Below are 72,089 nucleotides of genomic sequence, written 5' to 3' on the forward strand. Positions count from 1 at the left end.
TTATAGCATGCTAACTTTCCAGAAATAGAAAGCCTGTAGTTTCTAATAGCTTGGATTCCCCATCGATGATGTCACTGGTAGGCGGGTTTCTGAACTGTCCACATCTCTCCTCTGAGACACGGACTGAGTAGACAAAAATGGTGCCAGGTTATAATGAGCATTAGTGAGGACCAATTATATGAAAACAGGTTGAAAATGGGTGAAGTCGTCCTTTAAGTTTATGACAATTTACATCACTGATCTACATATTCCACAAATTATGTGTTTATAATTCTTTGTAATACTTAACCGTCATAATAATACAACTCACATATCAAACAAGACAACATTATTAAATAAGAATTCTAAGTAATACAATTATTTCCATTGCCATTTGTTTTGTGCATTTTGGAGCGAGAACAACAAGAGACATTCATCTTTTTCTTCATAAATCTTCTTTATATAAATGAATGTATTGTAAAAACACTGGATCAGTGCTTGGAATAGTAAAAGAGAATAGAAAGGCAAAAAGCATGACACCTATTCTTCTCCATCTGTGCCTCCCAGGTAGACTCTGACACATTTTCGAGGGATTGATTCTCGATGGTTACTGCTTAGTGAAATTTAGTGTTGAACCACAGGACCTCGGTCTCTCCCATGTTGATCATGAGACCTAGTTGTTTGCTGTTCGTGCCACCAAATACTTGGTGGCATGTGGAAAGGGTTTAACCTGAGGTGTGATGATGTGATGTCTCACTCTAGTGGTCATATAGGTGTAATGCAGCATGTTAACGGTTGGGAAGTCCGATTATTAAACTTCACAACCACTATAATATTTCAACATAAACAATATAATATCATTTCATATATCATAATTTCAGGCAGTCAAACCCCACTACAAGAGAATTGCTTACAGCACACTTCAAACAATCATCGCAAGTTAAATCCTTAAGATTCTTAGTTGAATAAAATGATTTCCGTTACCATACTCTTTGTGTAAATCTGATGCTACACGGCTGATGAACCTCACATTCAACAAATGACACAGTCAGAACTTTTCTTTGGCTTCTGGCTTGGGGGGGAATAAGATGATCTAAAAGCCGGGGCAGGTGACAGTGCAGTTCGCGGGGCAGCAGCCGGCTCAAAGATGACAGGTTTAGTATACTGGTTCGTTCGTTCGTTCGTTCGTGTAGGGCTACACAGGCAATTGGGACATCAGCCAAGAAGTGGTATCATCATCCAGTTCAATGAGGCCGCTGACTCCATGTGGTGATTTGAAGATTGGGCATTCATCGATAATATGTTCAACAGTCTGTGGTTTTCCGCATTCACAGAGATCAGTGACAGACACTCCAATCATATGCAGGTAGATTTGGGTCTTTGCTACTCCAGACCGAAGTCTGTTGAGGTTGACCCAGGCATTCCGTGGTAGGTCACACCCAGGTGGGTTGGTTGAAGGAGAGTTGATGAACTTCCTCAACGTGGATGTTGACTTGGACCATTGCTTGTTCCAGCAGTCAAGGATCCATCCAGGGTGTGGAGGGCTCGTGGTAAGGAGTCTCCTAGCTTCGGTGGAGAAGTGTTTGCGTTTGAGTCTCTGGTGGCCATATTCAGCAGGCGGGGGAATCAGGCTTGTTGGCTCATCTGCACACTTGCAGGCCAGCTTCAAGGTCAGGAAGTTTCGACGGAGCTCTGGAGGTGGAATGCCAGACAGTATGGGGAGTAACTCGACAGGGGTTGATGGTAAGGCACCACTAATTAGCCTCATGGCGGTGTTCAGCACAACATCAATAGAGGCTGTATGGCTGCTGTGACTCCATGCAGGGGCGGCATACTCAGCCGTAGAGTATGCCAGGGCAAGGGTAGAGGTGCGCAGGGTGGTGAAGTTTGCACCCCACCCAGTGCCAGCCAGTCTCTTCAGGAGGTTTACACGGGCAGCGGTCTTGGCAGCAACTTGTTGAATGTGTGGCTTGAAAGTGAGGCTACGGTCAAGTGTGACACCAAGGTATTTGGGGTTGGGGTCATGCCTGACGTTGGTGCCATCGAGTGTAATGTTCAGCATGGTATTGGCACATCTATTGGCAAGATGGAACACAGAGCATACTGTCTTGGGCAGGCTTAGCTTGAGGTGCCATTTGTGGAAGTACCCGCTCAGTAGTGAGAGATCTTTTCCTAGGGCATTCTCAACCACACTAAAAGCTTTGTCACCAAATCCAATGGCTGAGTCGTCGGCATATGTGTATTGCGAGCACTCTCCAACAGGCATGTCAGCGGTGTAGATGTTAAAAAGTGTTGGGGCAAGAACAGAGCCTTGGGGGAGCCCGTTCCTCAGTCTCTTTTTCTTACTGCGTTGGCCATTTGAAGTTTCCAGTACAAAGGTACGGTCCTGTATAAGCAGCATGATGAACTTCACGAGCTTAACATCGGGCAGAGTCTTCAGGAGCTTGAGGTAGAGGCCCCTGTGCCAGACTGTGTCATACGCCGCAGTGAGATCGATGAAGACTGATCCAAACTTTTCTTTCCTCTGGAAGGCGCTTTCGATGTCATGAACTAGCCGGGTCACTTGATCTGTTGTTGATCGACCCTTACGGAAACCAGCTTGGGTGTGGGGAAGGTTCTCTTCAATTATGTTGTTTATTCTTGATAGAATGACCCTCTCAAGCAGTTTGTAAAGATGTGACAGAAGTGATATTGGGCGGTAGTTCTTTGGTTCATCTGGTGTCTTATTTGGCTTGAGTATGGCCAGCACCTTAGCCTGCTTCCATTTGGATGGTATGGTCAGGTTTTCCAAGCAGTTGGAGAGGAAAAGTTGGACCCAGGTCAATGCCTCATGGCTCATGTTCTTGAGGAACTCTGAGTATACTGGTAATATTGATTGATTGATTGATTGATGTACTTTATTTAGTAAGACATGAGAACAACAGTACATGGAAGTACAAATTCACAATACAAGGTCTACTAAACTGGGAGACTCATTAAGCACTGAGCTTGTTTAAGATGAGATCCCCATGCACACAAATCATGATGACATATAAGAGACAGACAGATATACACACTACTATACAGAATGTCATACAATCAGCTTACAGGTTACTGGTATGAAGAGTGAAAAATAATATAAAAAAAATAAAAAAAATAGGGGGGGGGGTAGGTTAAGACTTAGACAGGGGCCATTTTCGAATTGCAGCCTCCTGAAGGTGTATCTCTTGGGCAGTTTTGAAATTGAGTAGTTCAGTATATGCTGTGTCATAGGAGGCTGCTGGTCTCGGGGCAGGTGCTGGTCTCGGTGCAGGTGTACTAAGCTGCTGTACATATGCTGATGCTGTGTTATACGTAGCGGCAGGAGTCGGGGCAGGTGCTGGTCTCAGTGCAGGTGAAATTTACTGCTGTATATATGCGTCATATGAGGCTACCAATGCAGGTGCTGTATAGTACACCTGCACTGGTTTAGGTGCAGGTGTACTATACTGTACAGATGCTGCTGCTGTGTTAGACGTGGCTGCCGGGGCAGGGGCAGTGGCAGGTGCTGGTCTCAGTGCACGTGAAATTAACTGCTGTACACATGCATCAAATGAGGCTACCAATGCAGGTGCTGGTCTCTGTGCAGGTGCTGGTCTCTGTGCAGGTGCTGGTCTCGGGGCAGGTTTCGGGGCAGGTGTACTATACTGTACAGATGCTGCTGCTGTGTTAGACGTGGCTGCCGGGGCAGGGGCAGTGGCAGGTGCTGGTCTCAGTGCAGGTGAAATTAACTGCTGTACATATGCGTTATTTGAGGCTACCAATGCAGGTGCTGGTCTCTGTACAGGTGCTGGTCTCTGTACAGGTGCTGGTCTCTGTACAGGTGCTGGTTTCGGTGCAAGTGCTGGTTTCGGTGCAGGTGTACTATACTGTGCAGATGCTGCTGCTGTGTTAGACGTGGCTGCCGGGGCAGGGGCAGGGGCAGGTGCTGGTCTCAGTGCAGGTGAAATTAACTGCTGTAATGCGTCATATGAGGCTACCGATGCAGGTGCTGGTCTCTGTGGAGGTGCTAGTCTCGGGGCAGGCACTGGTTTCGGTGCAGGTGTACTATACTGTACAGATGCTGCTGCTGCTGCTGTGTTAGACGTGGCTGCCAGCGCGGTGTTATGCAGCAGCGAGTATGAGGTCGTCTTCATCTCGTACTTGATGAGATACTCGGGGTAGATCTGGTGCTTTTCAAACACCACAAATATGGATGGGTTACTGCCGTTATCCACGCAGCTGTCGTAGAAGATGGTGTCCCCGCCGTCTTTGGAGGGAGGTCGAACGTACTGGGAACACCCCGGGGTATAGTCGCCCACCAGCACACGGGACACGAACATGAACTTGACGGTGGACTCGCCGGTGTACTTATGGGAGTATTTGGCATCCCTGGCAAAGTAACTGCCTGAGATTTAACAAAGAAATGGGAGAAGTCGGCAAGGCTTCTTTTTTTCTGGTTCACCATGTAGAACAGTTTAACTTTTTCACGTCACAAGCCCCCAAATTTACTCTCACTCATAGTGGTGATACTGAAACATATTATTAGCATAGTGACTCAAACATTATAATACTTTCAAGCAAATGTAATTATAGTTAAATGAATGCTGTCATTTGCCTAGGGACCCCCTGGAACCCCCTCAAGGACCCCTGCAGTGTCGTTGGACCCCACTTTGAGTTTAATTCATTGCTTAGAAATGTATTCATTTGTAGGTATAACTGAATAGCACAGCCGTGCATTAGCCACTTACAGTAAGCCCTATATACTTTGTTGTATGACAATAGCGGAAATTATTATTATATATGTATACATATCTTTTTATTTATACATTTTTTTGCTTCTAATAACATTCCCAAAGTATGGATGCAAGGTTTAATGTCGTTAAATAATTAAAAAAGTATAAAAAGGAACTTGAACACTCAACTCACCTTTCCCGTAAGTAGTACCATGTGTGCCACAAATTCTCCAGTCAAAGTTGTTGAGGCAGATGGTGTCTGTATGTTTGGAGTCCGTGCCATGGAAGAGCTTCCTCTCAGCCACATTCTGACCTCCATTGTTCTTCTTCATCAGATCCTTTTGCCTTTTAGTAATCCAACAAGAGGAGAAATTATAAACCTATAAAGCACGTGGTCAATAATATCATTCAGTTTGCATGGCAGTTCAGATATATCAATAGCAAAGAACAGCGTCCCGTCGATGTGACAGGTCAAGTGATATTTCAGTTCTGTTTTAAGGACGTACCACTGAAAGACTTCCCAAAGTGCTTTGTTCTGAATCCGTTCTATCTGGTGAATGTCCACTACCACTCCTGTCAGGGTGTTGCGAAATAGACCCTCGATTTCCTTGTATTCCACCGAGGCGGTTGTAAGGGCAACTCGCTGGAGGGGAAAGAGTCACGTTAGTTAGAATGTTCCCCAAAGGAGCACCACTAAAATGGTACCACAAACCTGTGATAAAGGTCCTGCTAAAATTAACAACCAGTGTTTTGTTTTTGTTTGGGGGGGGGGGGGGGGAATGGGCTATGTGGCACTCATTTGGTGCCTAATACTGCACATGTAAAAGTCTTTACAGTTATCAATTACTATGCAAACTACATGAATCAAGCAGTGCACTTTGATTTAAAATACTTCTTCAGGAAGCTCCACCATATGCCACAACTAATGCCTCAAAGTAGTGGGGAAGACATTGTCGCGTTTGCATTGATGGATTATGGCCTCACAACTTGAAAAATGAGTTCCAACAGAGTACTGCAGCACCTACAGCCAAGATTACCATTCAAGAAATAATTGGCCTTCACAGCCATACTAGGCACTGCATCACAAATCTCTGACCTTACCAGACACAATAATATTGTTTCCCCGAGAACACTTTGGCCTATATACAGTACTGTATCTACTCTATAAAGTTAAAGTTGTCTGTGGGTGTGGATACATATGCCCATGCCTGATGCACAGCCCTTTACAGACTGACACGGCCCGTTAGACAAAATGAAAAAGTGGACATTTGCTGAAAAGTAAGATATTTTGATATTAATATATACAGCATATTAGTATTGTATGTATTAATTTACTATATAGTACAACCGAAACTGAAATGGCCATGGCCATTAGCAGCCACTAGCAGAGTTTGATGACAACCCACAAGGTCGCATTCCAACAAACATAAATGTGTCATCAATCATCCAGCTGCTGTTTAGTCAGCAACTAAACAGCCTTTTTGTTTCATCACTTACAATTTCACTTCCTTATCCAGCATCCTGTACGAGTAATCTCTCCTGGTTGGTTTAAATTGGCATCCTGACCTAAAAATTAATTTTCTAATTGCTAAAGAGCTGGAGAGACAGGGAGGCCCCTCTTACTGAACCAACACTCTGTACCCCCCCCCCCATTTTTCATGCAAATCAGTTTATATATGTTGGAGATCAATCAAAATAACACCTATTTATCCAACTCCATTGGCAGAGATAAATATGTCTATAAGCAGTATATTCCGTGGAGTTAAGAAGTGAGTAGGAAACTGGGCTGCAGAGAGTAAGTATGTATTAATTTATAAGCTATGGGTAACAACACACTGCAGTGAAAGCCAATCCAGACGGATGTGAAGACAGAAATGGTCAAAATGATATGATCCTTTAAGATTTGAGGGGCCCTTGATGACAGTGGATCTTATTTGGGGTACTTAGGTACTTTTCCTAACTATGTTACAGTTTAAAGTTCCATTGTATGAATGAAATAAAATACCTTGTATCCCGTTTCAGGAGTCTGTGACTTGTCCCAGTATGCTGGCAGAGCTGTGAAATTTGATTGATTCCGTGCAGGCCTTCGGCTGAAGAAATGTAGATTTACAAAACTATTTTGTCAATATCAGAAACAATCATGTCTGTAGCCTCTCCTCAACTCTTAAGCCAATCAAAAATGTGTTTCGTTTCAGTATATAAATGAAGTTTCTCGTGTTATAAACGTTCAACAAATTTACCTTGTTTTTATTACTTGTGCTTCAGCTGAAGAAACAAAGACAGGCCGTCTTCTCACCAGCCTCTTGGTGCCATATCGTTTATTAGTTTGGATCATATCTGAGAAAGAAAAGTGATAATACAATATATGTATATGTCACAGTACGTTTGGAGAACCAGTACGATTGAAGACAGAGCGCTCGTTTTTAGGCACGGGGCTCCTTCGGGGCGAGGCGGGGCTTTTCGAGACAGGGTTTATTAGCGAGGCTCGCGAGGAGGAGAAGGAGGACGGCGCTGCGATGCGGGGGTTTATTACGCGAGGCTCGCGAGGAAGAGGAGCCTCCTCCTCCTCCTCCTCGCGTAATAAACCGTCCCGTCCTCTCCTTCTCTCCCTCCTCCGAGGAGGAGAAGGAGAGCGCGGAGAGGCGGGGCTTTGATGCGCCGACGGAGACCTGTCTTTTGTTGTTCCCCCCCACATAGCAACCAGGAAGCTACGCTAGGGGAACCATAATATCTATGAGGGGAACGCTGAACACGCGTTCACACGCACGGCGCGCCGACTTAGTGGAGCTTGAGGCCGAGGAAGCGCGCCCTCGCGCCTCCAGGCGCGAGTGCCCGCGCTGACCGGCCGATGCTCCACTAGTCGACTCAGCGCCGTTTGATTTGTAAACCGATAGGGACAGAATAGTTCTTTTCATGGATCACTGTGTGTGTGTGTGTGTGTGTGTGTGTGTGTGTGTGTGTGTGTGTGTGTGTGTGTGTGTGTGTGTGTGTGTGTGTGTGTGTGTGTGTGTGTGTGTGTGTGTGTGTCAGGGAGAAAGTAAAACAAAAGCCAGAACACAATAAAAGTATCTAAACAGTCCTGCTTTCAATAAACCAAAAAAAGCATGAGCACGTGCGCGTGTGTGTGCGCGTGCGTGTGTGTGTGTGTGTGTGTGTGTGTGTGACTGTGTGTGTGTGTGTGTGTGTGTGTGTGTGTGTGTGTGTGTGTGGCCATATATGTTTGTGCACAAGCCTGGCTTGTGGCTCCCTCTAGTGCTGGGTGGGTGGTAAAAACGAGCGCGCTTTCTTCAATCGTACTGGTTCTCCAATCATACTGTAACATATATACTTCGAAATGGCTTCAATACATGTGGCATAGTTTTAATGAGTCACGTTGAACAATGCATTTTTACCTTGGAAACTAAGCGTGTACGTGTGTGAACCAGCAGTGAACTCCACCTCAGACTTGTCATCACTCTGGAACTTCTGCTCCAGGTCTGCACTGCCGATGGCCGCCGCTCTGTGTGCGCCACCAGTCTAGAACACAGGTCAAGAAAAGCATGTGAAGCCCATTGTTTAATGTTTACCACTGATTCAGTTATAGTCTTTTGAATAAAATTCCATTTAGTTTTAGTCATATTTTAGTCATCTGAAATGTTTTAGTTTTTGTCTAGTTTTAGTTGACTAAATATCATAAGATTTTAGTTGACTAAATCTACAGTTGATTTAGTCGACTAAAATGTATTTTAGTATATATATATATATATATTGTATCTACAAGCTCACAACGTGTCGCAGCGCGACGCATCTGCTATTTTCAGAGTGCAACACTTAGTTCTTAGTTCTACTGGATCTCTTCTCCACTAGTCCCTCCCTAACATTTTAGTCTAGTTTTTATTTGTTGACGAAATCGTCAATATATTTAGTCTTAGTTTTAGTCATCATACCTTAGCTTTGATTTCGTTTTTATTTCGTTTTAGTCAGTGAAAAAAGGTAGTCGACGAAAAAATGTTGTCATAGTTTTAGTCGACGAAATAAACGCTGGTTAACACTCTGGACTAGTGTTGCATATTGAAAATAGACGATCTACAAGCTCACCACGCACTGCGATGCAACGCATTGTTAGCTTGTAGGTCTTTTTGGGGGGCGTGCGACTCCGGCACGCAACCAAGTATAAATTAAGCATTATGAATCGTCTTAATATTTGTGAAGCAATTGGGAAGCTGGGACTAAGTTGTCCTTTCCGTATTGTTAATGGCCTTTCACTCACAGAGGCATACAGGTTCCAGGTTCCGAACTCGTCCTCCCAGTACCAGGCCCACTCCGTGGTGAGAATGAAGGTAGGCTGAAGCACAGAAGAGACGGTGGAGAGACGCCGGGCACTGTTAGGTCCACAGGTCATGGTGTCAAAGCACACAGGCTGGATACTGCTACTATAGAAAATAAAACATAATGCACGTTATACTGTATTTCTGATGAAGTATTGACTAGCAGGGCAAAGGAGCAGGTACAAGCTCATGATTGTATTACTACAGTACACAGTCTCCCTCAGGTTAAGATAAACCTTTATTGATCCCTGGAGGGACATTCAGGTGTCATAGCAGCAACAGAAACATGAAACACAGGAGAGCATACTGTAGGTGCCGATTCCAGAGGCGCTTCAGGGTTCAAGTGGTTAAAATGCATTTAACTGTTTTGAGCCTGCACTGGCAGAAGTGTAAATCTGCGCCTGAGCAGTGTGTCAGCTACCAAACCAAGACAAAAAAAAAAAAGTGATTTAGAATGCTGTGATCCTAAAAGCTCTCTGCTAAGGATGGTGCTCAGAGAACACGATGATAGCAAGGTAGTATCATACAGTAGGTAGTGTGATAGCAACCTCAGTGCCCTGAGGTTTATTATGCACATAGAGATAACATATATATACATTTACACAAGCCATATTACATGACTGGAAGATATTAGTCATATAGCTGATAAGAAGTAAGCAAGACAAGGCAAGACAGGAACAGACAGACGCGGTACAAACATTATGCTGGGATAAGGAGAAAAGTACTTCGCAAACACATTATCCATATAATTACACAGGTTAGGAGGAGTATAGTTATAAGATATTGTACAGATACTGGGATGGGTGAAGCCTCATGCATATTACAATGCTGGCGCTACAGTATATACAGTATCTGCATTGGAACTCTGAAAGAGAGAACATGTACGATCTGACGTGTGTTTGTGGCAGTGTATGCTAGAGCAATGGTGCATGGAAATGCTCTGTCTGTGTGGGTGTGTGCATAATATGGGTGTAAGTGCATGTAAATAAGTGTTAAGAGGATGGGAGGGATTATATTGTGTGTGCATTGGTATTTTATGATAGTTTTGTGTACTTTTAGCACCATGACGATTAGAATTTCCCTACCCGGGACAATAAAGTTGACCTTGACCTGTTATTTTAGCCTATCATGATGTTGATTGTTGAAATGTCTCTTGTTGCTTTGTTTTTTGTTGCTTTTGAGTACCCTGCCTCATGTGTAAAGCACTTTGTAACAACATTTTGAAAGGTGCTACATAAATAAAGTTTTAATATTATTATGTGTTAATACTAGTACATACTCGTATGTCTTTTTAGGGTCACAGTAGTCTTTCTCGATCTCCTCGTTGTTGGGCAAAGCGACCCACTGTCGCTCGTCTCTGACTTCCCATCTGTAGGGCAGCTTGGAATGGGCTTTGAAACACTTGTCTGAAACAGCAGTAAACCACAGCATTACAACAGGTTCCTTTAAATTAAATGGAGATTAACACCCTGAACAAACATGAAGATTAGTTTTAGAAACACAAGACGATATAATAATTCATTTTCATATGGATAATGGTAGCTTAAAGTACTGTTTATTACTACTCACCGGTATGTATACAGTGGCCCTTGATGAAGTACATGCATATCTCAGTTGTATCTAGGAAAACATAAGAACAAAAAATATTTTGTGAATGAATAGCTTACCATGCAACTAATGCTTTAGAGCATTGGTTCTCAAAGTGGGGTCCAGGGACCCCCAGGAGTCCTTGAGGGAGTTCCAGGGGGTCCCCAGGTAAATGATGGATAGTTAGGAACTGAATGGACCCTTATGGGTCAGTAACTCTGAGTGTGTACAAATCTGGGACCCTAACGGGTCCATTTGGTTCCATTTGTACACTCTGAGTTAAATTAACATAGATTTTACAATATAAATTGGGGTCCCAGAGATAGAAATACCATTAAATGGGGGTCCGTAGCCTAATGCATGTCAAACTGGGGGTCCTTGAAATTGAAATGGTTGAGAATCACTGCTAGAGCCGTAAAACTCTTCTATTATGGGGGTCCTTGGCATATCTTTTCAAATGGGGTCCGCAGGCTAATAAGTGTCAATTTGGGGGTCCTTGATATGAAAAAGTTTGAGAACCACTGCTTTAGAAACTGGCTTTTTGTCTTTACCTTTCATGGACTCAGAGTTTTTCTTGCCACGCTGTCCAGGGACAATGCCCATGGCAGCAGCAGCACCAAGGAGATCATCAACAGAACTGGCTCTGCGCTGCGGTTGTTGTTGTTGTTGTTGTTGTTGTTGTTGTTCGCTGTGGTTGCTGTTCTGGCGCTCTTCAAAGTTCAAGGTCTGTTTGTTCATGTAAACAAACTTCATAGAGGAAAGCATGTGGTTGGTCACCCCTCTACCTTGCAGAGTTTTCAATGGGTGGGGCTCATAGAAATCATGCGCCTTTGGGCAGTTACAGGCAGCCTTCAGGTATCCCTCACAGATGTGGAGCCTTGTGCAATTTTCACCCTTCTGGCACCTGTCATTGTTGTAGTCGAAGCATATCTAATAAGAAACGTATGAGAAATGGTGGGCACATAACATATGTAAGTCAAATATTTAGTATTGTTCTATTCAGTTTCACACACACAGCTATAAGAGTCCAAAGATAATTAGTCTGAGTAGATATACTGTAGTAACTTGCACATAACTGCACTTTAATTTTGAGTTTAAAGTCCATTTAAACCTAGCTCTGGTCCATAGCATTAAAAGGAGTTCCTTCTAACCTTCTAACGCTATGGACCAGAGCTAAACCCATGACCCAGGATTATGACAGCCAGCAGCAAATTTTCCAAAAACTATAAAAAAAATCACACCCTGTGTGAAGTGGGCGGTGTCTTGCTAGCTAATCACAATACTGAATGGAGTCAACCAATCATGTACAAAAGATAAATACATTTATTGAAACACTCTTTATGATGGACGAAACCATAACTTTAAAAAAACCAATCTATGTTTTTTTTTAAAGTTATGGTTTCTTATATAGGGCTATGCACATGTGTCATGTGACACTGGCCAATCACAGTCCTGAATAGATTGTGATTGGCCAATCACAGCGCAGGATAATTGTACACATTTTCATACCTCACTTATAGGGGCGGTTTCACTGCCCAAGAGAATTGTACAAATTTCCAAACCTCACTTATAGGGGCGGTTTCACCGCCCAAAAATGTAAATGCATAATAAAAATTTCAGTCAATTTAAATTCAGTTTGATTTACATGTTGATCCAACAGTTTATGCACTTAAAATAAATAAATACATATAAATAGGCTAAATGGGCTATTTGAACTGGGGACCCCCCAGATAAATATAGTTTGAATATTTTCAAATGTTTAGCCTCTTTCTTATAATATTTGACAATTTGGCCAATGTTTGATCAGTTTTTATTGTATAGTTTACTTTGTTGATTACTTTTGATGCTGTAATGGTAAAACATTTTAGGTATTAAAAATGTTATTGTCACTTCACTGTCATCTGGGGACCAGCAGCTCACTTACAGCCGGAAGCAGTGTCTGGTCATTCTGGAGCAACAAGGTGCGAAGTTCATTCATGGTCAGATCCGCCAAGCCCTGTCCTCTTAGAACTGAAGCATTCTGTAAGGAGTTCACTTCGTGTCCGAACCGACATGGTCTCCTATAAGAAATAGTTGTAGTTGTTGTTGTAAACATGTTTGGAGAAACATATGGCAGGCCCACTGTCCCAGCCGTTTTACACACTAAAACATGGCATGACTCAGGCCCAAACCAACAGCTGCTGCATGGACAAAACTCGGCCTTCGATTAAGCTAATAATAAATACCAGTGGTGGAAAGTAACAAATTACATTTACTCAAGTAGCCTACTGTACTTAAAGGTAGGGTAAGTGATTTGCGTTGGTTAAAATAATTGTTAAATAGCTCTATATTCTGATAGTACTCATTGCTATAGAGTGTTTGTTCAGTATTAGGAGTCTCCTTGTCTCTCCACCTCTTTATTAAATAGAAAATGCATTTTCGTTTCAGTTTCATTTCCAATTTTATCCAACCAGGACAGAGAACTCAATCAGGATACAGATTAAACAAGTGAAATTGGAAGTGATGACACTAAGAAATGAGCAGACAAAATTGGAACTGGAACACTATACAAATTAAGCTTAAATATGGGTACTTTCTCCTGATTGGCTGAGATTTTGACACCTACCGAAAAATAGATTTTCTGTTTATTAAAGAGCTGGAGAGACAGGGAGACATCTGTTACTGAAAAAACACTCTATAGCAATGATTACAATCAGAATATAGTATTTTAACCTTTTAACAAAATACTTTTTGTTTTAACCAAGAAATATCACTTACCCTACCTTTAAGTACAATTTTGAGGTACTTTTACTGTACTTGAGTATTTCCAATTTGTAATACAATACTTTTACCCTTGTCTTAAATAAAGACTCTCGTAGATGCATTTTTATCGATTCTGACTTTATTACGGGGCCAGAGCTCAGCTCTGGACCTGTTTTAAGATTGGCAGTATTCCGTTTCTGCCACTTTTCGCAGTTCTGGCTGAACCGTGCTGTCGCTTTTTACGAAACTTGGCCATATGGTAGATGGTCATGAAAAACTATCAAGAAATAATTCTCACAATCTTTCGTCAAAGGGTGGCGCTATAGCAAAATGCCAACTTTGAACAGGTACAACTCATGCCCTGTTTGACCTACAGCCATGAAACTTGGATACACATATGAGTCTCTTCATGCTGAACAACTTTCACCCTCTGACTTTTGACCTCTGACCTTTAGATCTCCCACCATTTTGAATTATATGAAAATCTCCTCCTGGGATTTTTGAGTAATCTTCACGAAACGTTTTACACATGAACTTTGGACCTATGCCGACAAACCTGTGCAAAAGATTTTCCATAAGTGAAAAAATGAAGCTTTAATGAGCCAATGAATATTGCAGTTTTATGACAATTATTCATCTGCCCCTAACACATACATGCAGACTCACATTTCTTTGAAACTTTGCGTTAATGTTGAGGGTCATTCCAAATATTACTGAAACCAATCTTACTCCAATTGGTCAAAGGGGGGCGCTATAGCGATTTTTTGAAAGTGCAAACTTTAAACAGGCAAAAGTCATGCCTCGTTTGGCCGACAGCCATTAAACCTGCTTACACATGTGCCTTGACTCATGAGGAACACATGTATCACGTTGACCAGTAAGCTCCGCCCTTAGATTGTCCGCAATTTTGAGCAGTTTGAAAAACACTTAAACCCAGGATTTTTCAGCTATTTGCGTGAAACTGTATCATCTGTGTGATCTCCTTTTTCACAGGTTCTTGTCTGTTGGTCCAATGGCTTCTCCCTTAAACGTGTGCCTTCAGGTTGCCAGTTCAAGCCTCACTTGATGCGGACTTCATTAAAGTTGCATTGCACACAACATGATTGTGTCAATTAATACAAGTGCAATTGTTAAACATAACCTGAAATACTTAATTGAGAGGGTATGTTTTTGCAATGTATGACATACTTCATTCTGAAAATAGCCGATCTACAATCTCAAAACTTTTCAGATAGCAACGTGTTTCTGAGCTTGTAGATCGGCTGCTTTCACTGGTTCACTTTTATCTTCAACAGACAACCTCAGCCTGGACAAAGCTATAGCACTATAGGTAATGTTGCAGCCGTCAATCCGAAGGTTGAGGGTTCGATTCCTGTTAATGGCAATAGGTTGACACGTCCAATCAATCATTCTGCTTCCATCCTTCTCTCTCTTCAATCTATTGTTTCCATGTCTCTCTCTCTTCAATCTATTCCGTTTCCATGTCTCTCTCTCCGCCCTTAGATTGTCCGCAATTTTGAGCAGTTTGAAAAACACTTAAACCCAGGATTTTTTAGTTATTTGCGTGAAATGGTATCATCTGTCTGACCTCCGTTTTCACTGTATCAGGTCTGTTGGTCCAATGGCTTCCCGCTTAAGTGAATGTTTCACAACATCAAGGTTATTCCGTTTCCAAGTCTCTCTCTCTCTTCAATCTATTCCGTTTCCAAGTCTCTCTCTCTCTCTCTCTCTCTCTCTCTCTCTCTCTCTCTCTCTCTCACGACTTTCTCTCTTTCTTTCTCTCTCGCTCTCTCCTTTCGCTCTTCCTTTTTCTCTTCACAGGTTCCTGCAGGGGGGTAACAGCCTAGACGTGCCGTGCCGATGATTCCTCTACCTACCACGAGCACCGTGCTGATCGCGCTAACGACCTCCATCACTCTCTCTCTCTCTCTCTCTCTCTCTCTCTCTCTCTCTCTCTCTCTCTCTCTCTCTCTCTCTCTCTCTCTCTCTCTCTCTCTCTCTCTCTCTCTCTCTCTCTCTCTCTCTCTCTCTCTCTCTCTCTCTCTCTCCCTCCCCCCCCCCCCCCCCCCCCCCCCCCCCCTCCCTTAGTTCTGGCTTAACCGTGCTGTCGCTTTTTTTTTTTTTAAACTGTCAAGAAATTAATCTCACAGTCATGCGTCAAAGGGTGGCGCTATAGCACTCAATTGAAAGTGCCAACTTTGAACAGGTAAAACTCATGCCCTGTTTGACCTACAGCCATGAAACTTCGATACACACATACGTCTACTCATGATGAACAACTTTGATGGTCTGACTTTTGACCTCTGACCTTTAGATCTCCCACCATTTTGAATTATATGAAAAACAGTTAAATACTATCTCCTCCTGGAATTTTTGAGTAATCTGCACGAAACATTTTGCACGGCGGATTTTTGAAGTGAAAAAATGAAGCCAAACCAATATTACTCCAATTGGACAAAGGGGGGCGCTATAGCAATTTTTTTTAAATGCTAACTTTAAACAATCAAAAGTCATGCCTCGTTTGGCCCAAAGTCATGAAACTTGCTTACACTTGTGCCTTGACTCATGAGGAACACATCTATCGTTTTGACCAGTAAGCTCCGCCCTTTGATTGACCGCAATTTTTAGCAATTTGAAAAACACTTAAACCCAGGATTTGTGAGTAATTTGCCTGAAACTGTATGAACTGTGTGAGCTCCTTTTTCACTGGTTCTGGTCTGTTGGGCCAATGGCTCTCTACAGCATCTGCTTCAAAACCGCAAGGTTGCCGGTTCAAGCCTCACTTCATGCAGACTTCTTTTAAAGAGCATTGCAAACACATGACTGTATCAATGAATACATGTGCAATTGATATAGATAACATGAAATGCTTATTTGAGAGTGTGTTATTTCAATGTATGACGTAGCCGATCTACAATGCAATGTTTTGTGAGCTTGTAGATTGACTACTTTCACTAGTTTCTGTTCCGAGGAGACGTAGGGCTACCATATGTCTAGCTCAATGAGAAGAAAGGCAGCCTATGAGTCTGGAAGTCACTTGTTCGATCCCTGTCTCGACGATGTGTCGGGTGATCATGATTTGGCATTCTTAGGTTTACGCATAGTGTTTCTTAAGATTAGGGGAAGGCATAGTTTTACTGAGGTTAGGGTTAGTGAGGGTTTAAAATGCTTTAAGGTTTTAAATCAGGTTCAGTATGTTCCCATTGTTCCTTTTAGCACACCTTACATCTCACCCACGCATGCTTTAAGACTCTCTCATCAACACAGAATACCTGTTCACATGAATGGAAACCACAGCTATTAAAGCTACCGTGACAAACACACATCTGGTCAAACCTGATCTCCTCTTGTCCTCAACTAACACTGTCCTCACGCTGTGGCATCCACACACCTGTTTTATTATGATTTATTATTATCCACACACCTTTTTGACATAGAGCCATAAAACCTCGATAGGGTCATTCCAAATATCACTGAAACCAATCTTACTCCAATTGGTCCAATTGGCGCTATAGAATTCTTTTTTAAATGCAAACTTTAAACAAGCAAAAGTCATGCCTCGTTTGTCCGACAGCCATTAAACCTGCTTACACATGTGCCTTGACTCTCTCTCTTTGTCTCAATTTCAATCTATTCCGTTTCCATGTGTTATTGTGCTATTATTGCACTTTGCTTTTTTGTCTGTCTGTCTGTCTGTCTGTCTGTCTGTCTGTCTGTGGGTGGGTCATTCCACTTTTTAATTGCATCGCACAAAACATGACTGCATCAAATAATGCATGTGCAATTTTTAAAGATAATGCTTATTTGAGAGTATGTTTTTACAATGTGTGACATACTTCATTGTGAAAATAGCAGATCTACAATCACACAACTTTTCAGATAGCAACCCTTTGTGAGCTTGTAGATCGGATACTTTCATAGTCTTCGTTCCGAGGACAAAAAAATAAACGAGGCTTGGTTCATAATGGACGGAAATAATAATTGATGTCAACAGATGCTGTCCGGGAAGCCATATATCTAGCTCAATGAGAAGAGAGGCAGCCTGTGAGTCCGTAGGTCGCTGGTTCGATTCCTGTCCCCGACAGAGTATTGAGGTGATCATGATTTAGCTTTCTTAGGTTTACACATAGTGTTTCTTGAGGATAGGCTTAGGCGTTGTTTTACTGAGGTTAGTGTTAGTGAGGGTTTAAAATGCTCATTTTTTAATTGCATGGTCTTCTTTCTCTCAAGTTCAGTCTTCTATGTTTCTATGGCTTATTGTGCATATTACTTATCATCGCTTCTTTCTTTTTTCTTTCTGCATTCACTGGCCCCGTATTATCGCTGCTTGCAGCTATATTTTTATTTTGTATTTGTACACCCCCCCCCCCAGATTGCACTGGACTGTCAGCTCCAAACCCCGTACTTCTCCAAACATGTCAAATGTAAAAATATAAGGTGCTTAGCCGAGTGCCCCAAATGGTAACTCGGCGTAAGGCGTGTTTGTGCAATGTATTAGTCCATATTTTTCAATAAAGTAGTGTTTTAATCACGTCTGTGACCAAACCCCCCCCCCCCCCCCCCCCCGTTTACTTCCCGTTTACATTGAGTGAAATTCCGGATGCGCCCCCGCCTATTGGGAATTTCCGACAGAATCGGCCACAGACGGGATTAAAACATTTCTTTATTGAAGAATATCGACTAATACATTTAGTCCATGAGCCAGACAAGATTTCATTATCGAAAGAGTGGGCAAAACCAAACCTATATTAAATTGTTCATAGGGTCAATACGAGTAAATAAATATATGATAACCTTTCCACAGGAGCAGCTTTTTCATGGTTATCACACATTTTGTTATTTTCCCCATACGTACAAGACAGGTGAAAAAAATGACAATTTAAAAAATAGTTATCATAATGAAACTTCCTGAGTTGATTACTTACATGAAGACAATGATTTATCGTACTACAAGTTTTCTGAAATTGTATATTTAAATATGCAAATTAGGCATTTAGTCCATGAGCCAGAGCCCTAAAATTAAAAACCTTTGACTACAACATCTTAACAAAATGAAATAAGTATGTTGACTCTGGCTTTGTCCAATGTTCCAATGTTGATTCTGGAAAGTTATGCAAATGTGGGCATATTTTCCTAATGCCTAATTTGCATATTTAAATATACAATTTCAGAAAACTTGTAATACAATAAATCATTGTCTTCATGTAAGTAATCAACTCAGGAAGTTTCATTATGATAACTCTTTTTTATTGTATTTTATTTTTTGACCTGTCTTGTACGTATGGGGAAAATAACAAAATGTGTGATAACCATGAAAAAGCTGCTCCTGTGGAAAGGTTATCATATATTTATTTACTCGTATTGACCCTATGAACAATTTAATATAGGTTTGGTTTTGCCCACTCTTTTGATAATCATTGCTCAATTTTGGGGCTCTGGCTCATGGACTAATTACACAAACATGCCTTACGCCGAGTTAACATTCGGGTCACGCGGGTAAGCACCTTATATTTTGCATTTGTCCATGTTTGGAGAAGTACTAGCCCCTAAGGAACCTCTCCCTCCGCTGTATAGCTCCGAGATACAGCGGAGGGAGAGGTTCCTTAGGAGCTAGAGAAGTACGGGCTTTGGAGCTGACAGTCCAGTGCAAACGGAGGCTGGGGGGGTGGGGGACTCGTAAAGATAAAACAATGTCAGAATCGATCAAATACATCTACGAGAGTCTTTATCTAAGGCTAATTCTACCCCACTACATCTCAGAGGCAAATGTTGTACTTTTACTCCTATGCAATTATTTGACAACTTTAGTAACTTTATAGATTTAGATTGTTATTACATTTAAACCCTGGCTATTTGATAATAGCAGATCTAGACGCGTTGCGAGCTTGTTCAAAGGATTTGTATAGGTATTTTATACACTTGAAAACGTGTGAAATGGGACATTGTGCATAATGAGAACTTTTACTTTTAATACTTAAGTATATTTTGATGTCAAAACTTTAGTACTTTTACTCAAGCACATTTTGAATACCAAACTTGTAACAGAGTATTTCTAAATTGCGGTATCGATACTTTTACTCAAGCAAAAGATTTGAGTACTTTTTCCACCACCGTAAAATACTGTTAATTATTAGTAGTAATTTAAAAGGATTGTTGCAACAATGTGAGAAGAATGGAACCTACCGTCCCTGTCCAAACGGACAATTTCCAACCAAGAACTTCTTACACAGGTGTAGATGGGGACATCCCCTTCCATCACAGTTTGGGTTTTTGCAGATTCGAAGACTTGTCTTTGCGATCACCTTCTGCTGACCGTTCAACACGGTCTGAGAAAACTTCTCCCGATTCCTGATGATCTCTCTGACGTTCTGAGAGCTGTCCTCCAAAGAGATATTAACCACCAACTCGTCCACATTGACCGATCCATTATTCGCACAGATAAATTTGGTTATTCCGCACTCAGCCATCTGAGTTTGGGTTAAACTCATATAGTTATAATAGGTTACACTACCATCACCACCATCGGATTGTGTGAACATGTTTGCTCACTGGAAAGAGTCACACTCATTTCACCTAGTGTCAAGCTAACCTCGCATCACCAGTCTTTCCACCTCGGAGGAAAAGTGTCAAGCGAGCGTAAATAAGTATCGTCATGCTGAACGAGGATAAGCATTTGACGTCCGCTACTTTATTTCAGGATAAAAGTAATTGTAGCATGTGGGACGGTGGACCGATATATATTGTGTGTGTGTGTGTGTGTGTGTGTGTGTGTGTGTGGGGAGGGGGGAGGGGGGGTACCCGAGCTAGGTAGCCTGATTGAGGGTTGGCTACATCTGCTGTCAATCTTGGCTGAATGGGGAGGTCTCTGTGATCAGTATATTGTGCCTTGCTATATTTTAATATGAATCCATTCATTCTATCTAGTGCTCTTCTAACCTATTTTTAATCATAAAGATCAGTACCATTTGCACTATGATTTTATACACTGTGTCTGTGTTTGTCATTCATTTGACAGCCTTACTGGGGAAATCTTATATGGTGTTTGCGTTCCCTTTAACTCAGCCAAACTAAAGGGTGGCGTAGTCAAACATACACTTTGTTACATAGTATTGACATTGTTAGGCTATAAGTTTTCTTTCTGAAAAAAAATATGAAAAAGTACAATATTCTTATTTTGTTTACCCTAAAGTTGCAAATTAATTAAATTACTTTGAAAGTGTGACAGGGCATATGTTCCAACATTACAGACCATATTTAAAAAAAAAAGTATAACAAAGTTATGCTCACAGGAGTCGTAGCATGTTACATGTGACAACTTTTAATTAATAACTTTATTTATATAGCGCCTTTCAAAAACAAGTTACAACGTGCTTTACAATAACAACAGTTCAATTTTACAAATGTACAAATCCGACATTAAATTGCATAAATAGTACAACAGTTCATACTCTAAGAAAAAGCTGTGCAATAGAGGTGAGTTTTTAGAAGAGATTTAAAAGAGGACACTGAGTTTGCCTGCCTGAGATTCCCAGGCAATGAGTTCCACAGCTGAGGGGCCCGAACGGCAAAAGCCCGGTCGCCCTTTGTGACAAGACAAGACTTTGGTACAGTCAACAAGGCCCTGCTGGATGATCTCAGGCAGCGGCCTGGCCTATAAGGAGTTAGAAGATCACATATATACAGGGGCGCCGATGACGTGGGGGCGCCGGGGCTAGAGCCCCCACGGTCAAATGATGAGCCCCCTCAGCATTTCAGTGTGTCCAATTTAATTCCATTCAAATTCAAATGTTGCCCGCGACGGCCGGCCGCGAGAGAGACGCATTCAACGAGCCGGCCGTTAACACCTATAGAACAATAGCGCAGGAATGATGGAATGTAACAACCTCACCCAGCCCTTGTAAACCTGCTCTGTAGTTTGATGTGTAAACCGTCCTAATGTGACTGGTCTAGGTCAAGTTCAGCCCCCATGGTCGCGCACAAAAGTCGGCGTCCCTGCATATATACACAGGAGCCTGACCATTTAGGGCCTTAAAAACAAGCAGTAAAATCTTAAAGTCAATTCTAAAACTCACAGGTAACCAATGAAGGGCCGCAAGGACTGGTGTAATGTGGTAAATTGCAGTCAACTGTTACCTGATGGCAGCTGTGACAAACGCAGACTCATTTGCTGTTTAAATAAAGCCTACTATGAAAACAACACGTGTAAAAAGACATAAAAATGGCTTTGCACCTTTTTCTGGCTGCTACGGCTGGGGCTCGAGCTTTACTCCTTATTTGACAACATTTTCTACCAAATTGTGAATAATGTGTGTTGCTGAAATATTTGTTGCAGGATCAACGCTTTTTCTTCTAGAACAGTGGTTTTCAACCAGTGGTCCGGGGACCACCAGTGGTCCTTGGGGGGGTACCAGGGCCAGGGGGTCCCCAGCAAAATTGGTTAACATAGCCTCAGAATCATTTTAACCACTTAGCTTTGGCTATTCAAAAATAGCAGATATACAAGCTCATAGCGCGGCACCGAGTGTTGCGCTATGAGCTTGTAGATCTGCTATTTTTGAAAAATCTTGAAAATGTGTGCATATCTTTGAATATTTAAAGAGAACATTTTTAGCTCAAATCTTAGCTTCTGGGGGTCCCTGGCACAAAACATTTTCAGATGGGGGTTGATGTATATCAATTTAGGGGTCCTTGGCATGAAAAAGGTTGAAAACCACTGTTCCAGAACACTTGTAAAAATATTAATTTGTAATTCATGCCTTTTATTTTGAAATCCATGCACCTGAAGTCAAACGCTTACGATTCGGTAGCTTGACTAACACTGGGGCTTGACGCTTGGAGGAGTCATAGGGAGGAAGTATTTGGTATCAGTTCTGATGATTGGAAAAAGAAACTCATGAGTATGCTTATTCTGGGAGACTGTTATTACACTGCTGTCCGCATGGGGGGCTCTTGAGTCATCATCAGGGTAATGTGAAGGTGCAGTGGTGTAAAGTAACTAGGCCAGGGATGCCGATAGGGGGGGGGGGGCTTCGGGGCCAGCGCCCCCACGCTCAATTGTTCAGCTCCCTCATGAATCTCAGATGTCAGGCTCAAACTTACAGTACCATTACCATTACCATTACTATAGCGGGGCGCAGATAGGTGTTAACGCGCCGTTGACACCTAGAACAATAACCCAGACAGAGAAACACACTTTTTTTCGGTCGCGGCTGAGGGGGCGGGGCTATTGCAGTTCGAGTTGAGCCCCCATGGCCGCGCACATAAATCGGCGTGCCTGAACTAGGCCCTAATTAGTAAATGGATCTCTGAACTAACTACAGGTTTGCTCTTACAAACTCGGAGAGTGAGGTTGGGTTGCCATGTCCAGGTGTTGTAAGCGTGAAGTGGGTGTAATTGGTTAGAGAAAGTGCGTCGACGCATGCGCAGTGCGCAGCTTTGTGTTTTTTCATGAAGCTGGTTGCTTGTTGCTCGCGCACAATCTGGCAACAGCGGTGAAAGACGAAGTCAAACCTGACGAAGTCAAACCTGAGTCAAACCAGTCAAACCAGCGCGACCAGTTACACCTCGCGCATGCGCCTGCATGCCAATTGTAGTATAGATGTGTTCAAAGCAAAGTGAGTCACACAGCAACAGAGGAGTGTCTGAAGGCAAGACAAGACAGTTGGAAAAACATTCAGCCAAGCAAATGCTTGTTACAAACCATTAACTTTGTATATACTTTGTTGTCCGGGGTCCCCTATAGGGGTCTATACTTGGTCCCTTCCTTTTCCCCCCTCTTCTACACCAAATCTCTTTGCCGAAATAGCCAATCTACAAGCTCGCAACGCGTTGTGAGCTTGTTGTAGATCTGCAACATCACTGTATGTTTGCCCATTATGACATGCCCAAAATTGTGACAATAGGGTTCATTTGGTTAATGACAAACAACAATGGCCTAATGATTGTTATTTCTATTATGTTAATAGTTATAAAAGACCTTAATAGTAGTATTTGACAGAACTTGAGAAACTGGACGACTTCACCCATTTTCAACCGATCTTCATATAATAGATCCTCACTAATGCTCCTGATAAAATTGTGTAATTTTTTCTACCGAGTCTGTGTCTCATAGGAGGGCTGTGGACACTTCAGGAACCAGTTTTTTTTATTAACGCAAGAACAATAGCTTCCTTTACAGCATGCCAACTTTCCAGAAATAGAAAGCCTGTAGTTTCTAATAGCTTGGATTCCCCATCGATGATGTCACTGGTAGGCGGGTTTCTGAACTGTCCACATCTCTCCTCTGAGACACAGACTGAGTAGACAAAAATGGTGCCAGGTTATAAATGAGCATTAGTGAGGACCAATTATATGAAGACAGGTTGAAAATGGGTGAAGTCGTCCTTTAAGTTTATGACAATTTACATCACTGATAAACATATTGCACAAATGATGTGTTTATAATTCTTTGTAATACTTAACCGTCATAATAATACAACTCGCATATCAAACAAGACAACATTATTAAATTAAAATTCTAAGTAATAAAATTATTTCCATTGCCATTTGTTTGTGCATTTTGGAGCGAGAACAACAAGAGACATTCATCTTTTTCTTCATAAATCTTCTTTATATAAATGAATGTATTGTAAAAACACTGGATCAGTGCTTGGAATAGTAAAAGGGAATAGAAAGGCAAAAAGCATGACACCCATTCTTCTCCATCTGTGCCTCCCAAGTAGACTGACACATTTTCGAGGGATTGATTCTCGATGGTTACTGCTTAGTGAGATTTAGTGTTGAACCACAGGACCTCAACATGGGAGGTCTCTCCCATGTTGATCATGAGACCTAGTTGTTTGCTGTTCGTGTAAGGTCATTAATTGCATTTGTGTGTGTTCCTAAGATCAGAGCCAAGTCATCTGAAAAATACTTGGTGGCATGTGGAAAGGGTTTAACCTGAGGTGTGATGATGCGATGTCTCACTCTAGTGGTCATATAGGTGTAATGCAGCATGTTAACGGTTGGGAAGTCCGATTATCAAACTTCACAACTACTACAATATTTCAACATAAACAATATAATATCATTTCATATATCATAATTTCAGGCAGTCAAACCCCACTACAAGAGAATTGCTTACAGCACACTTCAAACGATCATCGCAAGTTAAATCCTTAAGATTCTTAGTTGAATAAAATGATTTCCGTTACCATACTCTTTGTGTAAATCTGATGCCACACGGCTGATGAACCTCACATTCAACAAATGACACAGTCAGACTTTTTCTTTGGCTTCTGGCTTGGGGGGGAATAAGATGATCTAACAGCCGGGGCAGGTGACGGTGCAGGTCGCGGGGCAGCAGCCGGCTCAAAGATGACAGGTTTACTATAGGGGTAATATGCTGTGTGATAGGAGGCTGCTGGCGCAGGGGGAGGTGCTGGTCTCGGGGCAGGTGTACTAAGCTGCTGTACATATGCTGATGCTGTGTTATACGTAGCGGCAGGAGCAGGGGCAGGTGCTGGTTTCGGGGCAGGTGCTGGTTTCGGTGCAGGTGTACTATACTGTACAGATGCTGCTGCTGTGTTAGACGTGGCGGCAGGGGCAGGGGCAGTGGCAGGTGTTCGTCGTCTCAGTACAGGTGCTGGTCTCTGTACAGGTGCTGGTTCCGGGGCAGGTGAAATTAACTGCTGTACATATGCGTCATATGAGGCTACCGATGCAGGTGCTGGTCTCTGTGCAGGTGCTGCTCTCGGGGCAGGCACTGGTTTCGGTGCAGGTGTACTATACTGCACAGATGCTGCTGCTGTGTTAGACGTGGCTGCCGGGGCAGTGGCAGTGGCAGGTGCTGGTCTCAGTGCAGGTGAATTTAACTGCTGTAATGCGGCCAATGGGGCTACCAATGTAGGTGTTGGTCTCAGTGCAGGTGAATTTAACTGCTGTAATGCGGCCAATGAGGCTACCAATGTAGGTGTTGGTCTCAGTGCAGGTGAATTTAACTGCTGTAAGGCGGCCAATGAGGCTACCAATGTAGGTGTTGGTCTCAGTGCAGGTGAATTTAACTGCTGTAATGCGGCCAATGGGGCTACCAATGCAGGTGCTGGTCTCGGGGCAGGCGCTGGTTTCGGTGCAGGTGTACTATACTGTGCAGATGCTGCTGCTGCTGTGTTAGAGGTGGCTGCCGGCGCTGTGTTATACAGCAGCGAGTACGAGGTCGTCTTCATCTCGTACTTGATGAGATACTCTGGGTAGATCTGGTGCTTCTCAAACACCACAAATATGGACGGGTTACTGCCGTTATCCACGCAGCTGTCGTAGAAGATGGTGTCCCCGCCGTCTTTGGAGGGAGGTCGAACGTACTGGGAACACCCCGCGGTGTAGTCGCCCACCAGCACGCGGGACACGAACATGAACTTGACGGTGGACTCGCCGGTGTAGTTATGGGAGTATTTGGCATCCCTGGCAAAGTAACTGCCTGAGATTGAACAAAGAAATGGGAGAAGTTGGCAGGGCTTCTTTTTTTCTGGTTCACCATGTAGAACACTTTAACTTTTTCATGTCACAAACCCCCAAATTTACTCTCAGACTCACAGTGGTGATACTGAAACATATTATTAGCATAGTGACTCAAACATTATAATACTTTCAAGCAAATGTAATTATAGTTAAATTAATGCCGTCATTTGCCTGGGGACCCCCTGGAACCCCCTCAAGGACCCCTGCAGTGTCGTTGGACCCCACTTTGAGTTTAATTCATTGCTTAGAAATGTATTCATTTGTAGGTATAACTGAATAGCACAGCCGCGCATTAGCCACTTACAGTAAGCCCTATATACTTTGTTGTATGACAATAGCGGAAATTATTATTGTATATATGTATACATATCTTTTTATTTATACATTTTTTCGCTTCTAATAACATTCCCAAAATATGGATGCAAGGTTTAATGTTGTTAAATAATTACAAGTATAAAAAGGAACTTGAACACTCAACTCACCTTTACCGTAAGCAGTACCATGTGTGCCACAAATTCTCCAGTCAAAGTTGTTGAGGCAGATGGTGTCTGTATGTTTGGAGTCTGTGCCATGGAAGAGCTTCCTCTCTGCCACATTCTGACCTCCATTGTTCTTCTTCATCAGATCCTTTTGCCTTTTCGTAATCGAACAAGAGGAGAAATCATAAACCTATAAAGCATGTGGTCAATAATATCATGCCGTTTGCATGGCAGTTCAGATATATAAATAGCAAAGAACAGCGTCCCGTCGATATGACAGGTCAAGTGATATTTCAGTTCTGTTTTAAGGACATACCACTGAAAGACTTCCCAAAGTGCTTTGTTCTGAATCCGTTCTATCTGGTGAATGTCCACTCCTGTCAGGGTGTTGCGGAATATACCCTCGATTTCCTTGTATTCCACCGAGGCGGTTGTAAGGGCAACTCGCTGGAGGGGAAAGAGGATATGGAGTCACGTTAGTTATAATGTTCCCCAAAGGACCACCACTAAAGTTGTACCACAAACCTGTGGTAAAAGTCCTGCTAAAATGAACTACCAGTGTTTTGTTTTTGTTTGGGGGGGGGGGGGGGTGAAATTAAAATGACTCTTAATTTGTCTTAAATTCATAGCTACAAACGTTGTGGGAGGGTAGGAGTGTGTATTTGCGTGTGTGTGAGTTAAGAGTATGGATCTTTTTTAGGAGGTAAAAAAGGGGAAGTGGACTGAAAGTTTGAAGGTTATTTCTTTTTGGGAACTGTCATCCATTTAACCTTTCAGCAGTAAACTAAGCAAAGCAGAACAGAGTTGATTCTGCTTCTGAGCGGGTTTGAGTGAGCGTCACACGTCAGACAGGGTTGTTGACACATGCACTGTGCATGAAATCAGGAAATTAATGAAATTACCAATCGGGACTCGATTTGATGCCTAATACTGCACATGTAAAAGTCTTTACAGTTATCAATTACTATGCAAACTACATGAATCACGCAGTTCACTTTGATTTAAAATACTTCTTCAGGAAGCTCCACCATATGCCACAACTAATGCCTCAAAGTAGTGGGGAAGACATTGTCGAGTTTGCATTGATGGATTATGGCCTCACAACTTGAAAGATGAGTTCCAACAGAGTACTGCAGTACCTACAGCCAAGATTACCATTCAAGAAATAATTGGCCTTGACAGCCATACCAGGCACTGCATCACAAATCTCTGACCTTACCAGACACAATAATATTGTTTCCCCGAGAACACTTTGGCCTATATACTGTATCTACTGTATAAAGTTAAAGTTGTCTGTGGGTGTGGATACATATGCCCATGCCTGATGCACAGCCCTTTACAGACTGACACGGCCCATAACACTTAGCAATATTGCTATATTTGAGGGGTGAATGGCATCACTGCTTAGTTCACTTTTGCTCATGGCAGGTCAGGTTAATCTGAAACTGCCTTTTAAATCGACAACTCACACAAGTTAGACAAAATGACAACTAAAACAACTAAACAACTAAACAGCCGTTTAATGAGCAGCTGTATAGTCAACAGAAAATATATTTTCAGGTGGGGTCACAATTTCATCCAATCAGGACAGAGAACCCATCTATCAGATTGTCTCTTAATTTTTTGTTTCATCACTTACTTATCCAGCATCCTGTATGAGTAATCTCTCCTGGTTGGTTTAAATTGGTATCCTGACCTAAAAATGCATGTTCTAATTACTAAAGAGCTGGAGAGACGGGGAGGCCCCTCTTTACTGAACAAACACTCTGTAGCCCCCCCCCCCCCCCATAACCATTTATTCTGTGTCCTATATGACAACGTTTCATTATAAATGTTGGAGATCAATCAAAATAACACCTATCTATCCAACTCCATTGGCAGAGATAAATATGTCTATAAGCAGTATATTCCGTGGAGTTTAGAAGTGAGTAGGAAGCTGTGAGCTGCAGAGAGTAAGTATGTATTAATTGACGGATGTGAAGACAGAAATGGTCAAAATGATATGATCCTTTAAGATTTGAGGGGCCCTTGATGACAGTGGATCTTATTTGGGGTACTTAGGTACTTTTCCTTACTATGTTACAGTTTAAAGTTCCATTGTATGAATGAAATAAAATACCTTGTATCCCGTTTCAGGAGTCTGTGACTTGTCCCAGTGTGCTGGCAGAGCTGTGAAATTTGATTGATTCCGTGCAGGCCTTTGGCTGAAGAAATGTAGATTTACAAAACTAATTTGTCAATATCAGAAACAATCATGTCTGTAGCCTCTCCTCAACTCTTAAGCCAATCAAAAATGTGTTTCGTTTCAGTATATAAATGAAGTTTCTCGTGTTAGAAACGTTCAACAAATTACCTTGTTTTTTTTACTTGTGCTTCAGCTGAAGAAACAAAGACAGGCCGTCTTCTCACCAGCCTCTTGGTGCCATATTGTTTATTAGTTTGGATCATATCTGAGAAAGAAAAGTGATAATACAATATATGTATATACTTCGAAATGGCTTCAATACATGTGGCATAGTTTAAATGAGCCACGTTGAACAATGCATTTTTACCTTGGAAACTAAGCGTGTACGTCTGTGAACCAGCAGTGAACTCCACCTCAGACTTGTCATCACTCTGGAACTTCTGCTCCAGGTCTGCACTGCCGATGGCTGCCGCTCTGTGTGCGCCACCAGTCTAGAACACAGGTCAAGCAAAGCATGTGAAGCCCATTGTTTAATGTTTACCACCGATTCAGTTATAGTCATAGTCTTTTGAATAAAATTCTATTTAGTTTTAGTCATATTTTAGTCATCTGAAATATTTTAGTTTTTGTCTAGTTTTAGTTGACTAAATATCATAAGATTTTAGTTGACTAAATCTACAGTTGATTTAGTCGACAAAAATGTATTTTAGTATAGTATATATATACATATATTTTGTATCTACAAGCTCACAACGAGTCGCAGCGCGACGCATCTGCTATTTTCAGAGCGCAACACTTGAGTGCAACCAAACATACTTGTCTTAGTTCTACTGGATCTCTTCTCCTCTCGTCCCTCCATAACATTTTAGTCTAGTTTTTATTTGTTGACGAAATCGTCAATATATTTAGTCTTAGTTTTAGTCATCATACCTTAGCTTTGATTTAGTTTTTATTTCGTTTTAGACAGTGAAAAAAGGTAGTCGACGATTTTTTTTGTCATAGTTTTAGTCGACGAAATAAACACTGGTTAACACTCTGGACTAGTGTTGCATATTGAAAATAGCCGATCTACAAGCTCACCACGCACTGCGATGCAACGCATTGTTAGCTTGTAGGTCTTTTTGAGGGGAGTGCAACTCCGGCACGCAACCAAGTATAAATTAAGCATTATGAATTGTCTTAATATTTGGGAAGCAATTGGGAAGCTGGGACTAAGTTGTCCTTTCTGTATCGTTAACGGCCTTTCACTCACAGCTGAGGCATACAGGTTCCAGGTTCCGAACTCGTCCTCCCAGTACCAGGCCCACTCCGTGGTGAGAATGAAGGTAGGCTGAAGCACAGAAGAGATGGTGGAGAGACGCCGGGCACTGTTAGGTCCACAGGTCATGGTGTCAAAGCACACAGGCCTCTGTGTGCTTTTGCTACTATAGAAAAAAAAACATAATGCACGTTATACTGTATTTCTGATGAAGTATTGACTAGCAGGGCAAAGGAGCAGGTACAAGCTCATGATTGTATTACTACAGTACACAGTCTCCCTCAGGTTAAGATAAACCTTTATTGATTCTAGAGGGACATTCAGGTGTCATAGCAGCAACAGTAGTGAGAATGAAACACAGGAGAGAGCATACTGTAGGTGCCGATTCCAGAGGCGCTTCAGGCCAGGCTAATGTTCCGTCCAGAATATGGATGCTTGGGGTTCAAGTGGTTAATATGCATTTAACTGTTTTGAGCCTGCACTGGTAGAAGTGTAAAACTGCGGCCTGAGCAGTGTGTCAGCTACCAAACCAAGACAACAAAGAAATCCCACCCAGTGTGAAGTGAGCGGTGCTATTTATGAGTTATTAATTTCATCATGCGTCTTGCTAGCCAATCACAGTACGTCCTGCGAAGTGACGTGCTTACATTTTTTACATTATTATTAATTTCATCATGCGTCTCGCTAGCCAATCACAGCGCGTCTGCGAAGTTTGAAGTTAATTTCATCATGTGTCTCGCTAGCCAATCACAGCACGTCCTGCAAAGCTTAGCCTATGGGCGTGTTTTCCACAGCATGGCGTCAAAGCGAAAGACACATGGTGCTATATAAATGGTTTTATTATTATTATTATTATTATTATTATTATTATTATTATGTGTTAATACTAGTACATACTCGTATGTCTTTTTAGGGTCACAGTAGTCTTTCTCGATCTCCTCGTTGTTGGCCAAAGCAACCCACTGTCGCCCGTCTCTGACTTCCCATCTGTAGGGCAGCTTGGAATGGGCTTTGAAACACTTTGCGTCTGAAACAGCAGAAAACCACAGCATTACAACAGGTTCCTTTAAATTAAATGGAGATTAACACCATGAACAAACATGAAGATTAGTTTTAGAAACACAAGACAATATAATAATTCCTTTTTCATATGGATAATGGTAGCTTAAAGTACTGTTTATTACTACTCACCGGTATGTATACAGTGGCCCTTGATGAAGTACATGCATATCTCAGTTGTATCTAAGAAAACATCAAAACAAAAAATATTATTTTGTGAATGAATAGCTTACCCTGCAGCTAATGCTTTAGAAGCTGGCTTTTTGTCTTTACCTTTCATTGACTCTGAGTTTTTCTGTGGCACGACTCTTTGTCTGTTGTTTTTCTTGCCAGGCGGTCCAGGGACATCATTGGTGCCCATGGCACCTGCAGCAGCACCAAGGAGATCATCAAAGATATCATCAACAGAACCAGCTCTGCGCTGCGGTTGTTGTTGTTGTTTGCTGTGCTTGCTGTTGTGGCGCTCTTCTAAGTTCAAGGTCTGTTTGTTCATGTAAACAAACTTCATAGAGGAAAGCATGTGGTTCGTCACCCCTCTACCTTGCAGAGTTTTCAATGGGTGGGGCTCATAGAAATCATGCGCCTTTGGGCAGTTACAGGCAGCCTTCAGGTATCTCTCACAGATGTGGAGCCTTGTGCAATTTTCACCCTTCTGGCACCTGTCATTGTTGTAGTCGAAGCATATCTAATAAGAAAAGTATGAGAAATGGTGGGCACATAACATATGTAAGTCAAATATTTAGTATTGTTCTATTCACAGTTTCACACACACACAGCTATAAGAGTCCAAAGATAATTAGTCTGAGTAGATATACTGTAGTAACATGCACATAACTGCACTTTAATTTTGAGTTTAAAGTCCATTTAAACCTAGCTCTGGTCAATAGCATTAAAAGGAGTTCATTCTAACCTTCTAACTCTATGGACCAGAGCTAAACCCATGACCCTGGATTATGACAGCCAGCAGCAAACTTTCCAAAAACTATAAAAAATTTAAATGCATAATCAAAATTTCAGTCAATTTAAATTCAGTTTGATTTACATGTTGATCCAACAGTTTATGCACTTAAAATAAATAAATACATATAAATAGGCTAAATGGCAGAACTCCCATCACAATGCGCTGTAAGAAGTGGTTCTCAACCTTTTCAGGCCGTGACCACCCATAATAATCATATTTGAACTGGGGACCCCCCAGATGAATACAAGAAGACTCACTCCAAAACCAACTCACCCCAACTCAAAAAGGAAAACTCACCCCGGAGCTAGGAACACTCACCCCGGGGGGTGGGTAAACTCACCCCAGGACCTGAGAAAACTCACTCCGGAACACTCACCCCGGTGGTAGGAAAACTCACCCCGGGGGAGACGCACTGTGATTGGCCAGTAGTCACTTTGAGTGGCAGTTGGGGCAAACGCAGTCAGTGGGGCAAACGCAGTGAGTGGGGCAAACGCAGTCAGTGGGGCAAACGCAGTCCCCACCAAAAATATTTACTATTCTGTCCCTATCGGTACATAACTCGGACGGCGCTGATTCGACTAGCAGACCATCGGCTGGTCGTTGCGGGCACTCGCGCCTAGAGGCGCTCGGGCGCAACTCCTCAGCCTCAAGGTCTGCTGAGTCGGCGCGCCTCCGTCATGGTCCAAAACTATACTTTAATCGGCGAAAAAAAGAAGTCCGTGGATGACTGAAAAAGTTTTACCCCAAGCATTCTGTGAAAATGGAAAGCTCACAAAGTTAAAAAAAGTTTTCCGGAGTGAGTTTTCTCAGGTCCTGGGGTGAGTTTTCCTACCCCCGAAAATCTTGGGGGTGAGTTTTCCTACCCTGTGGGGTGAGTTTTCCGGAGTGAGTTTTCCTAGCAATGGGGTGAGTTGGTTTTGGAGTGAGTCTTCTTGATACCCCCCAGATAAATATTGTGAAATATTGTTTGAATATTTTCAAATGTTTAGCCTCTTTCTTATAATATTTGACAATTTGGCCAATGTTTGACCAGTTCTTATTGTATAGTTTGTTGATTACTTTTGATGCTGTTATGGTAAAACATTTTAGGTATTAAAAATGTTATTGTCACTTCACTGTCATCTGGGGACCCGACCCCCCCCCCCCCCACAGGTCGAGAAACACTGGGCTACAGCAGCTCACTTACAGCCGGAAGCAGTGTCTGGTCATTCTGGAGCAACAAGGTGCGAAGTTCATTCATGGTCAGATCTGCCAAGCCCTGTCCTCTTAGAACTGAAGCATTCTGTAAGGAGTTCACTTCGTGTCCGAACCGACATGGTCTCCTATAAGAAGTAGTAGTAGTAGTAGTTGTTGTAAACATGTTTGGAGAAACATATGGCCCACTGCCCCAGCCGTTTTACACACTAAAACATGGCATGACTCAGGCCTAAACCAACAGCTGCTGCATGGACAAAACTTCAGTGGTGGAAAGTGACTAATTACATTTACTCAAGTACTGTACTTAAGTACAATTTTGAGGTACTTTTACTTTACTTGAGTATTTCTAATTTGCAATACTTTTACCCTAGCCTTAAATAAAGACTCTAGATGCGTTTTTATCGATTCTGTCTTTTTTGTTGTTTTTTTGTACCCCCCCCCCCCCCCCCTTAGATTGCACTGGACTGTCAGCTCCAAAGCCCGTACTTCTCCAAACATGGACACATGCAAAATATAAGGTGCTTACCCGCGTGCCCCGAATGTTAACTCGGGGCTGGGGGACTCGTAGAGATAAAACAATGTCAGAATCGATCAAATACATCTACGAGAGTCTTTATCTAAGGCTAATTCTACCCCACTACATCTCAGAGGCAAATATTGTACTTTTACTCCAATGCAATTATTTGACAACTTTAGTTACATTATAGATTTAGATTGTTATTACATTTAAACCCTATTTGAAAATAGCAGATCTAGACGCGTTGCGAGCTTGTTCAAAGAATTTGTATAGGTATTGTATACACTTGAAGTTGAAAACGTGTGAAATGGGACATTGTGCATAACGAGTACTTTCAATTTTAATACTTAAGTATATTTCTAAATTGCGGTATCGATACTTTTACTCAAGCAAAAGATTTGAGTACTTTTTCCACCACCGTAAAATACTATTAATTATTAGTTAATTTAAAAGGATTGTTCCAACAATGTGAGAAGAATGGAACCTACCGTCCTTGTCCAAACGGACAATTTCCAACCAAGAACTTCTTACACAGGTGTAGATGGGGACATCCCCATCCATCACAGTTTGGGTTTTTGCAGACTCGAAGACTTGTCTTTGCGATCACCTTCTGCTGACCGTTCAACACGGCCCGAGAAAACTTCTCCCGATTCCTGATGATCTCTCTGACGTTCTGAGAGCTGTCCTCCAAAGAGATATTAACCACCAACTCGTCAACATTGACCGATCCATTATTCGCACAGATAAATTTGGTTATTTCGCCCTCAGCCATCTGAGTTTGGTTTAAATTCATAGAGTTATAATAGGTTACACCACCATCACCAGCGGATGGTGAGAACATGTCTGCATTTCATCACCTAGCTGTGTCAAGCGAGCGTAAATAAGTGTCGTCATGCTGAACGAGCATAAGCATTTGACTTCCGCTACTTTATTTCAAGATAAAAGTAATTGTAGCCTGTGGGACGGTGGACCGATATGTGTGTGTGTGTGTGTGTGTGTGTGTGTGTGTGTGTGTGTGTGTGTGTGTGTGTGTGTGTGTGTGTGTGTGTGGATCCATTCATTCTATCTAGTGCTCTTCTAACCTATTTTTAATCATAAAGATCAGTACGATTTGCACTATGATTTTATACACTGTGTCTGTGTTTGTCATTCATTTGACAGCCTGACTGGGGAAATCTTATATGGTGTTTGCGTTCCCTTTAACTCAGCCAAACGAAAGGGTGGCGTAGTCAAACATACACTTTGTTCCATAATATTGACATTGTTAGGCTATACGTTTTTCTTTCTGAAAAAAATATGAAAAAGTATCATCATACAAGGAATATGTCAACAACAATATTCTTATTTTGTTTACCCTAAAGTTACAAATTAATATAATTTTTGTACTTTGAAAGTGTGACAGGGCCATATGTTCCAACATTACAGACCATATTTAAAAAAATAAAATAAAGTTATGCTCGCAGGAGTCGTAGCATGTTACATGTGACAACTTGCAGTCAGCTGTTACCTGATGGCAGCTGTGACAAACGCAGACTCATTTGCTGTTTAAATAAAGCCTACTATGAAAACAACACGTGTAAAAGGACATACAAATAGCTTTGCACCTTTTTCTGGCTGCTACGGCTGGGGCTAACCCTAACATTTTCTGTCAAATTGTGAATAATGTGTGTTGCTGAAAATATTTGTTGCAGGATCAACGCTTTCTCTTCTAGAACACTGGTTTTTAACCAGTGGTCCTTGGGGGGGGGGGGGGGGGGGGGTGTGGGGGTGTACCAGGGCCAGGGGGTCCCCAGCTAAATTAGTTAACATAGCCTCAGAATCATTTTAACCACTTAGCTTTGGCTATTCAAAAATAGCAGATATACAAGCTCATAGCGCGGCACCGAGTGCCACGCTATGAGCTTGTAGATCTGCTATTTTTGAAAAATCTTGAAAATGTGTGCATATCTTTGAACATGATTATTTTTTAAAGAGAACATTTTTAGCTCAAATCTTAGCTTCTGGGGGTCCCTAGCACAAAAAAAAATCAGATGGGGGTCCGTGGCCAAATGTATATCAATTTAGGGGTCCTTGGCATGAAAAGGGTTGAAAACCACTGTTCTAGAACACTTGTAAAAATATTGATTTGTAACTCACGCCTTTTATTTTTAAATCCATGCACCGGAAGTCAAACGCTTACGATTCTGTGACTTGACGCTTGGATGAGTCATAGGGAGGAAGTGATGTTGGTATCAGTTCTGAAGATTGGAAAACGAAACTCATGAGTATGCTTATTCTGGGAGACTGTTATTACACTGCTGTCCGCATGGGGGGCTCTTGAGTCATCATCAGGGTAATGTATGAAGGTGCAGTGGTGTAAAGTAACTAGGTACATTTACTCAGGTACTGTACTTAGTAAAATTGAGGTATTTTTTACTTTACTGTAGTATTTCCCATTTTCAGTACTTCTACTTATACTCCACTACATCTCAGAGGCAAATATTATAATTTTACTCCACTACAATTATTTGAAAACTTCAGTTACTAGTTTGTAGATTTTGATTATTAGCCTATTACAAAACATATATCAGCCCTATATACATTTCGGCCATTTGAAAATAGCTGATCTACAAGATCACAATGTGTCGCAATAGGACGCATTGTGAGCTTGTAGATCTGCTATTTTCAAAATATTTTTATACATTTGAACAATTGTGAAATTCTGCATAATGAGTACTTTCTACTTTTTGATACCAATATTGTACTTTTACTCAAGTACATTTTAAAGTCCAACTTTTTACTCGTAACAGAGTATTTCTACATGGCAGTGTTGATACTTTTACTTAAAGGTAGGGTAAGTGATATTCTTTGGTAATCTTTTTTTTGTTTGTTAAAAAGGTTAAAGTACTATATTCTGATAGTAATCATTGCTACAGAGCGTTTGTTCGGACACAGGGGACTCTCCAGCTCTTTAGTAAACAGAATATAGTACATTTTCAGGTAGGTGACACATTTTAAGCCAATCAGGAGAGAGCACTGAAAAAGCATTTTCCGTTTAATAAAGAGCTGGTGAGACATGGGAGACTCCTTATACTGAACATAGGTAGGGGTCTATACTTGGTCCCTTCCTTTTTTTTCCTCTACACCAAATCTCTTTGGCGAAATAGCCAATCTACAAGCTCGCAACGCGTTGTGAGCTTTTTGTAGATCTGCTACATCACTGAATGTTTGCCTATTATGACATGCCCGGAATTGTGACTATAGGGTTCATTTGGTTAATGAAAATCAACAATCAGAATCAGAATCAGGTTTATTGTCACATCACAACCAGGTTTACAAGGTAAAAAAAGTGGGTGAAATTCGTTTTCGTACATCGTTCCCATCGCAACGTTATTTCCATAGAAAGAAGAGGGGGAGGAAGAAGAGGGGTGGGGGCAAGTGGGAAGGAGATGGCATAATGATTGCCATTTCTATTATGTTAAAGAGGTGGTGCCATGGTTTTGCAGTTTTTCATGTGTCTATGAGGTTGATAGAACTTCATTAAGCCCCCTGGTGGTGTTTTTATGTCTTCTCTGACTATTTTGAGTTTCTACCTGGAGGCTGAAACCTTGAGGGTCAAACGTGCCAATAGAGAAACAGCACTTTAGTGACATACTAAAAACATACCCTCCCCCTCATTATCATAACACAACAGGTGTGGGCATGAGGAGGAGGAGGGACTAGGACAGGTGGGTGGTGCTAAGGTGGTGGAGGAGGTGCTAAGGTGAGAACCAGGTATACTTAATGAACTGGAGCGTGTCCACATAAAAACATAATTTTAACAATTTCTGTACACTTTTTTGAAAAAAATCTTCCTAGTATAACCATAATACCTGATGATTATGTTTTAGATAAACGTATTCCACGAATTATGTGTTTATATAATTCTTTGCAATACTTAGCAGTCATAATAATACAACTCGCATACCAAGCAAGACAACATTATTAAATACAAAATTCCCATCAAAGCAATACAATTATTTCCATTGCCATTCGTTTGTGCATTTTGGGGCGAGAAGAGACGTTCATTTTTTTCTTCATAAATCTTTTTTATATAAATGTAGTGTAAAAACACTGGATCAGTGCTTGGAATAGTAAAAGAGAATAGGAAGGAAAAAAGCATGACACCCATTCTTCTCCATCTGTGCTTCCCAGGTAGAGTCTGCCGCATTTTCTAGGGATTGATCCTCCATGGTTACTGCTTAGTGAGATTTAGTGTTGAACCACATGACCTCGGTGTCTCCCATGTTGATCATGAGACCTAGTTGTTTGCTGTTCGTGTAAGGTCTTTAATTGCATTTGTGTGTGTGTTCCTAAGATCAGAGCCAAGTCATCTGAAAAATACTTGGTGGCATGTGGAAAGGGTTTAACCTGAGGTGTGATGATGTGATGTCTCCCTCTAGTGGTCGTATAGGTGTAATGCAGCATGTAATGACAGTCGACTATTAACGGTTGGGAAGACCGATTATCAAACTTCACAACTACTATGATATTTTAACATAAACGAGAAAAGCTATAATATCTATACAATTTCATAAGATGTGACATAAGATATAAGGGCTGGCAGTCAAACCCCACTACAAGAGAATTGCTTATAGCACACTTCAAACAATCATCACAAGTTAAATCCATAAGATTTGTAGTTGAATAAAATGATTTCCGTTACCATACTCTTTGTGTAAATCTGATGGCACACGGCTGATGAACCTCACATTCAACAAATGACACAGTCAGAACCTTTCTTTGGCGCAGGGGGAGGTGCTGGTGCTGGTACATATGCATTATATGAGGCTACCGATGCAGGTGCTGGTCTCGGTGCAGGTGCTGGTCTTGGTGCAGGTGTATTATACTGGTAATATGCTGTGTTATATGAGGCTGCCGGCGCAGGGGCAGGTGCTGGTCTCGGTGCAGGTGTACTAAAGTATGAGGTCGTCTTCATCTCGTACTTGATGAGATACTCGGGGTAGATCTGGTGCTTCTCAAACACCACAAATATGGATGGGTTACTGCCGTCATTCACGCAGCTGTCGTAGAAGATGGTGTCCCCGCCGTCTTTGGAGGGAGGTCGAACGTACTGGGCACACCCGGCGGTGTAGTCGCCCACAAGCACACGGGACACGAACATGAACTTGACGGTGGAATCACCGGTGTAGTTATGGGAGTATTGGGCATCCCTGGCAAAGTAGCTGCCTGAGATTGAACAAAGAAATGGGATATGTCGGCAAGGCTTCTTTTTATCTGGTTCACCATGTAGAACAGTTTAACTTTTTCATGTCACAAACCCCCAAATTTACTCTCAGACTCACAGTGGTGATACTGAAACATATTATTAGCATAGTGACTCAAACATTATAATACTTTCAAGCAAATGTAATTATAGTTAAATTAATGCCGTCATTTGCCTGGGGACCCCCTGGAACCCTCTCAAGGACCCCTGCAGTGGCGTTGGATGTTAATTTGTTGCTTAGAAATGTATTCATTTGTAGATATAACTGAATAGCACAGCCGCGCAGCTGCGCAGCCACACATTATAGCCACTTACAGTAAGCCCTATATACTTTGTTGTATGACAATAGCGAAAATTATTATAATATATGTATACATATCTTTTTATTTATACATTTTTTTGAACATTTCCGCTTCTAATAACATTCCCAAAATAGGGATGCAAGGTTTAATGTTGTTAAATAATTACAAGTATAAAACGTAACTTAAATACTCAACTCACCTTTCCCGTAAGCAGTACCATGTGTGCCACAAATTCTCCAGTCAAAGTTGTGGAGGCAGATGGTGTCTGTATGTTTGGACTCCGTGCCATGGAAGAGCTTCCTCTCTACCACATTCTGACCTCCATTGTTCTTCTTCATCAGATCCTTTTGCCTTTTCGTAATCCAAGAAGAGGAGAAATTATAAACCTATATTGCACGTGGTCAATACTATCATACAGTTTGCATGGCAGTTCAGATATAGCAAAGAACAGCGTCGATATGACAGGTCAAGTGATATTTCAGTTCTGTTTTAACGACGTACCACTGAAAGACTTCCCAAAGTGCTTTGTTCTGAATCCGTTCTATCTGGTGAATGTCCACTCCTGTCAGGGTGTTGCGAAATAGACCCTCGATTTCCTTGTATTCCACCGAGGCGGTTGTAAGGGCAACTCGCTGGAGGGGAAAGAGGATATGGAGTCACGTTAGTTATAATGTTCCCCAAAGGAGCACCACTAAAGTTGTACCACAAACCTGTGGTAAAGGTCCTGCTGAAATGAACTACCAGTGTTTTGTTTTGGGAGGGGGCAGATTAATAGAATAAATAGAAGAATGTGAAATTAAAATGACTCTTAATTTGTCTTATATTCATAGCTACAAACATTGTGGGAGGGTAGGAGTGTGTATTAGCGTGTGTGTGCGTGCGCGCATGGCTAGCAGTTAAGAGTATGGATTTTTTAGGAGGAAAAGGGGAAGCGGATTGACATTTTGAAGGTTATTTCTTCTTGGGAACGGTGATGCATTTAACTTTTCAGCAGTAAACTAAGCAAAGCAGAACAGAGTTGATTCCGATTCTGAGCGGGTTTGAGTGAGTGTCACACGTCAGGCAGGGTTGTTGACACATGCACTGTGCATGAAATCAGGAAATTAATGGGAGAAATGAGTAATCGGGAGAACAGTGGGAGAAATTGTAAAACATTGTTTGACTCCTGTGAGAATCGGGAGTGCTGGCAAAAATGTGGCACTCATTTGATGCCTCATACTGCACATGTAAAAGTCTTTACAGTTATCAATTACTATGCAAACTACATGAATCAAGCAGTTCACTTTGATTTAAAATACTTCTTCAGGAAGTTCCACCATATGCCACAACTAATGCCTCAAAGTAGTGGGGAAGACATAGTCGAGTTTGCATTGATGGATTAAGGCAGTGTATATCAACCTTTTTTGTGCCAAGGCACACCTGGCATAGCCAAAAGATCCCAGGGCACACCTAGATATACGGTATATATATATATATAATTATATGTATATACACACACACACACTAGGGGTGTCATGAAACAATACGATACGATATTGGGCACACAACTTCGATACGATATGCACTTTTTTATTATGAAATCATATGAGGGAGAAAAAAAGCAAATGCAAACAAATATTTCTGTTTTTGCATTATTCAGACATGCAAACTTGTAGCTTTTCAGCTTCCACTAGCCGTTTTGAATCCAAATAGGGCAATAGTGTGACACCTGACCCGAAAAAAAACAGCATGTTGTCACCCTTTTCACCTCGGGGCTGTTTGCACGCCTGATTATTATTATTGTAAAAAAAAAAAAAAAAAAAGTTTTTTTTTCAAAATGATATTTTTTCAAACCTTCTTCAAACGGCGCGGCACACCTCAGCAGTAGCCCCGGCCCAAAATTGGGACGTTTGCCAGGGTTGATATACACTGGATTAAGGCCTCACAACTTGAAAAATGAGTTCCAACAGAGTACTGCAGCACCTACAGCCAAGATTACCATTCAAGAAATAATTGGCCTTGACAGCCATACCAGGCACTGCATCACAAATCTCTGACCTTACCAGACACAATAATATTGTTTCCCCGAGAACACTTTGGCCTATACACTGTATCTACTGTATAAAGTTAAAGTTGTCTGTGGATAAATATGCCCATAAATGGCCATGCCTGATGCACAGCCCTTTACAGACTGACACGGCCCACAACACTGCTTAGTTCACTTTTGCTCACGGCAGGTCAGGATAATCTGAAACTGCCTTTTAAATCGACAACTCACAGAAATTAGACAAAATGAAAAGGTAGACATTTGCTGAAAAGTACGATTTTTTGCATCTATGATATTAATATATACAGTATATTAGTATTGTATTTATTAATTTACTATATAGTACAACCGAAACTGAAATGGCCATGGCCATTAGCAGCCACTAGCAGAGTTTGATGACAACCCACAGGTCGCCTATGGAGACATTCCAATACATCTCATCCAGCTGCTGTTTAGTCAGCAACTAAACAGCTGTTTAATGAGCAGCTGTATAGTTAGCTGAAAATATATTTTCAGGTGGGGTCACAATTTCATCCAATCAGGACAGAGAACCCATCTATCAGATTGTCTCGTATTTTTTTGTTTCATCACTTACAATTTCACTTGTTTATCCAGCAAAATTGGTATCCTGACCTAAAAATGAATTTTCTAATTACTAAAGAGCTGTAGAGACGGGGAGGCCCCTCTTACTGAACCAACACTCTGTAGCCCCCCTTTAACCATTTCTTCTGTGCCCTATATGACAAAGTTTCATGCAAATCAGTTTATAAATGTTGGAGATCAATCAAAATAACACCTATCTATCCAACTCCATTGGCAGAGATAAATATGTCTAGAAGCAGTATATTTCGTGGAGTTTAGAAGTGAGTAGGAAGCTTGTAGCGCTGCCACACATGTGTAAAAGAGGATTTAGTTTTATAATGGCATTTAAAAGTTTATGCCTATGAATTAAAATATTCCTTAAATTAACGCCATCCTTTAAGGGTAAGGTCCTATCTTTTGTGATGTCTATGTTTCATTTTGTTATTGTTTGGGGGGGTTAAACGTTTATGCTTTCATTTTGATGTATTGTGATTGATTGATTGACATTGATTGACGGGTCTGTCTGGGAATGACTGACGCACCATATAGTGTGCGGAAGCTGCCGGCTCGCGGCCCCGAAACGAGACAACAAACCGACAGGGAGTCCACGGGAGACCTGGTCCAGTTTGATTATTTATTTGTCTAGTTCTAAGCTATAGGTGGAACATAGCAAAGGCCACATTAACTGTCAATACTCACCGTTAAAGGGAAGAGCTGCGGGACATTCTTCTGACTGGTGAGACCGTTTATATTTTGTTTATATCCAGCGTGGATTACTTTTCTTTTCTCCGTGGAGATCCGAGCTTTTTGGATTATACCGCTTCTGGAGTGGATTAAGTTTCTTTTGGATTTCTTTTGGATTACTTTTTTCGTGCTGTTTGGGGAGCGTTTGGAGACGCTACACGGAACTATATTGGAACAATAGGAGCGTGCGCGCGAGCGTGCGCGAGACGCGGACTTTACCGTCGGCCGCTTCATGATCTGCTATATTTGGGCAATGCATGTATTATTTTCCTGTCATTAAGGAGTAGATAAAAGGGTTAAAATTGACACAAACTTTCGTGCTTTATTTCTGGCTGTGTTTATTTGCTGTATATTTATTGAAGTGCACTACTCTCAGCCTAATCAATTGTATCTGAAGAGATCATTCACAACCCGTGATTTAAAAATTAGTAATAGTCAAATATATAATATCTGACCGTTACATAAGGTGGCCCGTACGGGGAATGATTTAAATTGATTTTGTTTTGTTTGTTTTGTATTGAACATTGAACAATATGGCAGAACACCCAGTAGATACAGCCGAAGTTATTGCTGCTCCCTCTACTCCAGTGAATGAAAGTATGCCTTTATTTGCTGACCCAGATTTCACTGCAGGACCTTTTGTCACAAGGAGAAATCCTACTGATGAAATATCCTCTTTGTTGAGTGATTTGTACATAGAAAATGACGAAGTTAAAGCACCTGGTGAAAATGACGATGATAATGATGGTGATGATGACGATGATGATGATGATGATGATGACGATGAGGGGGATGATGATGGTGATGGGGTTGAGGCTGAATCAAATGTCACTGGTGACAGACAGGGAATACAGTATGTTACCCAGGCTGATTTTGGGCAGCTTAAAGACCAAGTGAATGCTATGAGGGCTGATTATGGGGAACTTAAAGGGAAGGTGAATTCCCTGAAGGAACAGGTGGTTAAGCTGGAAACTGATTTCAGAGATTCTGTAGACAGTGCCCTGAATAGAGAGACCCACCTAAGGAACTCCCTTGACACTGCCCTAGCCAAGGTGGACGAGGGAACTACGGCAAGCATACAGAGACTAGAAAGAGAGACAGTGAACTGTATGTTACGTAGGGATGACAAATGGAAGAAGGAGCTTGGTAGCTTAAGACCAACAAGCACTCCTGTGGCAAACCGAACCAGGACGGTAGCGGTTTCTACAGATGTCAGCTCCATAGCACCCCCTAGATCCCATAGTCTGCCTGGTGCACATTCACTCTCCTCTCCGTCGTACTCCAAACCTCCCGTGAAGTTGGAGTTTCCTACATTCGGCGCCACGACTGAAACTTCTGATGTCCTTGCCTTCGTCGAGGAGTGTGAGAACTTCCTTGGGCTCAGACCCCTCTCCAACCCGGAACTCTTAGGAGCACTGTCTTCTGTCTTCAAGGGGCCAGCACTCAGCTGGTGGAAGGCTGAAAAAAGCCAAGTTCAGGACTGGGTCTCATTTAAGAATGCCTTCATGTCTGCTTTCCTTCCCTCTGACTACATGACTGAAGTAGAGGAGAGATTGAGGGCCATGGTGCAGAAACCAGAACAATGTCTCAGGGACTTTGCTTATGATTATCGTGCACTATGTCTCAAGTGGAAGCGAGACATGCCAGAGGACGAGATAGTGAGACGCATCCTGAGTAACCTCAACCCGAAAGTGGCTGGCTGCCTGAGGGGGACGGTGACGACAGTGACCCAGCTGGTGAAAGTGGGTTCCATGGTGGAGAAGGACTTCTCAGGGTCCCAGGAGTACTGGCAGAGGGTGAAGGCAAGTACCGAAAAACAGGGGAAGAAGGAGAAGAAACAGTCTCAGAAAACAGCAGAGCTTTCAGTAGTACAACACCAGGGCTACAAAAAGAAATAACCCAGGATCCTGTTAGTCCCAGTTACCATCAAGGGAATATCAGTAGAAGCCGTTGTGGACACTGGGAGTTCATACACGCTGATTAAGGAAAGTCTGTGGAAGCGGATCATGTTACCCGACGAAACCCTCTTACCGGCAGAGAGACAGGAATTTGTCCTAGCCGATGGAACAGCTCACCAAGCAGTGGGAAAGATAGGTCTCTGCTTCGACTGGCACGGTATGAAAACTACTATCGACACCCATGTGATGCAGGACCGCCATCTTGTGTTCCCATTAATCCTTGGGCTGGACCTCCTTTCTGAAACCGGTGCCATTCTTGATCTGGCTAAGAAGAGGTATGGGTTGAAATCAGGTAAAGGTTACACCTATTATCCATTCTTATGCCAGAACCCCAACTCCAGCTTGTGGGACAAGTCTCCCTCCATCATGTACCAACCAGGCATTCGCCTCTACTACGCCTTACCACCAGGGGAGATGAGAAGTTGCTGGGCTTCCACTGTCCAGAGAGAGTCAGTGGCGCCCTACGACACGGACAGCCCGGAGGAGCTACACCAGCTCATGGGAGACTGGCCCACCGTCACGTCCAGTATACTGGGGAAGACGTTGGTGGAGAAACACACCATCTTCCTGCAGGATGAAGTGCCGGTGCGGTCCAAGGCTTATCGTGTCTCCCCCCTGAAGAAGAAGGTCATCGAAGACCATGTGGAGAGAATGCTCGTGGATGGAATCATTGAGCCGTCGCAGTCAGCTTGGTCATCCCCTGTGGTCCTAGTAAACAAACCTGATGGATCCTATAGGTTTTGTGTGGACTATAGGCGGGTCAATGCCAAGACCTTACCAGACGCTTATCCGATGCCCATCATTCACGACATCCTTGAATCCCTGGAAGGTGCCTCCTGGTTCAGTTCTTTGGACTTGCAGTCTGGTTACTGGCAGGTGGCAATGGCAGAGGAGAGCAAGCCGAAGACTGCTTTCATAACATCTCTTGGCCTGTTCCAGTTTAAGGCCATGCCATTCGGTCTGCGGAATGCGGCAGCCTCCTTTCAACGTTTGATGGAGAGGGTCTTGGCGGAGTTGAGAGGAAAGCTATGCTTCGTGTACATTGATGACATCATTGTGTATTCTCGCTCCAAAGAGCAGCATCTTCGGGACTTAGAATCTGTCTTTCAGAAGTTGCATGCTGCCAATCTCAGCCTCAACATGAAAAAGTGCCACTTCTTCAAGCGAGAACTGAAGTTTCTTGGACACATTGTCTCCAACCGAGGCGTGGAGGTCGATCCATCCAAGACCCAAGCTGTGTCGGACTACCCTGTCCCTCGGGACCTAAAAGCCGTACAGCGTTTCTTGGGGCTTGCGGGATGGTATCACAAATTCATACCCCGGTTTGCGGACATGGCAGCTCCACTAAACAACCTCAAGAGGAAGGGAGTGGAATGGAACTGGACCATGGAGTGCCAAGACAGCATGGATGCTCTGAAACAGGCGTTGCAGAGTACACCGGTGTTGGCTCAACCCAATACCGCCCTGCCATTCCAGGTACACACGGACGCCAGCGAAGTGGGTCTCGGAGCCATCCTCTCCCAAATCACGAGGATGGTGAGCACGTAATATCTTACGCGTCGAGGGGACTCCGAGGCCCAGAGCGGAATTATTCCACTTCGGAGAAGGAGTGCCTGGCAGTTGTCTGGGCGGTGGAAAAATGGAGGCACTATCTGGAGGGACCAGAGTTCAATGTCTTCACCGACCACGCTGCACTGTCCTGGGCTTTCAACTGTCCGAAGACCACATCTCGGCTGACTCGGTGGATACTCCGTTTGCAGCAATTCACCTTCAAGGTTCATTATCGAAAGGGTTGTCTGAACGCCGCCCCGGATGCACTGTCCAGAGCCTATGAACCACTCTCCATTCACTCATCACCCTGTCTGGTCATCTCCTCCAAAAGCCACTCTGACCTACCGACCACCTTGGCAGAATTGGCCCAGGCACAGGAGAAGGACCAGGTAGTATGTGACTTGAGGGGGGACATTGGTCAGTCAACATCTCCGCCGGATCGCATCGGCTTCTTCGAACACCAAGGGGTATTGTACCGAAGAGTTCCGGTGAAAAACCAGGGAGAAAAATGGCAGTTGGTTGTTCCTCAGTCTCTGGTGCCAGAATTCCTTCGGTACTTCCATGACAATCCTTTGGGTGGCCATCTGGGCAGGCTGAAGACCCTGTTGAGAGTTCTGGAGGTGGCTTGGTGGGCAAACGTCCGCAAGGACGTATGGGATCATACGAAGATCTGTGCCACCTGTCAGCAGTACAAGGCTGACAACACTAAGCCGTCAGGGTTACTGCAGAGCACCCAAGTCACCGCACCCGGGGTGATGCTCGGAATCGACCTCATGGGACCATTCCCAAGGAGCAAGAGCGGCAACTGTTACCTTCTGGTGGTGGTGGACTATTACTCCAAGTGGGTGGAGATGTTCCCCTTGAGAGACAGCAAAACACCTCGTCTCATCAAGATCCTCAGGGAGGAAATCTTCACCCGCTGGGGGGTGCCGTTGTACCTGGTTTCGGACAGAGGACCACAATTCACTGCCAACTTGCTGATGGACCTCTGCAAGGCTTGGGGTGTTATCCAGAAGCTCACCACCAGTTATCATCCACAAACCAACCTTACAGAGCGTGTCAACCGGACACTGAAAACCATGATTGCATCATTCGTCGGCCAGCATCATAACACCTGGGACCAGTGGCTACCGGAGTTCCGTTTTGCCCTCAACACCGCCCAACAGGAGACTACAGGCAAAGTCCCTGCTGAGCTTGCCTTGGGCAGGAAGCTCCAAGGTCCACTGGAGAGGCTGATAAACAAACCACCATCTCCTGAACAGCAAGCCGCTTACGATCTGGTGGAGAGACAGCAGAAGATGGCGGAGGAGGTCAGGAGGAGAGTGGGTGTGCACCAGGCTAGACAAGCTAGGTATTATAATGCCCGCAGGAAAGATGCGCACTTCCAGCCGGGTGACCTAGTCTGGGTCAGGACGCATCCTCTCTCGAAAGCCAGTGACAAGTTCTCAGCTAAGCTTGCGCCGAAGTGGGAAGGGCCAGCGAAAATACTGAGAAAATTAGGGCCGGTAAATTACCGAATAGGATGGAATAACCCACCTGATAAACAGGACACAATAAATGTGGTCAACATAAAAAAGTTCTATGGCACCTCACCCTAGAAGCCGCTGGCTGGAGGGGGGGTCTATGTAGCGCTGCCACACATGTGTAAAAGAGGATTTAGTTTTATAATGGCATTTAAAAGTTTATGCCTATGAATTAAAATATTCCTTAAATTAACGCCATCCTTTAAGGGTAAGGTCCTATCTTTTGTGATGTCTATGTTTCATTTTGTTATTGTTTGGGGGGGTTAAACGTTTATGCTTTCATTTTGATGTATTGTGATTGATTGATTGACATTGATTGACGGGTCTGTCTGGGAATGACTGACGCACCATATAGTGTGCGGAAGCTGCCGGCTCGCGGCCCCGAAACGAGACAACAAACCGACAGGGAGTCCACGGGAGACCTGGTCCAGTTTGATTATTTATTTGTCTAGTTCTAAGCTATAGGTGGAACATAGCAAAGGCCACATTAACTGTCAATACTCACCGTTAAAGGGAAGAGCTGCGGAACATTCTTCTGACTGGTGAGACCGTTTATATTTTGTTTATATCCAGCGTGGATTACTTTTTTCTCCGTGGAGATCCGAGCTTTTTGGATTATACCGCTTCTGGAGTGGATTAAGTTTCTTTTGGATTTCTTTTGGATTACTTTTTTCGTGCTGTTTGGGGAGCGTTTGGAGACGCTACACGGAACTATATTGGAACAATAGGAGCGTGCGCGCGAGCGTGCACGAGACGCGGACTTTACCGTCGGCCGCTTCATGATCTGCTATATTTGGGCAATGCATGTATTATTTTCCTGTCATTAAGGAGTAGATAAAAGGGTTAAAATTGACACAAACTTTCGTGCTTTATTTCTGGCTGTGTTTATTTGCTGTATATTTATTGAAGTGCACTACTCTCAGCCTAATCAATTGTATCTGAAGAGATCATTCACAACCCGTGATTTAAAAATTAGTAATAGTCAAATATATAATATCTGACCGTTACAAGCTGTGAGCTGCAGAGAGTAAGTATGTATTAATTTATAAGCTATGGGTAACAACACACTGCAGTGAAAGCCAATCCAGACGGATGTGAAAACAGAAATGGTCAAAATGATATGATCCTTTAAGATTTGAGGGGCCCTTGATGACAGTGGATCTTATTTGGGGTACTTAGGTACTTTTCCTTACTATGTTACAGTTTAAAGTTCCATTGTATGAATGAAATAAAATACCTTGTATCCCGTTTCAGGAGTCTGTGACTTGTCCCAGTGTGCTGGCAGAGCTGTGGAATTTGATTGATTCCGTGCAGGCCTTCGGCTGAAGAAATGTAGATTTACAAAACTATTTTGTCAATATCAGAAACAATCATGTCTGTAGCCTCTTCTCAACTCTTAAGCCAATCAAAAATGTATATAGTTGAAATTTCTCGTGTTAGAAACGTTCAACAAATTACCTTGTTTTTATTACTTGTGCTTCAGCTGAAGAAACAAAGACAGGCCGTCTTCTCACCAGCCTCTTGGTGCCATATCGTTTATTAGTTTGGATCATATCTGAGAAAGAAAAGTGATAATACAATATATGTATATACTTCGAAATGGCTTCAATACATGTGGCAGAGTTTTAACCCATTAAGACCTGGAACGCATCCGTGTCACTCTAGATTTCTTTGGCTATTTAAAAATAGCAGATCTACAAGCTCATAGCGCTGCACCGAGTGCCGCGCCATGAGCTTGTAGATCTGCTATTCTTGGAAAAATCGTGAAAATGTGTGCAAATCTTTGAATATATATATTTTTTTAAAGCGAACATTTGTAACTCAAATCTTTGCTTCTGGGGGTCCCTGGAACAAAACATTTTGAGATGGGGGTCCGCGGCCAAATTCATATAATTTTGGGGGTCCTTGACATGAAAAGGTTTTGATCACACCACTGTACTTTACTTTATTTGATTATTTGGACAAATAAAGAGAATACCAACGTTTTTTTTCTGAAAACTGTTAGGATTTAGAAGATTTTTTATTTTGATCAGCCTCAGGTCTTAATGGGTTAATGAGCCAAGTTGAACAATGCATTTTCACCTTGGAAACTAAGCGTGTATGTCTGTGAACCAGCAGTGAACTCCACCTCAGCCTTGTCATCACTCTGGAACTTCTGCTCCAGGTCTGCACTGCTGACCTGAAAGTAAAAATACCTACAAATTGTACTTAAGTGCAGTACTTGAGTAAATGTACTTAGTTACTTTACACCACTGCCCATTTTTTACCACTGGGCACATCTGCAGTGTTAACACTCTGGACTAGTGTTGCATATTGAAAATAGCCGATCTACAAGCTCACCACGCACTGCGATGCAACGCATTGTTAGCTTGTAGATCTTTTTGGGGGGCGTGCGACTCCGGCACGCAACCAAGTATAAATTAAGCATTATGAATTGTCTTAATATTTGTGAAGCAATTGGGAAGCTGGGACTAAGTTGTCCTTTCTGTATCGTTAATGGCCTTTCACTCACAGCTGAGGCGTACAGGTTCCAGGTTCCGAACTCGTCCTCCCAGTACCAGGCCCACTCCGTGGTGAGAATGAAGGTAGGCTGAAGCACAGAAGAGACGGTGGAGAGACGCCGGGCACTGTTAGGTCCACAGGTCATGGTGTCAAAGCACACAGGCTGGATACTGCTACTATAGAAAAACAAAACAAAAAACATAATGCACGTTATACTGTATTTCTGAAGTATTGACTAGCAGGGCAAAGGAGCAGGTACAAGCTCATGATTTTATTACTACAGTACACTGTCTCCCTCAGGTAAAGATAAACCTTTGTGACAAATGCACATTATATTATTATATTTATCTGCTTGATCTATGGGTGTTATTTTATACGTGTGATATGTAACATCTGCCCGACTTAGGCATGTTATTATATACGTGTGATGTGTAACATGTTGGAATGGACACTATGAGCAATTTGAACATTTCCTATTCACGTGAGGGGTAATGGGTCTGATCACTGGGGGTGATTGAGTGATTGATGCCACACTCTACTTGACAAATAGAGGGTGTGGTGCACGCAGAGGACAGGTCATACAAACCTGTGTAGCAGTGGCGACAGGAGAGAGAGAGAGAGAGAGAGATCTCCTCCAGGCGCCAGTATTACTGAGTTTAAGTTAAAAGTTTGAACATAATAGTAAGCTGCAGCCAACAACAAGGAACTTCGAGCCCAGCGGACTCGCGGAAGAAAGGACCTACCGGTGCTGCCGGGGAACTCGAGTGCTGTAGTGTTTGTGTACGAGATGCCGGTCTGTGTTGGAGTCGGGAGGAGCCGAGGCCGGTGAGACAAACCCAAGCGTCCAGTTTCTTTATGGATTACAATTTATAGGGGTACCCCGCCCGAACTTAAGTTATTATTTGGACCGTTTGTGCGGAAGACCGTTTACATTTTCGTTTGGATATAAGGACAATAGACACTCTCGAGACCACGCCCCACGAGAGGCCGTTCGGATCATAATTTTATTGTTATTGTTTGTCCAGCGAGTAGGCGACTGTCCGTGCAGCGCTCTGAATAAGTGACTGAAGTTGTAACTTTGTTTATTGTTCACTGGTGAATCTGTGATTTGAGGGGTTTGTGAGAGGAAGTACTGTTTTGTTTATCTGTTTATTTATTTCGTTTATTAGGGAAAGAGATGGGGACAGAAGTTTATTTAAGCCAGAATTGTGTTATTTGTTTACCATTTATTTTGTCAATTGTTTAATTTGTGGCTTATTCTATATAAAGTAATTTCAGTTCAAACCTGCCGATCCCGTTGTTTTTCCTTTAGTTCATAATTTCCCTTTCAAGGTAAAGGCCGATTGTTACACCTTTATTGATCCCTGGAGCGGACATTCAGGTGTCATAGCAGCAACAGTAGTGGGAATGAAACCCAGGAGAGCATACTGTAGGTGCCGATTCCAGAGGCGCTTCAGGCCAGGCTAATGTTCCGCCCAGAATATGGATGCAGGGGTTCAAGTGGTTAATATGCATTTAACTGTTTTGAGCCTGCACTGGCAGAAGTGTAAATCTGCGCTTGAGCAGTGTGTCAGCTACCAAACCAAGACAAGACCCAAAAAAAAAGTGATTTAGAATGCTCAAACAAGCACAGAGAACACGATGATGGCGAGGTAGTGTGATAGCAACCTCAGTGCTCTGAGGTTTATTAAGCACATAGAGCGAACACAAACATTTACACAAGCCATATTACATGACTGGAAGATATTAGTCATATAGCTGATACAGAAGTTAACAAGACAAGGCAAGACAGGAGCAGACAGACCAGACGCGGTACAAACATTATGCTGGGATAAGGAGAAAAGTACTGTGCAAACACGTTATCCATATGATTACACAGGTTAGGAGGAGTATAGTCATAAGATAATGTACAGATACTGGGATGGGTGAAGCCTCATGCATATTACAATGCTGGCGCTGCATGCGCACCCAAAATAAATAATGCGCGGCACATCAGACGGCGCGAGGCGCTTTTGCGTACCAACAGCTGGGACAGGTGTGCCCCCCGTTGACAAAACTGTCCCGGGGGGCACCGTGCTGAATCTCCCGCCCCCCCCACCCCCCCCCCAAAACGGGACCATTTATTTGGTGCGCACCAAGTCACATCTCCAGGTGCTCTTCTGAGTACTAGACCAAAAAAGTTATGTGCACCCCTATATACAGTATATCTGCATTGGAACTCTGAAAGAGAGAACATGTACGATCTAACGTGTGTTTGTGGCAGTGTATGCTAGAGCAATGGTGCTTGGAAATTCTCTGTCTGTGTGGGTTTGTGCATAATGTGGGTGAGAGTGCATGTAAATGAGTGTTAAGAGGATGGGAGGGATTATATTGTGTGTGCATTAGTATTTTATGATAGTTTTGTGTACTTTTTGCACCATGACGATTAGAATTTCCCTACCCGGGACAATAAAGTTTACCTTGACCTGTTATTTTAGTCTATCATGTTGATTGTTGAAATGTCTCTTTAGCACTCTTTGGCACTTTGTAACACATTTTTGAAAGGTGCTATACTAGTACATACTCGTATGTCTTTTTAGGGTCACAGTAGTCTTTCTCGATCGCCTCGTTGTTGGGCAAAGCAACCCACTGTCGCCCGTCTCTGACTTCCCATCTGTAGGGCAGCGTGGAATGGGCTTTGAAACACCTGTCTGAAACGGCAGAAAACCACAGCATTACAACAGGCTCCTTTAAATTAAATGGAGATTAACACCATGAACAAACATGAAGATTAGTTTTAGAAACACAAGACAATATAATAATTCCTTTTCATATGGATAATAGTAGCTTAAAAGTACTGTTTATTACTACTCACCGGTATGTATACAGTGGCCCTTGATGAAGTACATGCATATCTCAGTTGTATCTAAGAAAACAAAAAATATTCTCTTGTGAATGAATAGCTTACCATGCAACTAACGCTTTAGAGCATTGGTTCTCAAAGTGGGGTCCGGGGACCCCCAGGGGTCCTTGAGGGAGTTCCAGGGGGTCCCCAGGTAAATGATGGATAGTTAGGAACTGAATGGACCCTTATGGGTCTGTAACTATGAGAGTGTACAAATGGAACGGGTCCATTTGGTTCACTCTCATAGTGAACCACTCTCAGAGTTAAATAAACATTGATTTTACAATATAAATTGGGGTCCCAGATATAGAAATACCATTAAATGGGGGTCCGTAGCCTAACGCATGTCAAACTGGGGGTCGTTGAAATTAAAATGGTTGAGAATCACTGCTAGAGCCGTAAAAATCTTCTATTATGGGGAGTCCCTAGCATATCTTTTCAAATGGGGGTCCGCAAGCTAATAAGTATCAATTTGGGGGTCCTTGACATGAAAAAGTTTGAGAACCACTGCTTTACCTTTCATGGACTGTCTGTTGTTTTTCTTGCCAGGCGGTCCAGGGACATCATTGGAAGGTGCAATGCCCATGGCACCTGCAGCAGCACCAAGGAGATCATCAAGGATATCATCAACAGAACCAGCTCTGCGCTGCGGTTGTCGTTGTTGTTGTTGTTGTTCGTTGTGCTTGCTGTTGTGGCGCTCTTCAAGGTTCAAGGTCTGTTTGTTCATGTAAACAAACTTCATAGAGGAAAGCATGTGGTTTGTCACCCCTCTACCTTGCAGAGTTTTCAATGGGTGGGGCTCATAGAAATCATGCGCCTTTGGGCAGTTACAGACAGCCTTCAGGTATCTCTCGCAGATGTGGAGCCTTGTGCAATTTTCACCCTTCTGGCACCTGTCATTGTTGTAGTCGAAGCATATCTAATAAGAAAATGATGAGAAATGGTGGTGGGCACATAACATGTGTAAGTCAAATATTTAGTGTTGTTCTATTCAGACACAAAAACAAACGTACGTACACGTACACACACACACACACAATCTTTCCAAAAATAAAAATGCATTATCAATATTTCAGTCAATTTAAATTCAGTTTCATACATGTTGATCCATCAGTATATGCACTTTAAATAAATACATAAATAAATAGGCTAAATAGCAGAACTCCCATCGCAATGCGTTATAAAGAACAGTGGTTCCCAAACCTTTTAGCTCAAGACCCAAAAGAGGAATCAGATGTTTGCCGGGACTCAAACTATTGAAAATAGCAGATCTACAAGCAGATCTGCTATTTTCACTACTTCTTAAACATTTGTTTTCTAATTAAGGGAATGTCTTTGATTGTTGGTTTATTCATGATTTTTTTATTTTTGAATGTTAGTGGAAATATTTATAAAAATATTAAAAAATTATAATAATGAATGACAAATTTTAGGAAACAAAATAAAGGGATATAACTCGTGACCCACGAAAATTGAGCCGTGACCCACAAATGGGTCCCCGAACCATTGTTTGGGAAACAGTGATAAAGAACATACAGCAGCTCACTTACAGCCGGAAGCAGTGACTGGTCATTCTGGAGCAACAAGGTGCGAAGTTCATTCATGGTCAGATCCGCCAAGCCCTGTCCTCTTAGAACTGAAGCATTCTGCAAGGAGTTCACTTCGTGTCCGAACTTACATGGTCTCCTATAAGAAGTAGTTGTTGTAAACATGGTTGTCAAATTGGAGAAACATATGGCCCCAGGCTAGCCCCTACGGAACCTCTCCCTCCGCTGTATAGCTCCGAGATGAGGTTCCTCGTTTGTCGGTGCCGTTTTAGCAGGACATTGTCGCACATTTCCCACTTTACATGTTTCTTACCCCTTTCTGCACATCGTATCCAAAAAGTAAAGGTTTTCTGAAATGTTCTCAGATGTTTTAAGTTCTAGCGCACAATAAAAGCTATCCAACGAGTTGAAAAAAGTATTTAATTCGCCTCTCTCCTCAGACGGTTCCATAATATTTTGCATTAGAAGATGCAATTCAACATTTGAGCAGTAATGTATTCTCGGCGGGCGCAACTTCCGGGTATGCCTTAAAAACATTTAGGAGAGAAGCTATTTAAACGCTTTTTCAACTCGTTGGATAGATTGTATTGCGCGCTAGAACTTAAAACATCTGAGAGCATTTCAGGAAACCTTTACTTTTTGGATACGATGTGCAGAAAGGGGTAAGAAACATGTAAAGTGGAAAATATTCCTAACACATTTTAAATGTCCTGCTAAAACGGCACCGAGGCGATAAACGAGGAACCTCATCTCGGACCTATAGAGACACACGGGGACTACAAATTTCACGCCCACTTTTGAGACAGCGCCGCTACTCGAGGTCCGTTAGAACGATGAACTGCAGCTGCCAATGCATTCCCTATGAGAGGATATGAAAGTTAGCCTACTTTTAAAATTATCCTGCATTAACTGAAGACGATATTGATTTAAATAAAAATATGTTTCCAAATGTATGGAGTGTCTTTGTCAACATATCTTCTTGTTTTCTTAATAGTTGATGTGTTTCACATTTAATTTGCCACTTTAACGAGTTACCCATAATGCTAACACAGCAGAGGGTAGACAGCAGACAGGCATTTCAGTGACATCACTGTCTTTACGAGCGCCGAGCGCCGACCGACAGCGTACCCACTGTAGAGGCAGGAGAGGCAGTCGCCTGCCCAACTAAGATCTCGCCTCCCCTAAAAAAATAAATAACCCGAAAATGTGTCATTGCGTGCTTAATGTCCTCAAAGTCACGCATCCAACAAGCTTTGAACTGAGCAGATTGGACCTTCTGTTCCAGAGATAATGACCAAAACCTATTGAAAACGGCCACTTTCGCCAGTTTTCTGGGTATTGAAAACCTCAAGGGATGCGTCCGTGATGCGACCACTTAAAGTCTGGATCTCCGATGCTAGCGGTTTTGACATACTGATGGAGTATATTATAGTATATTGTGGGTAGTATATCGAGATGAAAGATATGGGACATTAAAAAGGACAAATTAAACAAATGGGACAGATTATTAGAACACAAAAAAAATCGCTACAGCCTCAGTAGTTAACCAGTGAAATGACGGTATTTTACAATGCCTCTCATAGAGATTGCATTGAGAGCTGCAGTTCATCGTTCTAACGGACCCCGAGTGTCAAAAGTGGGCGTGGATTTGTAGGCCTTCCGCTTCCGGCCGTGTGTCTCTATACAGTGGAGGGAGAGGTTCCGATTGGAGCTAGCCCAAGGCCAGCCAGGCGTTTTACACACTAAAACATGGCATGACTCACTGGCCTAACTAACAGCTGGACAAAACTCTGCCTTCGATTAGGCTAAAATACAATTAATTAATTAATTTAAAAAAATTGTTCTAACAATGTGACAATAAGAATGGAACTAATATCCCTCAAACATGCCTGTCATATAATCACAGTCATGGATGAACTTCAACCTGGTGTTTGCACTTAATCCATTTACGGCCCGACATCTACATAAACGTTCAGATTTCAAATATAAAGTGCATATACCATGGCCACGGATGTTACAAGTATGTACGGGCACTCAGAAGTACCCGTTCTCCCCGCATTGTTCAATAAAAAGCATTTTAATCCAATCGGTGCCCATTTTCTTCCCATTTCCTCCATATCCTTTCAACTACGCGACCCTATCGGTTGGGAGGTGTACTGCACTCTGATACATTATAACACTGAGAACATGGTCACCAATCGGATTAAAATGCTTTTAATTGAAGAATACGGAAGATACGGGTACTTCTGAGGCCCGTACATAATTGTAAGATCTGTGGCCATGGGGTCAGCACTTTATATTTTGAAATCTGAACGTTTATGTATGTAGATGTACGGGCTAAAAAGGGATAAAGTGCAAAACACCAGGTTGAAGTTCATCCATGACTGTTATGATAATGACAGAGTCATGTTTCAGGGCTATGGCTCCAGCGAGACGTTTTACACACTAAAACATGGCAGTTGGACAAAACTCTGCCTTCGATTAAGCTAAAATAGCCTAGTATTAATTAATTTAAAAATATTGTTCCAACAATGCAGTGGTGTAAAGTAATAAGTACATTTACTCAAGTACTGTACTTCAGTACAATTCTGAGGTATTTTTTTTACTTAATACTGGAGTATTTCCAATTTTCAGTACTTCTACTCCACTACATCTCAGAGGCAAATATTGTACTTTTACTTTACTACAATTATATTAAAACTGTAGTTACTAGATATTTTGTCAATTTTGATTATTATTACAAAACATACATCACCCACTTCAACCCTATATTCATTAGCAGATACAAGCTCACAATGCGTCGCAAGATTATTTTAAACATTTTGAAATTGTGAAATGGCGGACATTCTGCATAATAATAAGTACTTACTACTTTTGTAACTGTAGAATACAACTCTCGTAGACGTATTTATGATTCTGACGTTTTCAATCTACGAGTTGTAGGGTTCACCCCCCATGGACACAGGGACTTTCAGCACTATACCCCGTAGACACTCCAAACATGTACAAATTGAAAATAAAGGTGTTTACCCCCACGCTCCAAATGTTAACTCTCGCTACGGCGTAGTAGTTTAATGTAATAATCCATATCTTTCAATAAAGAAGTGTTTTAATGCCGCCTGTGACCGAACGCCATTTTTTCACCCTCGTTTACTTCCTGTTTACATTGAGTGTAATTCCGGGTTTCACCAGATGGGCGCGTCACTACCGCCCATTGGGAACTTCCCACAGAATCAGCCACTGAGCCACAGACGGCATTAAAACACTTATTTATTGAAATATATGGATTATTACATTAAACTACTAACCCGTAGCGAGAGTTTCAATTTGTACATGTTTGGAGTGTCTACGGGGCATAGTGCTGAAAGTCCCTGTGTCCATGGGGGGTGAACCCTACAACTCTCGTAGACTGAAAACGTCAGAATCATAAATACGTCTACGAGAGTTGTATTCTACAGCTACTACTTTTGGTACTTTTACTCAAAGCAAATTTTTAATTCCGGACTTTTACTTGTAACAGTGTAGCCTATGTCTACATTGCAGCATTGATACTTTAACTTAAGTAAAACATGTTTTCCCCACAATTGAACCTACCTTCCCTGTGCAAACGGACACTCTCCAACCAAGAACTTCTTACACAGGTGTAGATGGGGACATTCCCATCCATCACAGTTTGGGTTTTTGCAGATTCGAAGACTTGTTTTTGCGATCACCTTCTGCTGACCGTTCAACACGGCCCGAGAAAACTTCTCCCGATTCTTAATTATATCTCTGACGTTTTCAGAGCTGTTGTCCATAGAGATATTAACCACCAACTCGTCAACATTGACCGATCCATTATTTGCACAGATAAATTTGGTTATTTCGCCCTCAGCCATCTGAGTTCGGGTTAAACTCATATAATCGGAATCCGCGAACATGTTTGTTTGCGCACTGGAGAGAGTCACACGCTCATATTAAACCTAGCTGTGTCAAGCGAGCGTAAATAAGTGTCGTCATGCTGGACGAGCATATGCATTTAGCTTCCGGTATTTTATTTCAAGATAAAAGTAACTGTAGCGTAGCCTGTGGGAGTCGGACCGATATATTATAACTGTGTGTGTGTGTGTGTGTGTGTGTGTGTGTGTGTGTGTGTGTGTGTGTGTGTGTGTGTGTGTGTGTGTGTGTGTGTCCTCCCAGCCGGCGTCAACACACAGCTGCAGCTGCAGCCTATTCCATTGGTAGGTAGCCGAGCCGAGCAGAGGTGACTGAGGGTTGGCGGGGTTTTTACGTTTTACCAGGCTAGGCTACACCTGTCAAGCTCGGCTGGGGAGGAACCTGTGAACAGGCTGCTCACCAGCCATATTGTAAAGAAATTGGGCCCCTTCCTTACTTCCTTAACAGGTGTTACCAATGACATTAATGAAGGCTCTGTTCCATTTAGTGGAGCACATTGGTTCTCAATCTTTTTTTATTTCAAGGACCCCCATAACTCTGAGAGTGTGCAAATGGTTTGTACTGTTGTACACTCTCAGAGTTACACACCGGCAAGGGGCCATTTAGAACAACCTCAAGGTACCATCCATGAGGGTCCCTGGACCACACTTTGAGACCCACTGGTGTAGCAGATTGTTTCCAGTGAGCCAACATGCACAATATCAGCCCCTCACTCATTTTGACCATAATGGAACAGAGCCTTCATTAGTATCATTATTAACACCTGTGAAGATATAACATAACAATCACAGGATTGCCCAGGGTCTCTGTGATCAGTATTGTGCCTTGCTATATTTTAATATTAATCCATGATCCATCCTATCTATTGCTCTTCTATTTTGTAATAATAAAGATCAGTACCATATTGTACTACGATTTTATACACTCTGTGTTTGTCATTCATTTGAAGGCCTGACTGGGGAAATCTTATATGGTGTTTGAGTTCCCTTTAACACAGCCAAACTAAAGGGTGGCATAGTCATACACTGTGTTACATAATATTGACATTGTTAGGCTACAAGTTTTATTTCTGAAAAAAATATGAAAAAGTATATTATCATACAAGGAATATGTCAACAACAATATTCTTTTTTTTTTACCCTAAAGTTGCAAATTAATATCATGTTTGTACATTGAAAGTGTGACAGGGCCATATGTTCCAACATTACAGACCATATTTAAAAAAATAAAATAACAAAGTTATGCTCGCAGGAGTCGTAGCATGTTACATGTGACAACTTGCAGTTGTCTGTTGGCAGCTGTGACAAACGCAGACTCATTTGCTGTTTAAATAAACCCTACTACTATGAAAACAACATGTGTAAAAGGACATAAAAATAGCTTTGCACCTTTTTCTGGCTGCTACGGCGGGGGCTTGAGCTTTACTCCTTATTTGATAACATTTTCTGCCAAATTGTGAAGAATGTGTGTTGCTGAAATATTTGTTGCAGGATCAACGCTTTTTCTTCTAGAACACCTGTAAAAAACATTAATTTGTAACTCATGCCTAATATTTTGAAATCCATGCACCAGAAGTCGAATGCTTATGATTCTCTATGCTGGACTAACCATATCTATGGGACTAACAGTGTGCTTGACGCATGGAGGCGTCATAGGGAGGAAGTGATGTTGGTATCAGTTCTGATGATTGGAAAACGAAACTTATGAGTATGCTTATTCAGGGAGACTGTTATTACACTGCTGTCCGCATGGAGCGCTCTTGAGTCATCATCAGGTTATAGGTGCAGTGGTGTAAAGTAACTAAGTACATTTACTCTAGGTAGGTAGGTATTTTTACTTTACTATAGTAAATTTCCAATTTTCAGTACTTTTACTTATACTCCACTACATCTCAGAGGCGAATATTATACTTTTACTCCACTATAATTATTTGAAAACTTTAGTTAGGCTACTTTGTAGATTTTGATTATTAGCCCATTACAAAACATAGATTAACCACTTCAGCCCTAAATACATATCAGCCATTGGATAATAGCTGATCTACAAGCTCGCAATGCAACCCATTGCGAGCTTGTAGATCTGCTATTTAAAAAAACATCGATTTGAACACCTGTGAAATGGGACATTCTGCATAATGAGTACATTCTACTTTCGGTACTTTAAGTACATTTTGACACCAATACTTTTGTACTTTTACTCAGCAACTTACTAAGCAATTTTACATTGCAGTATTGATACTTTTACTTAAGTGAAACATTTGAGTACTTTTTCCACCACTGTGGAGGTGATGAAAGGACCTTCCTGTGACACCTGTTTTCATAATCTGGTTTTGAAAGGGCCATCCTTACTAAACACATATGTAAATTACATTTTTATTATTATTATATATAATTTGCACCTCCCTCTCCCAGGCTTCATAAAGTGGAGCTGCAGTGGTCATTGATGCGTGGTTGTGGGTGTATGAGCCCTTGTGCGTCACTGTGTTCAGCTGCTGGCAATCCACCCTGACAGAATCTCCAATTATTGTCTTTCTTCCAGACAAGGATTACTAGGGCGGTCCCAAGGCTGGGGGTTCAATGATTCCCGCATGCACCATCTCCTGTATCTTCTGTTCCACGGCTGTACTTTTTGCAAAAAGGCATTCACTGTGGGTGAAAAAGGATGGGCCATAGTGGAGCCTGGACGCTGTGACCATCAGTCAGGGTTCCTCAGCGGACCAGGGAGTGGGAGGCTCCCGTGTCAATAAGGATCCAATCCGGGAACCCATCGTCAAATAAAGAGGAAAAGCAGCGCCCCCAGCGTTTTTCACTTTTGCATTTGACTCTGGGGGGGATTAACTAGACCTATGCTCACTGGAAACCGGGGTTTGGACATGCCTTCAGCCCTCCACTTCCGGTGGTGCGCCTATGTTTTCATTCCCACTAACAAGATTTCTCCACGGAATACTAACACCATTTCTCCCAAAGAACATGGATCGTTTTGGTTATAAGCCCACTTGTTTCTATGATGAAAGAGCAAGTTAAAATGTTACTAACTTTCCGTGGTTTTGTCGGCTCCGAGGACGCTATTGTTAAATGAGTTTCGGTTTGTTTCCAGTGGGAAGCGAGTGCACAGATGAAAATCCCGCCCACTACATTTGATTGGGTAAAGCGCGGCCTGCTTCCTGATCTGAAGGCACGCCCACTTGTAAGCTGACGCGCATATTCACGTTCTAAACGGGGCTCCCGACAGATTCAAGCGCACCCCTGAATCTGTTCTTGAGAGATTAATAAGGATCTGGCACTTGGTGTCGTTAACACTATGCCTAACCCTAACCAGAAAGTATGCCTAAATCTAACCTCAAAACCACAACCCACCTGGGTGAAACACCAAAGAAGAGAGAATCCGGTCAAGATATAGCCCTTCAGCAGAGTCGATGTTCAGTGGGAAGTAAGGAGAGATGGAATGGAAATGTCCTCACTGTGCCAGTCCCCTCGATGGCGATAAAGATGGAGGAGGGAGACAGACAGTTACTATACGTGTGATGTGACCTGGTTTCCCGCATTGGTAGCACCCAGACCCAGGGATGTTGGCCTGGCTTCTGCCTCTTCGGTGCCTTTCGTGGCTGGCGATAGGAAGCCGGAGACACCATCTGCACTGTCTCTTCCTTGCTTGTCAGAAGTTGTCACCCACTCTGCTTACATGGGCTGGAACAGATAAGGCCCATATTATGGGCTCGACCCATTCAACTTTTCGTATGGCATTGTGGAATGTCCTTGGGCTGGATAAGAAGATATGCTCTCAAAGACAATCAGGACGGAGCCTTTGAACAAAGACTTGCTGCACCAATTGGTTCTGGATAGGCATAGGTCGACTATGCTCGCGTAAGGGCAGTATAGCTCATCTGCTCCTCCAACACACACACACACACACACACACACACACACACACACACACACACACACACACACACACACACACACACACACACACACACACACACACACACACACACACACACACACACACACACACACACACACACACACACACACACACACACACACACACGCAGTGCTAAAACTACTAGTATAACCATGGTATTACAGTGCTTGAGAGCCAACTCTCCTGACCTGAGCCCCATAGAGAATATATGTTGTATTGTCAAGAGGAAGATGAGAGACACCAGACCCAACAATGCAGACAAACTGAAGGCTGTTGTCAAAGCTTGTGTAGAAGTATGGGGAAATGCCTATAAAAGCAGGATATCTTGATCATGCAAATAATTAGTTTTTAAAATCTTGTATGCTAAAACTTCCAGATTTGGTGAAATTTAAAACAGCACAAATCATGTTTAAAGCCTGGAAAGCCTGTAAAACAAAATATTTTAAATGTAACTGTGCTGTTTTAAAAAAAATTGCCTAATAAAATATTCAATCAATCAATCAATCAATCAGTTGGGCAGTTGATTTTATATTGACTATGATTATTTACTTCATATGTCTTTTTTATTGAATTACTTTTGTTACGATTGATTAAAATGTATGTAAAAACATTTAGGGTGTTCTAAACTTCATTTTTGCATAGCAGTAGAACGAATTTAACCCCTTGTTTTAGCCAAATCTGGGTTGAACGTGATTTGTGGAGCTCCCTCTGGTGTTGTGTTTGTGGACGTCTATGACGTTTTTGAAGTAGTTTCACATACATGGATGTCTTTGTGATTTAGTGTATCTTGTAGACCAGGCCCATTGCAAGTTGCTGTACTCTGTCCTCTACCCTGAGCCATCCTAACCTAGCAGGTTAGTTGAGTTGTAGGTGTGAGGCCAAGCAGTGTTCTGACCAATTTGTTTTGGGATGTCTGGAGCCTTGTTTTTAAGGCCTTTGTGGTGCTATGGTACCATGAGGTGCATGCATAGTCAAAGTGACATTGAATGAGTGCTCCTGCTAGAGTCCTCAGTGTATTCTGACCAGTGAGGAGATCCTGTCCAAAAATCTTGTTCTTTGGTTGACTTCTTTGATTACTTTAGTTGCCATTTTCTCACTGAAGAGATTTACTTCTAAAATACAACGAAGGTAGGTAATTTCCTCTTTTCTTGTGATAACAATAATCATCCACTTTTACTGTGAAGCCATCGGCCTTGCAGGTTTATTTGGTTAGGTTAATTTTTTAAACATCATCAGTTGTCACCATGCCATGGTGAGTTTAAAATCATCTTCGCATACACCTTGATTTTTGTAAAATGCTTGGATGTGCTTTACACCATAAAGCCCAGAGTGAGGGGGTATTTTGTTAACCAGTGTTGTGGCTATGGTTGTAAAGATGATGTTTAAGGATTAGCCACATCCAGCTTGTCTGTAATGAGAGTGTCATCATTAATGTGTCCGAATTAATGTTGATGTTTTATAAATCTAGTTTTCTGTTTCTGACTGCAGCCTAGTTGGTTGTTTGCCTCAGTAGTACGCACACATGAGGTTTAATTCTCTAGCTAGCTCATTGGTTCTCAATGTGGGGTCCGGGGACCCCCAGGGGTCCTTGAGGGAATTCCAGGGTCCCCAGCTAAATGATAGATAGTTAGGAACCAAATGGACACTTATGGGTCTGCATAACTCTTGAGAGTGTACCAAATGGACCGTTAGTTCCATTTGTACACTCTCTTTGAAAATAGCCAATCTGCAAGCTCGTTGTGAGCTTGGAGATCTGCTATTTTCAACACAAAAAAAAATCTTGAAAAAAGGTGTAATATTTTTTGAAACATTTTAACAACATTCACAAATCTGGCACGGGGGTCCCTGGCATGAAATATTTTCAGATGGGGGTCCGCAGAGTTACATTAACATTGATTTTACAATCTATTGGGGTCCCACAGATAGAAATGTCATTACATGGGGGTCCGTAGCCTAATGCATGTCAAACTGGGGGAAATTAAAATGGTTGAAAATCACAGCTAGAAAAATTCTCTTTTGAGGTTCCTTGGCATATCTTTTCAAATGGGGGTCCACGGGCTAATATGTGTCAATTTGGGGGTCCTTGACATGGAAAAAGTTTAGCTCCTGCATTTACTTCCATTGTCGCATCAGGCGCTATTGTACCATTCGGTTTGCAACTTGATCAGCAATTTCCTGCTTTGGGTTTCCCTTTAAGGGGGCAGGGCCCGATGCTGGGAATTCACGTCATTTCGCCGTTTACACATCCATCCAAATCAATGAGCAACACGGAGAGATGTCCGTCGTTCTCTCCGTCTTCCAGGAAGGGATTAACCAGCGCGGTGCCGAGATGTAGTCTGGATGGAAACAAAGAAGTTTCACTTCAATGATGAACTGAACATGATCAATGCCAAGATCGATCCGTTGCTGAACAAATAACTCCAACTTCCAAATTTACGCGAAGGAAGCCCAAAGTCAGTGACGGGGTGTGTGTGTGTGTGTGTGTGTGTGTGTGTGTGTGTGAGTGGGTGGTTTATTATTTCACAGAGGAAAAAAGGGGAAAAAAGCAAAGTGGAAGAACTTCCCAGGGAGAGATCATGTCCGAATCCTCTTCGATTTCAACAAAGGTAGCCTTTTTCTCTCTGATACTAGAGAATAGATGTTGTTTTGTTGGCGGAGAGGAGACCGAGATCAGGTACAGTACACTGTTGCTGCGTTGATAGCAGGGGTTGCCATGTCTGCTTATTATAAGCGACTTTGGGCTTGCTTTTCTGTAAAGTTGCTTGTAAATATTGGTAGTTGTTGCGTTTTTTTTTCTGGACGTGTAGTTGCTAATTTTGGGCTTGTTTCCTAATGTTGTTTAAACCAGTGGTTCTCAAACATTTTCATGGCAAGGACCCCCAAATTAACATGTATTTGTCCGCAGACCCCCATCTAAAAATATGTTATGCCAGAGATAGGGATTTAAGTTGTTAAAATGTTTCAAGAAATATTCCACATGTGTCACTTTCCCCCCCAATTTTTTGGGGAAAATAGCAGCTCTACAAGCTCACAACGCGTTGCAGATCGGCTATTTTCAAATAGCCGATATACAAGTGTTGAAGTGCTCATGTGGCTTCTTTTGGGCTTGTTTTCATTGACCTGGCCGCTTATTTCTCTCCCAAAACCTGGCAACACTGGTTGATAGCGCGATTGTTGTCAGTCATCTGTTGCTGAAGGGGGTTCGTCATGTTAGCAGCAGAGAGACACTTCAGTGATATTATTATAGTCCAAAAAATTTTATATCATATCCCATGCATGGGTCAAAGTCATACTTACTCATACATGTATGTTTTAGGTGTAATGCATTTGAAATAAATAGTGACTGGCTGCTACATAGTTATTACTACATTATTACTATATAGTTAATAATGTAATGTCATATGAATGATTGCATATTGAGTAACGAATGTAGGGGTTATCGTTATCTGGATAACTGGATAATATATATGTAATAATAGTGTATTTTCTTCAGTGATTGTGGGAGATTTCCATGCTCATGAATCTGGGCTGTGTTGGTTGCAAACTGCCTTGTTGTGAGAGATCACTTTCCATTTCAAAGGAGAAGTCTGGGGTCAAAATACCGATATTGCATACAACATTCAACCCCCCCTCATGTCCTCCTAAATGCACTTTAGCCCGTTTCCATGAACATGACTCAAAACTAAAAGCTCATAAATATGACAAGGCCACTGCCTTTTGTTGGGCAATTGAGTTTGAGTGTAATGGCTCGCAGTCAAAGGGGCAGGAAAACTACCACTGTATAAAAGATAATAGGAAGATTAGAATAACATTGTTTTAATTACCACAGGGAGTTCCCGGTACTTGATTTACTAGTCTATAAGTGTCTTAGTGGTGGATCACCCATGACCTTCAAGCTTGTATTGTATAGAGAAAGAAATGCATCTTCTGAAGCCATATAACACAAATGCTGTGCACATCGATGCATGCTACAAAATGTCTTCTAAATCCTAACTGTTTTTTTTTAAAGAAAGTATGTTACTATAATCAGTGGTTCCCAAACTTTTTCATGTCAAGGACCCCCAAAATGTATATGAATTTGGCCGCCGACCCCCATCTCAAAATGTTTGATTCCAGGGACCCCCCAGAGGCAAAGATTTGAGTTACAAATGTTCGCTTGAAAAAAAAAATATTTGCACACATTTTTACGATTTTTGAATCGCCAAAGTGTGAAATAATGCTTTTTAGCTCAAATCTAGAATTAGAAAACAAGCCGTTTAGCCGTTGCTCCACCAGAAAGAGCCTCCAGATTCATGGAATGTTCCGTAACGCCCTCATGGCTTTTACTTCAGCGTGATGAAATCCAAGGTTAGCGACAGTGTGCTTTTTTTTCCCCGAACCAAAGGAGGAGACACTGGGCTTGTTTGGGTTGAGGCCTGGCTGAGTTGTGGAAGGTTTTTGTGAGGCATGCTTTGTGTCTCTGTGTCTATTCATAGCAGGAGAGGAGCTCTTTCAGTCCTTCCGCAAGCCCCCTGCCAAACTCCACTTCCTCCCCCGTCCATGCTCCCGCGGCGAGGCCAGCCAGCCGAATGGAGGACGAGCCTGCCAGGCTGCCCGCACACCTGCGTGAGTAACACACAGGCGCACACGCACACGCACATGCACACACTCACACACGCACACGCACACACACACACAGTGACCTCCCATTCACATACTGTACAGTAGAGTACAGATTATTATTCTTTTAGCATTCTTTCTACATCCACCACTGTAAACCATTTTTTATTCTACGTTTTTATAGAGATGTTTGAAAAATAAGTGCCACGATATCGTGTGAGCTCAAATCACGACAGCATGTACACAGACAGCATGGACACTTGACTGTATTAACACGTGCGAGCCTTGTCATGCATCACCGTTTGCCTGTGAGGCGTTGAAGCGGACACACGGGGGTCAGGGACCTTTAGACTATAGTATAGACACTTTCAACGGAGCAGAACTGATAGACCTGCTGCAGTTAGATAGCCAGCATTGTGATGCAAAGGAATAAAAGCATTGCAGAATCAATCAAAGAGTGTGCATCAAAATCTGTCGTAGCCTGATTCATACTGCATCAGAGTTTTTAGGGCATGGGGAAAACGAACATAATAACAAAAACTGCACGCACACGTGCAGTTTAAATAAACATGAACGGCAATAGAACAGGTCGACAACAGGGGCTATAAAGAGCGGACAAGATATCCATCTCCTGTCCTTTTTCATTTCAACATTACGCCAGAAGAACACCTGCACTTTGTTCTCTCCACCGGGTCCACTTTTTGTTTTGTGTCACTCGCCCCTAGTCTTTACAGAGTGAAGAATGGACTGGAAGCTTAGATAGATGCCAAGAGAGGAAGGAAGGAGGGAAGGAGGAAGGGTCAAGGAAATGAGGCAACACGGCGGTGACGGCGGCGTGCTGACAGGTGGGGAGGGGGGGGCCTGGCTTCAGGTCTGAACTGGTCATTGCCGTTTTTTTTTTTATTGTTTAGCCAATGGGAGAACAGGCGGGGCTGGACTCCTGCCAACGACTTGTTTGAAGAGTACCCGGCCGGCCAGGGCTCTTCCAACAAAGAAACCATCAATATTTAACCAGTGGTTTAAACGTGCGGCGAGTTCAGCGCTTCTTGACACTTTTTTTTAAATGACAGTCTTACGCTGGATGTGTGTAAGGGCTCAGTGCACCGTAGGGCCGCGCACGTGGATGTGTGAAGGGAAGGAAAAAGAAATAACACAGGAAATTCCCCCCTAGCCCACTTCCCCTTTAGCATTGTCAGAGAAAAAGGAAGAGAGCTCAACAGGTCCGCCACGTTCGTTTTTCCTGCTAAGTTGTCTGACGGGGTTAGCTCACCTCTTGAACTCTTTATTCCTTTTATTTTCACATTCATTATTCATATCAGAGTTGTGGACTCTGTTTGGCCATCATTATACGATGTGTTTCCCAGTGATTTACAAAGCAGGTGATTGCCGATAATCCAAAATGGTGATCAAACACCATTTTCTCTTCCCTCAGACAGATTGTAACATGCCTCTCCCCTTTTTTGCACACAACTCAAAAAACACCTTCTGTATAAATGCATTGGCTTGTGTGTATTGAGAGACAAGCCATCCATTAACCCCCGCATTCAAAGAGAATTTTGTCCTGGGGGAAGGGAAGGAAGAGAGAGAGAGAGAGAGATAGAGGGAGAGAGCGAGAAAAAAAAGAAAGAAAAAAAGAGAGGGAGGAAATTGCAGTGTGGGCAGAAATCCGCCTTCTCCATTTCCTGAGGAGGAAGTGGATTAGATCGGGGGTGGGGTAGGGTGTGTGTGTGTGTGTGTGTGTGGGGGGGGGGGGGGTGTTGCTGCCTGCTCCTCACTCTTAAAGAATGCTTCTTTGCTCAGTATTTAACCCTCTCTGGTCTGCTACCTCTGCTCAACACAAGGAGAGATCAAGCATTTCAGTGGCGTAAAATCTCATCATTTTGTCCCACGGAATATTGTAGTGTATGTCCCGTTGAAGACTTAACTGTCTCACTGCTGGGAGTCAGAACGTGCTGTGGCTTTACAGTGAGTGACGGGGACAAGTCATAAATCCTACAAGTGAGATCAGTATGTGAACCCATTAAGACCCGCAAAAGCCTATGCTTTTGCTATTCAAAATGTGCAGATCTACAAGCTCATAGCGCAGCACCGAGTGCCGCCACTATGAGCTTGTAGATCTGCTATTTTTTTTTAAATCATGATAATTTGTGCAAATCTTTGAATATATATATATCTTTTTAAGCGAACATTTGCAATCAAATCTTTACTTCTGGGGGTCCCTGGAACTAAATATTTTGAGATGGGGGGCCAAATACATATAATTTTGGGGGTCCTTGACATGAAAAACTTTGAGAACCACTGATATTATAGCAACATGAGTGTTTCAGAAAACTGTTAGGATTCAGAAGACATTAGTAGAATTGGCCTCAGGTCTTAATGCGTTAAGAAGAGTGGTATGGAATGGCTTTCCTGACACTCAGACAGTCTCATACAGTCAGTGCTGAAGGTCAGAGATGTAGGACAGATGCACAGGGACCTGCCATTTGATTGAACATTCAGTATATGTACTGCAGAGGTTGCAATCTACCCCACAAATGGTCAACCTACTGCAAATAGCAAAATTGTTCTGTACAGTGTTAAAATCAAAGTCCATGTTTACACTTTCAGAGTTAAACTGGCCTGATGTTTACTTCCCACGAGGGACTCGGCAAATTACGCAATTGACAATATAAATGCAAATACAAACGCAGGCTGTTTGTTGACAAATAAGCTGAAGTCCTACACAAATCACGGGGTCTACTTTAGTCATTTTGGGGTCCAATACTGGGGATATGCTCTAGTTAGGAATAGCCGTGTCTGCAAGACGAGAAATGTCTCACTGGGTGATTAAGAAAATAAAATAAAAAGCCTGTCCATGGAAACATGGCTGGCTGGTTTCCGTGTGTGTGTGTGTAGTGTGTTTGTGCGTGTGTGCGTGTGTGTGCGTGCGTGTGTGTGTGCGTGTGTGCGCGCGTGTGTGCGTCCATGTGTGTGGCTGCTCACAGCTGGGTTTGTACTGTGCATGCTTGTACGAGTGGGTGGATGAGAGTGAGAATCATATGTCTTTGTGTAAATCATGCCAGAGTTAGTGTAGCAGTAGCTGTATGCTTGTGTTTTCCTCCATATATGTGTGTGTGTATTTTATATATATATACACACACACACACACACACACACACACACACACACACACACACACACACACACACACACACACACACACACACACACACACACACACACACACACACACACACACACACACACACACACACACAACTATTGTATCACATCGTCTGCATTGGGCAGAAAGTAACCTTGTATCTCCATAGCACATCTTTTTTTTCTTCCTAAATTACGGTCATATGACAGTGTCATGCAAAAGTAGTGCAAATGGCTGATCTACAAGTTCAGAGCACGTGGCAGTGCAACACGTTGTGAACTTGTAGATCAGCTATTTTCACAATTTTCCAAACATCTTTAAGTATTTGTGACAGTCTTTGTCTCCCCATTAACATGGGGTTGCCAGGTTGAAAGGGTTTAAGTCTGTTTTCTAAACATTTAACAAGTATTAACCCATTCAATCCGGGAACGCAGCGGTGTCATTTTTTGATTTCTTTGGCTATTCAAAAATAGCAGATATACAAGCTCACTTGTAGATCTGCTATTTTTGAAAAATCTTGAAAATGTGTGCAAATCTTTAAATATATATATATTTTTAAGTGAACATTTGTAACTCAAATCTTTGCTTCATGGGGGTCCCTGGAACAAAAAATCTGCGGCCATCTAAAAATGTTTTCTAAATCCGAACAGTACGTTGCTATGTGGTGCTCCAACTTTTCCATGTCAAGGACCCCCAAAATTATATGCATTTGGCCGCGGACCCCCATCAAGTAGGGCATTCCTTTACGAAAAAACAGAAACATGTTGAATATGGAGATAAGAGGTTTCTGCCCGACAGCAACGATATCTATGCATGATATCTATGGCAGCATTTCCCCACGAAGCATCCTTTACTCTGTCCTACTGTTTGTGGGTAGCATATAACTCCATATTCTAGAGCAGTGGTTTTCAACCTTTTCAGGCTGCGACCCGCAAAAAGAATCATATTTGAATTGGGGACCCCCCAACATAATCATATTTGAACTGGGGACCCCCCAACATAATCATATTTGAACTGGGGACCCCCCCACCCAGACAAGCACTTGTAGGCGTTGAGCCATTTAGGCTTGACTATGTTCCACAGATAAATATTGTGAAAATAGCAGATCTACAAGCTCACAACGCCTCGCTTGTGAGCTTGTAGATCGACTATTTTCACAATGTTTGCCTCTTTCTGGTCTTTTTTCTTTTCTTTTTTAGGTACATTTTTTTTTTTCAATTTTTTTTTCACTGTCATCTGGGGACCCCCCCCCAAAATCATGTGGCGACCCCCCCTGGGGGTCCCGACCCACAGGTTGAGAACCACTGTTCTAGAGGTAGAAATGGTGTGTGTGTGTGTGTGTGTGTGTGTGTGTGTGTGTGTGTGTGTGTGTGTGTGTGTGTGTGCGCGCGTGTGTGCGTATGTGTGTGAGAGAGAGTGAGCATTTGCACGTTGAGTCTTTCTGAGGGGAAATTTCCTGCCCCTGGAAGCAGCTCTTGTCCTCAGGAATTTCCTGAGTGGGCAGACGGCGCTTCCTGAATAAATGTTGTTGTTGTTTTTTTTTTCTTTCTCGAGTCCCTCTCTCTCTCTTTTTCTCCTCTGAAAGGGAAACTGTTCTGCCAACGACCAAACGGAGAGCGACCTCCCCCCTCTTCCTGTTCACAACGCACTCCGCATGTCGTCCTAAATTGGGGGTTTACTCAACAACTTTTACATTTTTTTTTTTTTCGCTTGACACCCCTGTGCATCGGCCATTAATCCAGTCAGACCGGGAACGCATCTGTCATTTTAAGATTTCTTTGGCTACTCAAAAATAGCAGATATACAAGCTCATAGCGCTGCGCTTGTAGATCTGCAAATAAAAATAATCATGAAAATGTGTGCAAATCTTTGAATGTTTATTTTATATATATATGTATATATATATAAAAATAAAAATTAATGTTTTTATATAAGCAAACATTTGTAAAATATGTTGTTCCAGGGACCTCCAGAAGCAAAGATTTGAGTTAAAAATGTTCGCTTTAAAAATATATATATTCAAAGATTTGCACAAAATGTTCAAGATTTTTGAAAAAAATAGGAGATCTACAAGTTCATAGCGCGGCACTCGGTGCCGCGCTATGAGCTTGTAGATCTGCTATTT

The 72,089-nt window shown here is 42.4% G+C and overlaps 2 protein-coding genes across 2 annotated transcripts; both read right to left on the reverse strand.

The window, feature by feature from the left end:
• Positions 1-3,139: 3,139 nt before the first annotated feature.
• Positions 3,140-19,906, reverse strand: LOC308080052 (protein mono-ADP-ribosyltransferase PARP12). Its single transcript, XM_080421780.1, has 12 exons — positions 19,532-19,906; positions 12,531-12,666; positions 11,158-11,536; positions 10,589-10,639; positions 10,299-10,425; positions 8,962-9,124; positions 8,105-8,228; positions 6,953-7,049; positions 6,718-6,802; positions 5,219-5,355; positions 4,906-5,057; positions 3,140-4,384 (listed from the first exon to the last, which is right to left on the reverse strand). Exons 1-12 carry the CDS (start codon positions 19,885-19,887, stop codon positions 3,360-3,362), a joined length of 2,832 nt encoding a protein of 943 aa, XP_080277906.1. The 5' UTR covers positions 19,888-19,906; the 3' UTR covers positions 3,140-3,359.
• A 3,053-nt stretch (positions 19,907-22,959) lies between these two features.
• On the reverse strand, positions 22,960-58,312 carry LOC308079603 (uncharacterized protein). The gene is made up of 25 exons (XM_080421153.1): positions 57,958-58,312; positions 54,367-54,502; positions 53,333-53,735; positions 52,787-52,837; positions 52,496-52,622; positions 49,943-50,108; positions 49,513-49,609; positions 48,889-48,985; positions 48,668-48,752; positions 39,548-39,678; positions 39,246-39,397; positions 38,246-38,707; positions 33,988-34,342; positions 32,972-33,107; positions 31,098-31,509; positions 30,957-31,007; positions 30,663-30,792; positions 29,760-29,931; positions 28,875-28,998; positions 28,676-28,772; positions 28,442-28,526; positions 26,639-26,769; positions 26,326-26,477; positions 23,810-25,802; positions 22,960-23,158 (listed from the first exon to the last, which is right to left on the reverse strand). The coding sequence occupies exons 1-24, from the start codon at positions 58,281-58,283 to the stop codon at positions 24,589-24,591; spliced, it is 5,292 nt and encodes a 1,763-aa protein (XP_080277279.1). The 5' UTR covers positions 58,284-58,312; the 3' UTR covers positions 22,960-23,158; positions 23,810-24,588.
• Positions 58,313-72,089: the final 13,777 nt, after the last annotated feature.

The sequence above is a fragment of the Gymnoscopelus braueri genome, assembly GCF_963280865.1.
Source record: "Gymnoscopelus braueri genome assembly, chromosome: 23".
NCBI classification, from domain to species: domain Eukaryota; kingdom Metazoa; phylum Chordata; class Actinopteri; order Myctophiformes; family Myctophidae; genus Gymnoscopelus; species Gymnoscopelus braueri.

Excerpts from the sequence above, each read along its gene's own strand:
- LOC308079603 (XM_080421153.1), bottom strand. The coding sequence starts at position 58,283 with ATGTTCGCGGATTCCGATTATATGAGTTTAACCCGAACTCAGATGGCT. Across the intron at positions 31,008-31,097 it reads AAACTCAGAGTCAATGAAAG|ATACAACTGAGATATGCATG; the intron begins GTAAAGACAAAA and ends ATGTTTTCTTAG. Across the intron at positions 28,527-28,675 it reads GCACAAGTAAAAAAAACAAG|CCAAAGGCCTGCACGGAATC; the intron begins GTAATTTGTTGA and ends ACATTTCTTCAG.
- LOC308080052 (XM_080421780.1), bottom strand. The coding sequence starts at position 19,887 with ATGTTCACACAATCCGATGGTGGTGATGGTAGTGTAACCTATTATAAC. Across the intron at positions 8,229-8,961 it reads CCTGGAACCTGTATGCCTCT|ACTGGTGGCGCACACAGAGC; the intron begins GTGAGTGAAAGG and ends CCTGTGTTCTAG. Across the intron at positions 7,050-8,104 it reads GTACACGCTTAGTTTCCAAG|ATATGATCCAAACTAATAAA; the intron begins GTAAAAATGCAT and ends TTTCTTTCTCAG.